The sequence below is a fragment of the Somniosus microcephalus genome, chromosome 12 (genome assembly GCF_052327205.1).
Source record: "Somniosus microcephalus isolate GS21.2 chromosome 12, FLI_Smic_1.0, whole genome shotgun sequence".
Lineage (NCBI taxonomy): Eukaryota > Metazoa > Chordata > Chondrichthyes > Squaliformes > Somniosidae > Somniosus > Somniosus microcephalus.
The window spans coordinates 95522921-95595009 of record NC_140998.1 but is presented as its reverse complement, the minus strand read 5'-3'; positions in this window follow the sequence as shown (position 1 = coordinate 95595009).

Genomic DNA, 72089 nt, shown 5'->3' with positions numbered 1-72089 from the left:
CCTGATAATCTACATCCCAGGGTACTTAAGGAAGTGGCCCTAGAAATAGTAGATGCATTGCTGGTCATCTTCCAGAACTCGATAGACTCTGGAACGGTACCCATGGATTGGCGGGTAGCTAATGTTACCCCACTATTCAAAAAAGGTGGTAGAGAAAAGACGGGGAATTATAGACCGGTAAGCTTGACATCGGTAGTGGGGAAAATGCTAGAGTCCATTATAAAAGATGTAATAGCAGAGCACTTGGAAAGCAGTGACTGGATCGGACAAAGTCAACATGGATTTACAAAAGGTAAATCATGCTTGACTAATCTACTGGAATTTTTTGAGGATGTAACTGGTAAAATAGATAAGGGAGAACCAGTGGATGTGGTGTATTTGGACTTTCAGAAGGCTTTTGATAAGGTCCCGCATAAGAGATTAGCGTGCAAAATTAAGGCACATGGGATTGGGGGCAAGGTATTGACTTGGATAGAGAACTGGTTGCCGGACAGAAAGCAAGAGTTGGAATAAACGGGTCGTTTTCTGAGTGGCAGGCAGTGACTAGCGGGGTACCACAAGGATCGGTCCTAGGACCCCAGCTGTTCACAATATATATTAATGATCTGGACGAGGGAATTGGATGTAATATCTCCAAATTTGCAGACGACACAAAGCTGGGGGGGAGGATATGCTGTGAGGAGGATGTCGTGAAACTTCAGCACGATTTGGACAGGTTGGGTGATTGGGCAGAAACATGGCAAATGCACTATAATGTGGATAAATGTGAGGTTATCCACTTTGGTGGCAAAAACAGGAAGGCAGATTATTATTTGAATGGTAATAGATTGGGAGAAGGGGAAGTGCAAAGAGACCTGGGTGTTCTTGTACACCAGTCGCTGAAGGTAAGCATGCAGGTGCAGCAGGCGGTTAAGAAGGCAAATGGTATGTTGGCCTTCGTAGCAAGAGGGTTCGAGTACAAGAACAAGGATGTCTTGCTACAGTTGTACAGGGCCTTGGTGAGACCACACCTTGAGTATTGTGTGCAGTTTTGGTCGCCTTACCTGAGGAAGGACTTTCTTGCCATGGAAGGAGTGCAGCGAAGATTCACCAGGCTGATACCTGGGATGGCAGGAATGACGTATGAGGAGAGATTGTGTCGATTGGGCTTATATTCACTGGAGTTTAGAAGATTGAGAGGGGATCTCATCGAAACCTATAAAACTCTGTCAGGCCTGGACAGACTAGATGCAGGAAGGATGTTTCTGATGGCCGGGGAGTCCAGAACCAGGGGTCATAGTCTAAGGATAAGGGGTAAGCCATTTAGGACTGGAATGAGGAGGAATTTCTTCACCCAGAGAGTGGTGAACCTGTGGAATTCTCTGCCACAGAGGGCGGTGGAGGCCAGTTCATTAAGTATATTCAAGAAAGAGTTGGATATATTTCTTAAGGCTAAAGGGATCAAGGGATATGGGGAGAAGGCAGGGACCGGGTACTGAATTTGGATGATCAGCCATGATCTCATTGAATGGTGGAGCAGGCTCGAAGGGCCGAATGGCCTACTCCTGCTTCTATCTTCTATGTATCTATGTATCTATGTACTCTATCCTAGATTGATGTTGACTAGCTACCACTTGGCATTCCTGGTTCAGCGCGTGAAGCGCTGTGATGAGTTTTTCCCCACCCATGGCCTTTTCCTCTATCTCTGCTGCCTGGGCAGTGATCTTGGCTGCCTGTGCTGCAACGACTCAGTCCAAAATCTGGAACTGTTTCTTGTAGCACATCAGCCACACTGCCTTCTCCACTGACTTCTTATGCTCTTTGCTCTCTGTCCAACTGATGGCTGCGTCCACCAGACGCCCATCCAGTAAGAGATCGGAAATCCACTTGTTAGTGAGATTTACCTTGCCAAAGACATAATCCGTTATCCTCTCATCCATACCATTTTGTCCATTCAAACTTGGATCTAGTACATTGCAATCCTGCTGCCAGAGTCCTGCCGCGGTCACCATTTTCTGTAAGGGGTTTTAGATCGCAGAGGTTTCTCTCTCTAGAGGACTCTCTCTCTTGCACAGTAAAACCGTGAGTGGTTCGACCCACTTGCCCCTTAGATTCTGTACTCTGGGATTTGGGGCAGGAACTACAATGTAGAGAAAACTCTTATAGACCAAGTTTGATGAAACGAAATGAAATTTTATTGCATAATGTAAAACAAATCAAATGCATGCAAATAAGAGGGTACATGGGAGGGAAAAACACAAACAAATCATAACGACACAATACTAACTAAGGCAAATATAGGCATATTATACTCTACAAAGATCATCATGAAATGGGGAAACACACGGAACATCGAGGGACAACAACTCATATTAATTATACCCAAAATGACCACCCCCTTAAATCTATCTAGATCCGATTATTAAGGGCCAGAAACATGCTCACCAATCCAACTAGGAAGTGTAAGGTTTTGAAACAGGTCTGTGTTTTGATCCCTTCAGGCGTCCTGTCTCCTCATGGTGGGCACTGCGGGCTGCGCCACACTGCTCTCTTCCTCGATGTGAAGTTCATGAGCAGGCCGGATCTCAGCGGGCCTGGACACCAGTGTGGAACACGACGATCTGTTTGACCATTTTCATATAGGTTTCTTAGGACTGCGGTCCTTGGTCTCGTCAAATGGCCCGGGGTAGGTCGATGATATCCCGATGTTTTACCCTGGGGCGTGACGCCGGCTCGAACTGTCTTCTTCCCCTTCTTCAAGCGATGATGCCACCGAATACGATGGTAGCACCACGATGGCTGATTTTTCTGCTACCCCCGGGTTCCCCAGATATACTTCTCATCAGAAGCCCTATCTCGCGCCAAATCAGGTTAGTCTTTTGTTTTAATTTTGGCGGGCTGGGAGCACAATGGGGTAGTTATTTTATTTTAAAATACTTTGGGATGGCCGGTAAAGGGCCATCTCTGTTCTGGAATGACCTTCATTGTTTTTAATGTCCTGGTGATGTCCTTAATGGGTCCTTAGAGTCATAGAGCCATAGAGTTATACAGCACAGAAAGAGGCCCTTCGGCCCATCGTGTCTGCGCCGACCATCAATCCCTGTCCAGTCTAATCCCATTTTCCAGCATTTGGTCCATAGCCTTGTATGCAATGGCATTTCAAGTGCTCATCCAAATGCTTCTTGAATGTTGTGAGGGTTCCTGCCTCTACCACCCTTTCAGGCAGTGAGTTCCAGATTCCAACCACCCTCTGGGTGAAAAAGTTCCTCCTCAAATCCCCTCCAAACCTCCTGCCCCTTACCTTGAATCTATGCCCCCTTGTTATTGACCCCCCTACTAAGGGGAAAAGTTCCACTTTATCTACCCTATCTATGCCCCTCATCATTTTGTACACCTCAATCAGGTCCCCCCTCAGCCTTCTTTGCTCCAAGGAAAACAACCCCAGCCTGTTTAGTCTTTCTTCATAGCTGAGGCGCTCCATCCCAGGTAACATCCTGGTGAATCTTCTCTGCACCCTCTCCAAAGCAATCACATCCTTCCTATAGTGAGGCGACCAGAACTGCACACAGTACTCCAGCTGTGGCCTCACCAGCGTTTTGTACAGCTCCATCATAACCTCCCTGCTCTTATATTCTATGCCTCGGCTAATGAAGGCAAGTATCCCATATGCCTTTTTAACCACCTTATCTACCTGTTCCGCTGCCTTCGGGGATCTATGTACATGTACACCAAGGTCCCTCTGACCCTCTGTACTTCCTAGGGTCCTACCACTCATTGTGTATTCCCTTGCCTTATTTGTCCATCCAAAATGCATCACCTCGCACTTTTCAGGGTTAAATTCCATTTGCCACTTTTCCGCCCATCTGACCAACCCGTTTATATCATCCTGTAGCCTGAGGCTTTCCTCCTCGCAATTTACCACCCCACCAATTTTCGTGTCATCTGCAAACTTACTGATCATACCTTTTACATTCTCATCCAAATCATTTATGTAGATCACAAACAGCAAGGGTCCCAGCACCGATCCCTGAGGTACCCCACTGGACACAGGCTTCCAGTCACAAAAGCAACCTTCGACCATCACCCTCTGCCTCCTGCCACTCAGCCAGTTTAGGATCCAACGCGCCAAGGCACCCTGGATCCCATGGGCTCTTACCTTCTTGACCAGTCTCCTATGCGGGACTTTGTCAAAAGCTTTACTGAAATCCATGTAAACCACATCCACAGCATTTCCCTCATCCACACACCTAGTCACCCCCTCGAAAAATTCAATCAGATTGGTCAGACATGATTTACCCTTGACAAAGCCATGCTGACTATCCCCGATTAATCCTTGCCTCTCCAAGTGGAAACTAATTTTGTCCCTCAGAATTTTTTCCAATAATTTCCCTACCACAGATGTTAGGCTCACTGGCCTGTAATTCCCTGCGACCCTTCTTGAATAATGGTACTACGTTAGTTGTTCTCCAGTCCTCTGGTACATCCCCTGTGGCCAGAGAGGTTCTGAAAATTTGTGTCAGAGCCCCTGCAATCTCCTCCTTTGCCTCACACAACAGCCTGGGATACATCTCGTCCGGGCCTGGGGATTTATCCACTTTTTGGCCTGCTAAAACCGCTAGTACCTCCTCCCTCTCGATGCTAATATGTTCAAGTATGTCACAGTCCCCTTGCCCGATTTCTATGTCTACATCGTCTTTCTCCATAGTGAACACAGATGCAAAAAATTCATTTAAAACCCCGCCTACATCATCTGGCTCTACACACAGATTGCCACTTTGGTCCCTAATGGGCCCTACCCTTTCCCTGGTTATCCTCTTGCCCTTAAAATACTTATAAAACATCTTAGGATTTTCCTTTATTTTGGGACACTTTAATGCTCTTCTCATGAATATGAAACTGTTCCCTTTTGTCTGGGTAAACATTAAGATGGCCTTTATCTACAGACCGATCTTGACTGGATCTGCATCCAATCTATATGTATTTGTGGGTGTCTGGTTTCGTTCGCTCAGAAACGGCTTCCAGAACCTACTGTGGGTTGAATCCACGAAGCTGTCTGAGGACTGCAGGAACCATTTTAAAGTGTCCCAATAAGTTGGTCACGGGGTCTGGTGGCCATTTTGTATGCCCCTTTTTCCTAGGCTTCTTTTAAAACAGTCTTTAAAATCATGGCCTCTTCTGCCATTCGACCCTTTATAATATAAAGCTCAATTTTGCGAATCCTACAAAATGTCATCCATGTCTGGAGAGGTCTGCAGCGATCCCGTGAACTACTCACTGGTCAAGCTGCTCCACACCCGGGACCAATGTTGGGGAGGGCTGGCTCCGCACACCTCCCACCAATTGGTTCATAGAAATTGCATTGGGGCCGTACAACGGGCATAGGGCCCTGATGTAAATAAGGCTCCCGCCTGCTTCAGGTGCGAACACTGGATGCCTATTTTGAGGCCCACCCATAGCTCGCTTTGGGCGGGCCTCTCTCGATATCTTGGCGGGATGCAAATTTCACCAATTTTCGTGCCGTTGCCACCCTGTTCTTCCCAGGAAATAGGGCAAATAGGAGGTGGGACTCGGTCCCATAATCTACTTAGTAAACGCTAATTGGGAAGCAGCACGCCTAAAAATTTATTGAACTTCTAAGTGTGATAAATAACTGGCAGGCTTAAACAGAAATTGGATTTGAAGTGTTGCCTCGTTTGATGGGTAAGAAAAGGCTGTCTAAAAATGGAAAAGCATTTGACAGAAAATTGTAGCAACCTGTGCAGAAAGAAAACTGATGCTTCATCTATATTTACAGCTTTATACTGGTGAGAAAGAAGCAGAGTACAATTGGCAGCATAAATAGTGTGTAAAGCAAAAACTGCAATGAAAGTGGTATCAAGATACATCCCTGAAGATCTGGCTTGAAAGTAATTTCCTATTGAATTCATACCAATATTGCAAAAATATTAACAGCAGCCACCTTTCAAAGCTGAGTAAAAATAGGTCAGACATAATGACGTTTTATGCATCATGACATGATTTCATCAAACATAATCCATGTTAAGTGAGTTTCCATTGTGAACTCTACTGTAAATGGGGCCAGCAGTGGACGTCTTTTGAAGCAAAGCAAATTCCTGAAGATTGTGCAGGACCAATAAATATGAATAGAACATTAGAGAAGCCTATTGATAGTGCAGAGATGGGGAAAAAAACAAATATATTGAAAAGGGACTTTAAAAGCTTGTGAAAAAATTGAAGGGAAATAAAACGATATCAAACGACAATAAAAATAGTATATACATTGCACCCAACAGCTTTTATATCAGGGAACTTTATGGCAAAATAATTGCTTGTGCATTGCATAAGCCATGACCCCAGGTGACTTCTGCACCGGGATTTATATTACTTAGCATACACAAGGAACGAAGGTTGAGATTGTAAGGATGGTTTCAGTGCAGCTGTCACAAAAATTGTAAGTTGTTTAGAATAAAATTGGAAGCGACAGAATGGAACCGCACAGTACTATATTATTAAATGTGAAAGATGTGCAACAATGTTTCATTACTATTGTGTTGCTGTTAAATAGTGTTACTGTAGCAGTCTATGGCACTGAAGTGATTTAAAGCACACCAACAGTGTGCTGTACATTGATTCCATTAGTAAAGGCACAGATTATAGTGCACTGCTACTACTACTAAATTCCTGTTCGTCAGCTCAGCAGCAACAATGGGGCTGCATAGATTGACTCCATTGTTGTTGGTTCTGAACTAGCCTGGCCGCTTCATTCAGCTGTGTTTCTTTCTGTGACAAGTCACTCTTGACATTGTCTATCCAGCGCTTCCTTGGTCTTCCTCAGCTTTTTGTTCCATGTACCTCTGTGGGCAGGGCCAGGAAAGGGCTAGTTCCATTCATGAAACGTGCCCAAACTATAGCAGTCGTCTTTCTTGGATCATCTGCACAAGCATTACTTGTGCAGATGATCTAAGAGAAGAGGGTTCATTTGCAGGGCTATGGGGAAGAGCAGGGGGTGGGGGGAGTGGGACTAATTGGAGAGCTCTTTCAAAAGAGCGGGCACAGGCACAATGGGCAGAATGGCCTCCTCCTATGCTGTAAACGCCTATGAACTTCTTGTCCAGGCCATGTTCTTATTATATCATTCTTGATTCTTCGTTTCCTGGATTCTCCCAGTATTCCTCTCAACCAACTCATCTCTGCATTTAGTATCTTTTGCTCGTCAACTTTTCTCATGTTCCAGCACTCAGATCAGTGTCATAATGTGGGGGGAAACTATCGCTTCACAAACTCTTACCTTTGTTTTTACTGCAATATCTTTAGCCTTCCATATCCTGCTTAATCTTCCAAAAGCAGCAGAAGCCAGTCCAGCCCTCCACTGCTACAGAGAGCCCAAATTAAGGAGATGCCAGATGAAACACCAACATTATTTGAAAGATTTTGTAGTAGTATACACCATGGGCTGGATTTTGTCAGTTGGGTGGGCTGGGGCGTGTCAGGTGGAAATTGTGTCAGGACCCTGACTCCTAAGTGAAGTGTTGAAAAAGTGCGATTTTCCCCTAATTGGCCAATTGATTTCCAGCGTGTGGGAACTACTGGCCCAATGAGTCTTTTCATACAGAAAGTTGCCTCCGATGACATCATCAATGCTGTTGGATTTAAGGCCTGCAAGCAGCCTTGATTCTTCTGGAGACTGCAAAGGCTCTGCAATTTATATGAAGGAGTTGCATTGTGGAATATGTCAATGATCAAGCAAAAGTGTGCTCCTCGATTTGATGAGCCCCCCCAACAAGCTCTGGTGTACGGAGCCAGCTGTAATAAGGAGGTGCTGTTCCCTTCCTCAGGGAGAAAAAAACCACCCTAGTTGTGTGGTTACAATTGGCCCAAGTTATCAACTCCATTTCAATGAGCCGCAGAACCTGGCTGCAATGCAGGAAGAGGTTTCATGACCTTCTCCGCACAGGAAAAGTGAGTATGACTTTCCCATCACCCTCAATCTGATCCCTATCACCTCTCCTCACCAGCACTCTGCTTTGCCAACCTCTTCCTTCACATCCCACTTGACACTTACATCCCTGCACCCTTACCCATTCTCTCTCTCTCTCTGGTCACATTCACTTAACTATTCGACCATGCAGCCCTCACACTTCCTATCACTGTGATGCCATGACAGCAACTACTTACAACACACAGGGAGGGTCCTTTGTATCCTTCTAAACATCTATGCTATGCATTCACTACACTCACTCCTTCCATGATCCATGGAGGAGCTTAGTTGCAAGGGTATTGAGAACATGGTCTTTGTTCAGAATAGAATGACATCTCTTGAGGAGCGATGGTCAGCTATTGGGCAAACAAAGCAGACTTCATGCAAGTCCTCGGGAGTAGGACTTCCAGTGCAGAAACGGGTCCTCATGGCCCCCCTGCAGTGCAGCAAGGTGTTGTCAAGCCACTTGCTACCTCTGAAGTGGGGCTGATCCATGAGAGGGATGTTGGTGGCAGACAACAAGGAAGTGGGGGCTCCTCTCCAAGCGCTCACACGACCATGCCGCAGCAAACCCCTCGGTCAGATCCCCACCAGAGTCCTCACCCAAATGAGATGGGCGTCTCAGCCCCTGCATAGCCGTAGGAGCAGCAGACTGTTGGCGAGCCCGCACAGGTTCGCCACTGCAGAGGATGCCCACCAAAGGCGTCGAGACAGGAGCAGCAAGAGAGCGAGCAAGGGGCCTCCACATCTGCTGAAGCCACAGGGAAGCACCATGTAGGAGCACACGTAAGAGGAAGATAAAGCAAAAGTAGTCACAAGGGTAGTCACTTGGGTGCTGTGTTGTTTTGTTTTTGGACCAGCCATCATTGTGATTGTATTATAAAGTGTTTTGATGGCAAACTGTTGAAGTTGTGGCCTGTGTCATTACGCAAATGGGACTTTCACATTGAGGGCTTAGGGCACCTTGCGATTATCACAATGGTGGTCAGAGTGATAGGATTCCGTAGGTTCTTCTCCATTGTCGTTGATCTGGTAAGAAGGAGCGAGACTAAAGTGTTTGATTGTGCAGGCTAAGCAAATCTGGCCAGGATGAGTGTGTCCCTTGCATCCCGGGCAGCAATATGGTGGCGCTCTGGTGCCTTCTGGCCAGTGCATCTTCAGCTGGGTGACTAGCAGCTTGGCGCTCCTGTTGATGTTCCTGCTGTTGGTGCTGCTGTTGCTCATGGTTCTGCTGCTGCCACGGCTGGTCTTCATCCGAATCTGATGTCCAGGAGGAAAGGAATAAAATGGCCACGCTTCTGGTATATGCCTCAGTTGAGGAAGCGCTTAGTCAAAGTGGGGAGAGGGGTTTCCAAGGAGGTCATACTGGAGATGGGTGTCAGGCTCCAAACTTCCACAACACTGAGTATGCCTGCTAAAAGCTCCCCCAGACCTGAAACAACAAAGTTCTGCCACCTGCAAATGATCATCGGTGAAAACTCCTTTGTAATGGTGGAGCTGCAGCTGTTCGTAAGCAATCCACTAGTGAGGCCGCCAGGATTTCCTGGCGTGTTCTAGAGTAGGCGTGTAGGATGGGGGAAATGTGTTAAAATCGGAAAGGCCTCTCAAAATGGGATTATAGAGGCAATTAAGTGGTTGTTAAGGGCCTTAAGTGTGGCGTGAGGTGGCAAGACCAAGGGCCCTCCCTGTGTGTTGTAAATTGTTTTCATAGCATCACAGTGATAGGGAGTGTGAGGGCTGCATAGTCGAATAGTTAGGTGAACGTGACCATAGAGAGAGAGGGAATGGGTAAGGGTGCATGGATGTCAGTGTCAAGTGGGATGTGGAGGAAGAGATTGCTAAAGCTGAGTGCTGGTGAGGAAAGGTAATGGGGATCAGATTGAGGGTGATGGGAAATTCATACTCATTTTTCCAGTGCGCAGAAGGTCATGAAACTCTTCTTGCATTGAATCCAGGTTCTGTGGGTTACTGATAATGAGTTGACCTCCTCTGCCACCTGGATCCACACAGCCTTGGTCTGCTGGGGAGGCTTCTTCCTCCCTGAAGAAGGGAAGAGCACCTCTTTATGAGCTCACGCTCCCTCAACTAAAACCTGCAAGGCAACGTCATCAAACCTGGGAGCAGACCTAGGTCTCTCGCTGGTCATTCTGCCTCCAGGTCCCTGTAGCATGAAAGGCCAAAAGGTTGGCAGTCTGCAGAAGAAGCAAGGTTTGTTGCAGACCTTAAATGCAGCAGCAATGATGACGTCATCGGAGGTGACTTTCAGACTGGAAAAACTCATTGGCGATGGGTTCCCACATGTTGGAACTCAATTGGCCAATTAAGTTAAAATCGCATCAATCTCCCACATCGATTTAGATTTGTGTGGATAACACAAAATGCAGATTACACGACCCCAGCCCGCCCCTGAGTTAAAATCCAGCCCATCTTATCTGGATGTAACGATGGGTGTTTAGCCCACATACATCTTGGTCCTTTTAAATTCAAGTTCAGTGAGAGCAAAAGATTTGCTGCAAAAATGTTCTTTGCCTGCACAGTCATGTCTGGTGTACCCCAGGGCTCCATATTTGATCCCATGCTTTTCATCATTTACAGCCCTTGACTATATCAACCAGAAGTAATGGGTTACCTTCCACATGTATTCTGATGACATCAAGCTTCATGTCTCCACCTCCTCCATTCATCCCCCAGTATTGCTGCTACCTATCTGATATTAAGGCTTAGATGAGGGGAAATTTCCTCCCACTTAATGTTATCAAAAATGAAGCCATCCTTTGCATCAAGCTTCCCAGCTCCCAAATGGGGCTAAGTCCAAGGGTATGGATGTTTGGCATATTTCTTGATCACAGCCTGAGTTTCTGCCCCTCACATCCATTTATTTATCAAGACTGCTTTCTTCCAGCTTCGCAACATCAGCTGCTTCTGCCTTTACTTTTCCACCCACCATCATTGAAAATGTAATCCACATCATGGCTCAGCTTCTGAATCATTCTCTTAGCTGGTCTCCATCCTCCACACATTGCAACTCACTCAGAATACCAAAACCTGTGTCCTCAACTGGACACTCCCATTACCCCCATTATGCTCGCCAAATTACATTGGATCCCCATGTCCCAGTGAATTGATCTTACGATCCTCATTCTCGCTTTCAAATTCCTCCATGGCCTCTTCCCCCCAACCCCTATTTCAGTGATTAGTGCCAGCTTTACATCCCTTTACCATCTCTTTACCATCTTCTATGTTTCTGATGTTGGTCCCCTCTTCACCCCTTCACCCTACCCCATAGCTCCACCCTGAATTCCTTTGCCCTTATGCCATTTTTTCCTCTTGCTCAACATCCACTTGTTCGTCCACTCTATAAAGCACATTGAGATGTGGAGTGTTTTAGAAATGTAAGTTGGTTGACACCTAGTGAGAGAACCTTATCAAGATTACAGGAATCAAATCATAAGATCTAATGGAGATAATTATAAGCTGAAAATGCAAGAGGGCGACTCATTGACATTTAAAAAGAAATTGGACTCTAAAGTAAGGGCTATGGACTATTAATGTGCAAATGCTTAACAGGGTCACCTGAAACTCTTCTCTCGGGTATTTATTATAAGAGGATTAAATCCTCCACCAAAATAGCAGAGAGGACTTCTAGACAAATGCATTCAACATCCATACAATAGTATGCCCTGGCATAAATTCAAAGCTAAAGAAGTTAACAGTAAATTAAGTGAGTAATTTTCTAGAAATAAATTAAAAGATAGAGAGAAGTAAGTCTCTATTGAGATAATGTAGAAACAGATAGAGGGAGTGAACTATGATTTTAAACTATACTGGCAATTCTTAGGGTGATATAATAGAAGAGAAAGATATTGAGATTAGGATGCTTAAGAGTGAGAAACTACCGAGAGCATTTAATAAAAGAGAGGGGTCTAGGGATTGAACAATCCAGTCATTAATTTTTCCTGACTTAATTTGCAGAACACATGTGGGGAGGTTAACTGTGAAGAAAATATTGACTTTCCTTAAGAAGCCAAATGGTCGAGAAAAATAATTTAAAGATGCCTGTCAGAACTATGCACATAAAAAGTAAGAAAGAAAAATTATTAAAATACTGAGACAATACCAATTGGATATAACAAGCAAAATAGAAAAAATGAATAAAAGAAAATCAGAGGTTAAAATGTCTAAAAGAGACAAAAGAAGTTGTCAAGGCTGTGGAACGAAGGCTATTTTATGTAACATGTATTCTCTGAAGTAAAGAAAATAGATACTCATTTATCGTCAGCATCTGACCGAGATTGTTTCTTTAACTGAAAACTGACTAATGGTAAGAGTACACTTGGGGAGCAGAAAGAAAATCTTTAGAAAAGGAAAAATAACTGTCAAAATTGTGGTAATAATGACAAGCTAGAAAACTGCAATATCAGAAAAAGTGAAAAATAAAAGTCAAACAGATTTGTCAGCCCAGAGACGCAATGACCCTGTGAGCAGAGCTGGATTTAGAATTCTTGGGGCCCCGCCGTACCCCCACAATGACAAGTGTCAGTGTTTCTATTGTAACCAATCTGCCAATTCTGCCTCACCGTCTTCTGACAGTATTTTAAATGTGAGAATATTTTGCACCAGCAATTCACAGAAATCACAGAAATCACAGAAACCCCACAGTGCAGATAGAGGCCATTTCGGCCCATCGAGCCTGCACCGACACATATCCCACCCGATCCCCGTAACCCCTACACCAACACATATCCCACCCTATCCCTGTAACCCCACGTATTTAATCCCCCTAACACTAAGGGTCAATTTATCATAGCCAATCAACCTAACCCGCACATCTTTGGACTGTGGGAGGAAACCGGAGCACCCGGAGGAAACCCACGCAAACACGGGGAGAATGTGCAAACTCCACACAGACAGTCGCCCGAGGCCGGATTCGAACCCGGGTCTCTGGTGCTGTGAGGCAACAGTGCTAACCACTATGCCACCGTGCTGTATGTCGTTTTTCTGTATTATGGTGAGCTTTACCAGGGACTCTATCTTTTACGTAGGGGGTCACTGGTGGAGACCCCATATTTGGATGGGGCTGCTAGGCACGGGCTCCATAGGCCTGTGCATTAATCCACCTCTGCTTGTGAGTGACACTTTCTCTGGATCAGTCTCTGGAAATAGAGTGCTTAGCAGACTGAGAAGCAGAAAGAGAAAGAAAGAGAGATCGATGTTGAGCAATGTGGTTGTTTGTAAATGCCCTCTGAAGTGGACGAAGAAGCCATTGAGTTGCATCAAACCGCTACAGACTGTAACGGTTCAAGGAGGTGGCCCACCATCACCTTGTCATGGCAACTAGGGATGGGTATTGAATGCCGGCCTCGTCACCAATGCCCACATGGCGAGAATGAATTACAGTGTAAAAAGATTGTCAGGAGAGAATGTTGCTCCAAAGGTACAGTAACAGATTACTTGCTCAACTTGTTCTATTTATGCAGTTTTATTCATTTCTCCCTTCTGTAGTCTTTCATTACTCTCACAAACTATGCATCCCAGAAAACTAGAGCCAGGATACGGCACTCAATGCGACACCATTGATAGCAAAGTATAACTAACAGTACAACCATTCTCTGAATAATGCATAGAAAAATCGATTAATTACCAGAAGACAGTTTCACAAATGAGATCTCTAAGAAACATCTCCAATTTTAATAAATGTGCCAATGTTTTACTACTAAACACATCTCATCCTGGTTCTGTTCGAGTGTCATATTGAATCCTTCCAGTGCTGGTTCAGGTCTTCTCATCTTTGCTAAATTTTATGATAATTGTCTTTGGGATACTGAAATGACTTTTTAAAAAGTATGATCTCTCTGAGACATCCTGAAGTGACTATTCTGACTATCTAGTTACTGTGTTGGGTGGAAGTGTAAACACCTACCTCCTGCTGGGTAAATTTGTTTTTCCTGTAGCCAGTAATATCAGCTGTACTGGGACAATTTTCAGTAAACCTCAGTAAAGTAACAGCAGATCCATCATTCCAAGTTGCCATCATCACATATATTGACCTAGATTTTCCTGTCAAAATAATGGTGAGGCTAATGGCATTCACCGTTATTTATGCACAAATGGCACAGCAACTTCAGGCGAGGGGCAGATGCGCGGTTAAACTCAAAAATCCAAAAGCTGCTGTCTGAGTTGCACCGCTCCACCATTAACTTTGCGAAAACTGCATCTCGCTGTCTGCCTTACCATAGCCGCCAATGGTGGAGTGATGAAAATCGGGGCTGTGCAAAAGGCCAGAATTGGAGGAGCGCAGAAATCTTGGAGGATTGTAGGGCTGAAGGGTCGAGGTATGGAAGGATTTAAAAACAAGGAAGAGAATTTTAAAATCGAGGCAAAATTGGGGGCAAGGTATTGACTTGGACATAGAACTGGTTGGCGGACAGAAAGCAGAGATTAGGAATTAACGGGTCTTTTTCCGAGTGGCAGGCAGTGACTAGTGGGGTACCGCAGGGATCGGTCCTTGGACCCCAGCTATTCACAATATATATTAATGATCTAGATAAGGGAACTAGATGTAATATCTCCAAGTTTGCAGCCGACACAAAGCTGGGTGGGCGTGTGTGCTGCAAGGAGGATACCGAGAAACTCCAGGATGATTTGGACAGGTTGGGTGATTGGGCAGAAGCGTGGCAGATGCAATATAATGTGGATAAGTGCGAGGTTATCCACTTTGGTGTCAAAAACAGAAAGGCAGACTATTATCTGAATGGCAATAGATTGGGAGAAGGGGAAGTGCAACGAGACCTGGATGTCCTTGTGCACCAGTCGCTGAAGGTAAGCATGCAGCTGCAGCAGGCGGTGAAGAAGGCAAATGGTATGTTGGCCTTCATAGCGAAAGGGTTTGAGTACAGGAGCAAGGATGTCCTGCTGCAGTTGTATAGGTCCTTGGTGAGACCACACCTTGAGTACTGTGTGCAGTTTTGGTCGCCTTATCTGAGGAAGGATGTTCTTGCTATGGAAGGAGTTCAGTGAAGATTCACAAGGCTGATCCCTGGGATGGCAGGAATGACGTATGAGGAGAGATTGGGTCGATTGGGCTTATACTCGCTGGAGTTTAGAAGAATGAAAGGGGATCTCATCGAAACTTATAAAATTCTGACAGGCCTGGACAAACTAGATGCAGGTATAATGTTCCCGATGGCCGGAGAGTCCAGAACCAGGGGTCATAGTCTAAGGATAAGGGGTAAGCCATTTAGGACAGAGATGAGGAAGAATTTCTTCACCCAGAGAGTGGTGAACCTGTGGAATTCTCTACCACAGAAGGCGGTGGAGGCCAAGTCTTTAAATATATTCAAGAAGGAGTTAGATATATTTCTTCGAGCTAAAGGTATCAAGGGATATGGGGAGAAGGCAGGTACGGGGTACTGAGTTTGGATGATCAGCCATGATCTCATCGAATGGCAGAGCAGGCTCGAGGGGCCGAATGGCCTACTCCTGCTCCTATCTTCTATGTTTCTATGTTTCTATGGACCGGCAGCCAATGTAGGTCAGTGAGCACAGGGGTGATGGGTGAACGGGTGACCACCGCCCCCCAACTCTTACACTCTATCTTGATAATTAAGAGCTCGAAAATTTTATATCATCCTGTTACCCCTTCTGCATCTTCCTCAAAGCCTCAATATCCTTCATCAAGTGCAGGGTCCAAACTGGTCGCAATACTCCAAGTCCAGATGTACCAAAGCCAAGTATAGCATTCTTCATTTGCTCATCTGTGGTCCTACCAACACAGCTTAAAACATAGTTTCCTTCCCCGATAGCAACCTCACACTGCTTATTCACCTTTAACATTGATCAACTACGGCCCCCAGGCCTCTTTCCTAATCTGTTTCATTTCTTCAATTAAATATTGGGAAGACCAAAGCCATTGTTTTCGATCCCTGCCACAAACTCCGTTCCCCAGCCATTGACTCCATCCCTCTCCCTAACATCTGTCTGAGGCTGACCCACATGGTTTGCAACCTTGGCATCATATTTAACCCTGAAATGAGCTTCCGATCACATAGCCACAGCATAACTAAGACCGCCTATTTCAACCTCCATAACATCGCCTGTCTCCACACTTGCCTCAGCTCATCCACTGCTGAAACCCTCATCCATGCCTTTGTTACCTCTGGACTTGACTATTCCAATGCACTCCTGGCTGGCCTCTCACGTACTACCCTACGTAAACTTGAGATTATCCAAAACTTGGCTGCCCATGTCCTAACTCGCACCAAGACCTGTGCACCCATCACCCCTGTGTTCGCTGACTTACATTGGCTCCCAGTTAAGCAACACCTCGATTTCAAAATTCTCATCCTTGTTTTCAAATCCCTCCATGGCCTCGCCCTTCACTATCTCTGTAATCTCCTTCAGCCCCACAACCCCCCTAGATATCTGCGCTCCTCTAATTCTGCCCTCTTGAGCATCCCTGATTATAATCGCTCAACCACTGGTGCCCCGTGCCTTCTGTTGGCTAGGCCCTAAGCTCTGGAATTCCCTGCCTAAACCACACTGCCTCCCTACCTCTCTTTCCTCCTTAAAACCTACATCTTTGACCAAGCTTTAGGTCACCTGCCCTCATTTCTCCTTACGTGGCTTGGTGTCAAATTTTTTGTCTTATAATACTCCTGTGAAGCGCCTTGGGACATTTCACTATGCTAAAGGTGCTATATAAATACAAGTTGTTGTTGTTGTTGTAGCTGACACCTTTGCACAATATCGGCATTCCTGGAATTTCCTAGCGCCATGTACATGACACTGCACATGTAATTTAAAATTATGAAAGGGTTTGATACGATAGACAAGGAGAAGATATTGGCCTAGAAATTTGGTATAGCTGCGTTTGGGGCGCTAGTCCTGGCGATGCGCAAAGTTTAGCGCCAGGCGCAATTTAGCATATTGGGTTGTAGCGCCCCTAAAGGTGATTGCGGCGCTAAATCAGGCACTGCACGCTACTCTTAAGGCGCTAACCCAGCGGCGCAACCCAATTTCACGGCAGCGGGGCGCAGCGAGGGTGCTGTCAATAAACACTTTCCCTGAGACACACTGGCGCCGGCCAGCTCTTAAAGGGGCAGGTCAATTGGCATCACCAGACACACTCACTGGCTTGTAGGCCTTCAAAGCGGTGGGAGCCTACCTGTGGCGCACCAGCCTAGCAAGACATGGAAAGGGTGAGGCGGAGAGCGGAACGTCTCACTGATGGGGCATTGGATGCTTTGGTTGGCGCACTGGAATCAAGGCCAAGGAAGATGGTTGGAATGTTTTGGAAAGTCTCCCGGGTGTGAGAGTCGGTTATGTGTCAGTGTATTAGTTTTGCTTTCTGTTCCCATAGCTTTCTCATGTGTGAAGGAATCACATTTTGTGTAATGAAACACTTTCTTCATTAATTAAGAAAGGGAAAATAGAATATGAGAGTAAGCTAGTAGGGAACATAAAAACTGACTGTAAAAGCTTTTATAGATATGTGAAGAGAAAAAGATTGGTGAAGTCAAGCGTAGGTCCCTTACAGTCAGAATCAGGGGAATTTATAATGGGAAACAAGGAAATGGCAGTCCAACTAAATACATACTTTGGTCTGTCTTCACAAAGGAGGACACAAATAACCTCCCAGAGATGCCGGGGAACATAGGGTCTGATGAAAGAGAGGAACTGAAAGAAATCAGTATTTGTACGAAAATGGTGTTAGGAAAATTGATGGGACTGAAGGCCAATAAATCCCCAGGGCCTGATGGTCTACATCCCAGGGTACTTAAGGAAGTGGCCCTGGAGATAGTAGATGCATTACTGGTCATCTTCCAGAACTCGATAGACTCTGGAACAGCACCCATGGATTGGAGGGCAGCTAATGTTACCCCACTATTCAAAAAAGGTGGTAGAGAAAAGGCGGGGAATTATAGGCCAGTAAGCCTGACATCGGTAGTGGGGAAAATGCTAGAGTCTATTATAAAAGATGTAATAGCAGAGCACTTGGAAAGCAGTGACAGGATCGGACAAAGTCAACATGGATTTACAAAAGATAAATCATGCTTGACTAATCTACTGGAATTTTTTGAGGATGTAACTGGTAAAATAGATAAGGGAGAACCAGTGGATGTGGTGTACTTGGACTTTCAGAAGGCTTTCGGTAAGGTCCCACATAAGAGATTAGCGTGCAAAATTAAGGCACATGGGATTGGGGGCAAGGTATTGACTTGGATAGAGAACTGGTTGGCGGACAGAAAGCAAAGAGTTGGAATAAACGGGTCGTTTTCCGAGTGGCAGGCAGTGACTAGTGGGGTACTGCAAGGATCGGTCCTAGGACCCAAGCTGTTCACAATATATATTAATGATCTGGACGAGGGAATTGGATGTAATATCTCCAAATTTGCAGACGACACAAAGCTGGGTGGGACGGTAAGCTGCGAGGAGGATGTCGGGAAATTCCAGTACGATTTGGACAGGTTGGGTAATTGGGCAGTAACATGGCAAATGCACTATAATGTGGATAAATGTGAGGTTATCCACTTTGGTGGCAAAAACAGGAAGGCAGATTATTATTTGAATGGTAATAGATTGGGAGAAGGGGAAGTGCAAAGAGACCTGGGTGTCCTTGTGCACCAGTCGCTGAAGGTAAGCATGCAGGTGCAGCAGGTGGTTAAGAAGGCAAATGGTATGTTGGCCTTCGTAGCAAGAGGGTTCGAGTACAGGAACAAGGATGTCTTGCTACAGTTGTACAGGGCCTTGGTGAGACCGCACCTTGAGTATTGTGTGCAGTTTTGGTCACCTTACCTGAGGAAGGACGTTCTTGCCATGGAGGGAGTGCAGCGAAGATTCACCAGGCTGATACCTGGGATGGCAGGAATGACGTATGAGGAGAGATTGTGTCGATTGGACTTATACTCACTGGAGTTTAGAAAATTGAGAGGGGATCTCATCGAAACCTATAAAATTCTGTCAGGTCTGGACAGACTAGATGCAGGAAGGATGTTTCTGATGGCCGGGGAGTCCAGAACCAGGGGTCATAGTCTAAGGATAAGGGGTAAGCCATTTAGGACTGAAATGAGGAGGAATTTCTTCACCCAGAGAGTGGTGAACCTGTGGAATTCTCTGCCACAGAGGGCGGTGGAGGCCAGTTCATTAAATATATTCAAGAAAGAGTTGGATATATTTCTTGAGGCTAAAGGGATCAAGGGATATGGGGAAAAGGCAGGGACAGGGTACTGAATTTGGATGATCAGCCATGATCACATTGAATGGCGGAGCAGGCTCGAAGGGCCGAATGGCCTACTCCTGCTCCTATCTTCTATGTTTCTATGTTTCTATGTTAACAATGGCCATGCCTGCTATTTACATGCATCTTGCCCTTCACAGGCTTGGGGGTATCAGACCGGTTCCATTCCTGTTCTTGGAATGGCAGCAAGCATTCCGTGAGAGGGGCCCAGAAGCTACTTCTGGTCAGCCTCTGATGTGCAGCCTGAGAAGAGCCGCTCGCGTAGAAGTTCAGGCCAGCAGCCATAATCTCAGCCGCCGACAGGGATGTCCTGCACCTTATCTGAGGCTGCAGATCTGGCTGAAGCAGCTGGCACAGCTCAGTCACCACCTCCTTTCTAAATCGCAGCCTTCTGACACACTGCTCCTCCGGCATGTTCATGTAGGAAAACTGCTGTTGGAAAACCCTGCCAGCGTAAGGTCTGCTGTGGCGACGTCTGTTGGCCGTCCTCCGTCTGACCATGCCCGCCCCCCTCTCCCAGCGTCTCAGTGCCCTTTCCAGATGATTCAGCAGCAGGACGTTCCCCTCCAATGCAGCCCCCATAATAAGTGCCCACAGGAAGGTTCCCCGTTGTCAAGGCTCACCAACAGCAAAGTGATGGTCAGAAGGCTGAAGATCGTCTGCCTGTGCTGGCTCAGTGGTCAAATGGCTCTCAGTGTGCAGCTCAGCAACTCTTTGTAGCTCTCGAGGAAGTTGTGCTCCAAAAATGGCTGCCGCTTTTAAACCACACCAGTCCCCTTTAAATAACGCTCCTCCAGCCCGAGAGCGACTTGGTAAGGCCCAGGTAAGCTGTCACTATTAGCGCCAGGCGCTATGGAGGGGGGCGCCACTGAATTTCCGGTCCGGGGCGCCCAAAAGGCGTTGCACACTCAAATGACATCATAATCAGCCTGCGCCCATGAGCGGGCGCTAAGATTTATCGCCGGCGCTAAATGCATGCTCAATACGGGGCGGCCTTGCGCCCGCCCGGAAATTGGCTAACGCCCCACTTCTCGGCCTCTTTAGGCGTTAATCGGTGGCGCTAACAACCAAATTTCTCCCCCATTGTCTCTTGTGGGGGGAGTCCAAAACTAGAGGCCATTATTATAAGACTAATAAATCCAATAAAGAATTCAGGAGAAACTTCTTTACTCAGAGAGTGGTGAGAATGTGAAACTTGCTACCACATGGAAACATTGAGGCAAATAGCATAGATGCATTTAAGGGGAAGCTCGATATGTACATGAGGGAGAAAGGAATAGAAGATTATGCTGATAGGGTTAGATGAAGTAGGTGGTTGGAGGCTTGTGTGGAGCATAAACACTGGTATAGACCTATTGGGTGAAATGGCCTGTTTCTGCGCAGTAAATTCTTTGTAAAGTAACACGGGTCCATTCACCAACTAATCTAAATCTGCCTGCAACCAATCAACTCATCAACTGTGAATGTTAGAATATTGGCCCTGAAATTGCGGTCGGCAGCGTAGCTACAGAGTACGCAGCCAACCTCCGAACAAAATCCACACTTACCTGTTGTGCGGCCCCAAACCAAAAGTTGCTGTCAGACGCTGTGGAGTTGAGTGCAGTATAGTAGGCCATGGATCCCGGGGCTCATCGTGTGCGTAAGTGTACCTGGGATCACGTGTGGCGGTACTCCAATCAGGAAACAGAAGGTCTGTCATTCTCCCCCACTAGATACTGTGGTATTTTCTAGGGAGAATATAGCAGCTAATGTTGATTAAAAAAATGATGCATTTTGTACCATGAAAGGTCACCTGAAGATACAGTGAGGGGAGGAAGGGGGAGGAAGGAAAGTGTATTTTTGAATTTTTTTTTAAGTTGCAAAACTGTCAATTCCCCGAACAGTTTCTCACTCTGCATAATTTGGATTTACATTCCTTTTCATATATATTTAAACAAAAAAGCATCTAATCATTTTAATATTTATACACCTTAAACTTAAACCTAAACTTATGTACAGCGCCGCCCGTCCCCGGGCGGCTTGCCTAATCCCTGATTGGACTGCAGCTCGCCGCTCCCTGTGGCGGGGCTGCAGTGACCTGTGGCTTGGGGGACTGTGTTTTTTCATGGATTTCTGAAGTCGGCGTCTACTGGGAGCGGGGGAATCGGGCCAAGGTTTTACAGGCTGAGGCGTTCGAGTCGACCTGCGAAAAGGTACTTTGGGCGTGGCTCCCTTAGCGAGTGGACCTTCGGGTGGGACCTTAGCTCTCACAGCCCATGGCTCTTCCACGACTGTAGGCTTCGGCTCCTTTCCCTCAGGCTCCGCCCCTTTGGGATTTGGGCAGGCTCCCTTGGCGAGTGGACTGTCGGGTGGGACTTCAGCTCTCACAGCCCGTGGCTCTTCCACGACTGTGGGCTTCGGCTCCCTCCCCTCAGGCTCCGCCCTTCGGGAATTGGGCCTGTGGCAGACGGCTCCTCCTCACCTGTCCCTACAGGTGGAGAATCTCTGCCCCCAATTTCTACCTCCCCCACGCTCGAGTCGAGGGCGGGATCTCCGTCCTCCGACTCCACCTCCTCCAGAATCATGTCGAGGGCGGGACCTTGTTGTTCGGCCCCTCCTTGTCCGAGTCCCAGGCCATCGGAGAAAGCTCCCCCCAGGTGGGCGGGACTGCTTCTCCTTCCAAGCAGGCTACAATGCCAGCTTGTGTGGTCTGTGACTTATCGCGCGCCTCAGGCTGAGGATATTTATCCTCAGACCTGGCTTCAGTTGTTGATGTTCTCGCACCCGGTTTAAACAGTTTGCACCGCTTCATGCGAAACCACTTGTTGCGTATGAAAAGTTTGTCTCAACATGGTTATCTTCCATCATAATTTGTTAAAGTCATAATGAGCAATATAAACAGATTACAAACCCAGTACAGGAAACTCTCATTTAAACGGCACCTAAATATCCGGAATTCTCTATTAACCGGCAAAATTCATACTCCGAAAACAACACCTCAATAACCAGAAATGTTGCCGAGTCCGAGTCTCCCGTGGTGGCCGAGTTAGCCAGTAGGGGTTGTTCTCCAAACTGCCACTACTCGGCTTCTTGGCACTGTCGGAAGTCCGAACACCTCAGTAACAGGAGTCTGACTCTTTGTTTGTTAAAAATAGCTTCGGTAGATAACCCTCTCCAGCATCCGGAATTTTTAATCAACTGGCACCATCCCAGTCCCATCGGTGCCGGGTACCAAAGGGTTTCCTGTTATATTGATGCACAATTGGGTGGAATAGTTCAATTTAATGGCATTGATAGAATTTACATGGCTTCACTGGCACCAACCCAACATCAGTCAGTCCTGATCAATGATATCTTGCATCACTGATGACCTGGAGCACCCAGCTCTACAGCTCCAAACCCAAGAAACACAAGTGCTGTTTCAGAAACATTGGAATCATTAACAACCAAGAGAATGGGCACAGAGAAGATAAACCATCACATCACTGCCCACTGCCCACGCACCCTGTTCTCTGGGTCAAAACCACATGAAATCTGTTATTGTATTCTAGCACATCAAGTCATTGTAACCTAAATGAAGCCCAAGTGTGCTTGCCAAAAATGTTCATCAAGGTAAAGCCCCTTTAACTAGACGGGTTAAACCGTGAAATCACAGGGCAAGACTCATCCTCACACTGCACATCAATGTGAGATCAGACATCACAATAGATTTGTAAACTGGGTAAATTTGAGCCAGGAGGCTGCACAACCAGTTTAAGTGAAGGAAATGGGGGCGCACTGACTGTGACGAACTGGCTGATCTATCTAAGAGTGAATGTGGTCGGGTAGAAGATATGAACAATGGAAATACCACTAGCCAGCTGACAGTCAAAAGGTTGTTGCTGTAGAAGCTGTTCTGATCAGCTTGTCCTGGACCTGGGATAGTCTATGGGTCAGCTCAGCTTGAAAGGACAATTTAAACAGTCAAAGGAGTCAGCTCGAACCAACAATTTAAACAGTCAAGGGAGTCAGCTCGAAGCAACAATTTAAACAGTCGCGAGCTTCCCTACTTAAACCGCTGATTGGTGTTGAGCAGTGTCACACTCAGCGTGTAGTTTTGGGATGGAATGAATCAGACTAAATAAGGGGAGAGGCTGAAAGGGAGAGAGAGAACAACTGAATAATCAGATTTTAAAAATCTGGAGCTTGTGTTTAGCTTCAGACAATGATACTGAAGGAGTTGGGGAGAAACACTTGACGTAGGTGTCACTGGTGTCGTCTGGCCTTGCCAATCACGGAGTCCTTGCCAAGGATCTCCCAGGTCAGCTGGCTCACGTACTGCCATCTAAAGCACTCGATAGTGTCAGGCAGGTCCTCCTGTGCCAGTGATCCTAGTTCATCTGATTGCCACCATTCTGGACCTTCTCCCTGATTCTGAAGAAGGTATCAATTGTCCAACTCCAGAACCAGTGGAATCTCTGCCTTTAATACTCAGGTGAATCTGTGGCCAGTAACATTATAAGAAAAGAACCAAGTCGATGCGTTTTGCTCCCAGAATCTGCATTAAGTATTTACAGGTTAAATGGTTTACGAGATAAGGGGAGCTATAAAATGCCTGTAGTTGTCCTTGTTGCAATCCAGTATTTTGTTGTGTAATTTCTTCTTCTTCTGCCACAGGTACATGTTTGGTATCAGGATGAGTGAGAGGAAATGGGGTGTTTTAATCACACTACCCACAGACTAAAGTTGTGAGACTCAAAACCACAAAGATAAGTGGATCTAATACGAGAGAGAGCACATCCCCAACAAATTCGAATCAATGGCAGTACAGATACCGCAAAGGTGTCACCAGTGCAACTGAAATTCTCCTCACGTCATCCCTCTGTGTCCCATCCATTTCTGAGTGCCAATGCTACATCTTGTAATTTGTTTTTTAATTGAGGGCCAACAACCAGCCCCCCACAGACCCATCTAAACGTGCAGCCAATGGCTGGAGATTGTGTTAAACCCACTCTCTCCCTTCGGTCGCATTTTTTTCCTAACCTAGAAACCAGTTTTAGCAAAGTTTAAGGGTCAACCTACCAGGTCTACTTTTTGCACCTTCCAGGATAAAGTGATTAAAATCGTATCAAAAAATTAGCAGAATCACATAGGACAAGAATTAGCAATACAACTAGATGTTGGAGAAAGGAACTAAAATTAAATGTTACGGGTTGGTTCATAGATTCTGATGATTGAAGCAAAGAAAGTACCCAGAGAGAACCTTAGCCTTTCCCTGGAATTGTTGTGCCTCATCTACAGGTCCATCTGTAAGCATCTACGCAGGCCCCAAGGATTTTTTTGTATCGGACATTTTGAATGACTGTTACTGCTGATTTGACCAACTGCCTGTTTGGTGAAGATAGGAGTGGCCCAGGTGCTTGTGGACAGGAGATTCCAGCCAGGCCTACAAACTAATTATGGGAGAATGTTTGGGCAGACAGAAATCTCTGGGAAACAATGGGCCCGGGTAGGTGACTCATACGCACGAGCACCTAGATGAGATAGCCCCGTAAGGCGGGAACCGGACAAAAGAGGGCCATTGTAAATTAATGGGAAGCCACTTAACCCAGGATCAGGTGAGAAGTGCGGCCCATCATCTGCCATTAACACCAGCACCTAGATGGGATAGCACCGAAAGGCGGGAAAGCAGACAAAGAAGACAAAGAAGGGTGATTAAAATGACATCACTGCAATTACACAGATGAGAATGAACTTTTAGGTTATAGAGAAGGCAGCTTTGGCTATTTCTCTCTCTCTCTCACTTGCTCTAAACCACCACGAGTGACAAGAGCCTTGCCTTGCTCTTTGACTGTAGGAATAAACCTCGAAACTGGGACTTGGATGCTGCATCCGTGATATGGAACCAGGAGACACGTTCTGCACAGGGGAGCAGCAAGCAAGAAAATGGACAATCAGGGTGAGCATTGTCCAAGCCCATGCATACTTAAGACCACCAGTACTCTGTGAGGGGGTGTTGCATGTCCCAACCAATCCAGAGGGGTTTAGTGGGGAGGTTCTGTGTGGATTATATAGTGTATGTTCTGGGGTTTGTGGGACAAGTCCATGTTATACCCTGTATTGCAACACAGTGTGATTTTAGACATCCTAACATGAGACAGGGGCCTGTTCGACGGGCCAAGTTGTATTGTTGTACTGTGTGTTTTATACCACTAGGCATTTTACGTACTGGAGGTGGGTGTGTGTATTAACCTTATTAAACACCATATGGTTGAGTCTGAAAAGCTTGTCTGTGTCCCAATCCTGTTCACTGTAATTCCTGTTGTATAGAACTAAGTAGGAGTGGTGATTCGATCCACCAAAGCAAACCACCTACACAGCCCCCAATCTCATCCAACAATCAGTGCTAGGACTATTTCAACTGGAGCAGAGGAGCCAAGAGGAGATTTAATTGAGGTTTTTAAAATTCTGAAGGGTTTTGATAAAGTGAGATTTCCTCTGGTTCAGGAGTCATTGAATGAGGGCCAACAATTTAAAATGATCACTAAGAGTGAAAAGAAAGGTTAGCAGAAAATATTTTAGAGTTGTTTGGAGCATGGAATGCTTTGCCACATGGAATGGTTGAGGTAAAGAGCGTTGCATCTTTTAAGAGAAAGTTGGATAAATATTTTGAAGCAGGGGATCACAGAGGCTGCTATAGCCTGTGGGCTGTAGTTTGGACACTTCGGGGGCGATTTTCTGACGTCCGAGGAGGCGGGTTTGGAGGCGGGAAAGGCGGGAAAATCGGAAACAATGAGGGTGTGTTCGGAACCCGCCTCCGATCTGCCTCCACGGGATTTTGCCGGTTTTGCAGGGCGGGAAACGGTCACACCTCCAGCTGGCCAGAGCGCTTGTTAAGATCATTAAATGCTTGTTAAGGGCCTCTCTATGCCTATTTTGAAAGGCCCTCGTGATTTTACGACCATTTCGGCATGTTCCACAACCCTCCTAAACCATGCCGGCTAAACCTGATGGGTTGACAAGTGGGTGGTCTCCTCACAGCTGCAGGTCCAACATTAAATTGTTTATTTCATCAGGGATTAGTTGCAGGTAGCAGGTCTTTGCTTTAAAAGGTCTTTGAGCACTTTTATAAGGCCTTCCAAAGTTGGAGGTGCTGCAGCTTGAATCTATCAACTGTGGGACCTCCTTGGAAGACCCTCTCCCAGCTTGCAATGAGCACTTCCCCAACGGAGGCATCTGCAAGCAGCATGGGAACCATTTGTTTTCTTTCACCATGGACCTCAGATTCAGATGAGGAGCAGGCTGAGGAGGGGGAGGCTGAGGAGGAGCAGGATCTGGAGGAGGAGGAGGAGGAGGAGGAGAAGGAGCAGGAGGAGGAGGAGCAGGAGGAGGTCAGAGCGCCGGTGTATCGACCAGCAGCAGCAGCAGCAAGCGAGCACATTGCTGCCTGGGATGCAAGGGATGAACTTATCCTGGCCAGATTTGCATAGTTTGCCCAAGTTGGCACATGTCCTTGGCTCCATCCTAAGACATCATTGACAATGGACGTGACTCTCTGGCCTCTTTTCACTCAGGCCACCAACCTGACAATGCAAATGTGGCAGAGCCCGCAATGTGGAGCTGCCTAAGGCGAAAGAACAGATGCCATAACGCCAACATTTTGGCATCAAATAATTTTAATGCTTTCTAACAGGGATGGCATTTCATCAATACACAGAAACATTCACCCAATCTCCACACAGATCTGGAGGTTATATCTCTTGCCAACTGTACCCACACAGCCTTGGTTTCTTTGGGAGGCCCCTTCCCCCCGATGAGTGGAAGAGCACCTCCCTGCTAGCTCTCACCCCCTCAAACAACATTTGCAGCGCTTCATCCGAGAACCTCGGGGAGGCCCTTGCCTTGGAATTGGACATAGTGGTTTCTCAGAATATGTTGCAGGTGGTACAGCATTGGCAGAAATCCTGTGGAATGAGCCAAGGGAGCAAGAAGCCATGAAATCAGACTGGAAAAGTGATGTCAGCAGAGACAGATTTCAATCCCAAAACACTATAGTTGACCAAGGACATCCCACACCTCTGAAATCAAGTGGCCAATCAGGGGAAAAATCGCAATTTTTTGAAAACTATCAGTGGAGGCGGGTTTCAAATCCACCCAAACCGAAACCCGCCTCCATCTCGCCTCCAGTGGGAAAATCGCCCCCTAAGGTCACTGGGTCTGCCACCCATACCAGTTCCATTTTGACTTATTCTGACATCTATCTGTATTGTTAATTTTAAAATTTAGCCCCCTGGGTCAAACCATGTCCTTGCATCGGCATCAAGCACCAACCCTACTCCAACTCCAGGCTCAGTTTGGAATTGCTAGGGGTTAACTGCACTGGCACTGGTTAAGGCCCAGTCAATACGATCATCTCCGACTGATGTCGGCTGGGGGTCCACCTTGGCAATGAACAGGAAAGTCTCAAGAGGGGACGCACTGGTTGTTGCCTCGATGGTGTAGAGTGGGACGGGCTGGTTAAGGTCACTTGTCAACAAGACCCTGCCATCCCAGTCCACACCACTGGGTAAAGCTCTGCCACCAACTTGTACTGAAGCCTCCCAAGATAAAGAGGAAGTGTCCTCCTCTGGTACCAGCTGGCTCTGACGAGTCCATGCCTAATGGTGCCAGAATGAGGCTGGTTTCCCCAAGCACCACCAGCTACAATTGGTGAGTTCTTTACCAGAGGCATCCATCTGACACCAACCCAGCCCCGGGACATTTGTTTCCTGTTAGCTCCAGCTTATTTGGGGGCACCACCCTCAGAGGACACAACCCCGTTCAGGGTCACCTATGCTACAGGTGTGTTCAACTTTGGTAAGGGCATTCACAGGTCTCTGTTTGCTTTTTATAGATCGGTGTCTACCCCCCCCACCCCACCACTGTGGAGCCAGCTTCAGCCATTCCCTCCAACTCCTGAAGGGGATCCAGGTTCCAAGGACTCCTACTCCCAGGGAGGGTATGTTTGCCTCAGTGGCAATTCCCCAAGCAGCAGGGGCTCAGGTCACGAGGGTTTAACTTGATTGCCACTTGTAGTCATGAGCATGTAGCTGATATAGCTGCCCTCATCCCTGTTCCCAGGGCTCCCTATCAACCTTCCAAGTCGGTTCAGCTCGGGCATGAGTCCTGGAGGCCTCCCACCATTGGAAGCCAAGTTGGGAGCCTGAGTAGGACCACAACCACCAGTCGCTGAGGCTTTGGGGTCTTGCAAAGGTCTCATGCATTGACCTTTGCTGAATTCATCCTACCAATCTCTAGGGCAGTTTGGGCGGACTTAATAACCACCCTCCGGTTATGGCCAAGGTAGGCAGCGTCAATCGTGCCTCTGCCACACTGCTTCACACCTTTTAATTTGCTGATCAAGCTGGCAAACTTCAGTTGTGAAAGCATCAGAAGGAAGGGTACCACCTAGGAAACTAGCCCTGTTCCACCCACTCGATTCCAAATGGTGGGACATGTGGGATCTGGTAGAATTTCCTGCAGGGTTGGGCACATATCCGTATTTCCTGCCACCAAATCCACTGGGCCGGCATTTCTTATCAGCAGGCTTACACCTCACAGTTAAGTTGAAGGAGCAAGCCCTACCACAGAGTGAGGACCACCTTCAGAGAGAAACACTGCTGCAGCAGGCTGTGTGGGTGCCCTCAATGTGTAGGATGAGGTTGAGTGTAGCTTGGCAGTAACATTTCAGGATCTACTGAGATCATTGAAAGGTTTGCGCCACTGTAGCCTGGTCCTCCTGACGACATTCCTGCTTATGTCCTCCTGTGCAATGTGCAACCAGGCTGCATTGGTCCCCTGGGGAGGTCTCTTCCGCCTAGTGGAAGGGAAGAGACCTCCCTGTGTGCTGTGGGGAGAGCCTGGGTGCATCCCTGCACCTTCGTGCAGTGCTTGTCAGTGTTTGCAGCAGCTCAATGCTGTAGAACACTGACAGCACAAATGTCAATATAAATTTGCGCATGGTCCCTTTAAGGAAACCGGCTGATGACACATCATCAAATGACATCATCAGACCCGTTTCCTTCAATTGGCCGAGAAACTCCAGTATGATTTGGACAGGTTGGGCGATTGGGCAGATGCATGGCAAATGCATGGCAGATGCAGTATAATGTAGATAAATCCGAGGTTATCCACTTTGGTGGCAACAACAGGAAGACAGGTTATTATCTGAACGGCAATAGATTGGGAAAAGGTGAAGTGCAACGAGACCTGGATGTCCTTGTGCACCAGTCGCTGAAGGTAAGCATGCAGGTGCAGCAGGCGGATAAGAAGGCGAATGGTATGCTGGCCTTCATAGCGAGAGGGTTTGAGTACAGGAACAAGGATGTCTTGCTGCAGTTGTACAGGGCCTTGCTGAGACCACACCTTGAGTATTGTGTGCAGTTTTGGTCGCTTTATCTGAGGAAGGATGTTCTTGCCATGGAGAGAGTGCAGCGAAGATTGACCAGACTGATACCTGGGATGGCAGGAATGACATATGAAAAGAGATTAGGTCGATTCGGCTTATATTCGCTAGAGTTTAGAAGAATGAGAGGGGATCTCATTGAAACATAAAATTCTAACAGGACCAGACAAACTAGATGCAGGAAAGCTGTTCCCGATGGCTGGGGAGTCCAGAACCAGGGGTCACAGTCTAAGGATAAGGGGTAAGCTATTTAGGACTGAGATGAGGAGGAATTTCTTCACCCAGAGAGTGAAGAACTGAATTTGGATGATCAGTCATGATCGCATTGAATGGCGGAGCAGGCTTGAGGGGCCGAATGGCCTACTCCTGCTCCTATCTTCTATGTTTCTATGTTTCTAAACACGCTGGACAGGCTTAACAAGCCCAATCAGGGAAAAATCATTCTACACAGCGGGCTGCAGCCGGTAGTCTGCCGGGACCCACCACTACGTCACCCGCCACAGACACACTGAGGTTGGGGAAATCGCAGCCAAAGTCTCAGGTGGGGTGGGGAGTTTATATACTGTTATGCACAAGGCATCGCAGTTATGTCAGACAGGCTAGATCGACCAGACGATCCTTTCCTGTCCATTTTTCTAATTTTTGCATGTTTTAAGTGTCATATTATTCCACTAACTTAAATGTGAGAAGATTAACATCTGGAACATCAATGGAAAATTATCTAACTATATATTTGCTGATTTTTGTACAGATCATAGCAAAGAACAGAAAGCAGAAGAGATGAGTTCTCCAATGGGGGATTGCAGAATGGGGATTGTCCTTGGGCTCAGCTACTAACTTGGTGAATTCTCTGAGCCACACACCAGGGAGGACCCAGAGACAATCCCCAGTCTGCACATACAAACATACAAAAAAAGGATCAAGTAAAGACTATCAGGCCCCTCAGTCTCTCCCCATCCAGTAGACAGTATAACCTTGCACGCTGCCGTCCCACCTCCTAGTAATGCTGTCTCCTGGAACACTAAGGGAATCAAGGGATATGGGGATAGTGTGGGAAGGTGGAGTTGAGGTTGAAGATCAGCCATGATCTTATTGAATGGCGGAGCAGGCTCGAGGGGCATATGTCCTACTCCTGCTCCTATTTCTTAAGTTCTTAGGATCTTAACAGATAAAGAAATATGGCTAATTCAGGAAAAACTCTGGGCAATTCCTCTCTGACACCCTGAGGCTCCAGGATAGACACATCGCAATCTAAACTAACCACTAACTAACTTCCTGTAACTGGCAATGTTCTCTCAGGAACTTGTCAAGTTCCCTTTTAAAGGACTGTAGTGATCCCACGTGCACCACATGTTGCGTATGTTTGTTCCAGAGGGTGATGATTCTGTGACAAGTCGCACCATCTGATATCTCGGCACGGCCCTCCAGTCCTACCATCCCTTCAATTTCAAACAACCACATTGAATGCAATCCTATCATCATTTTAATAACATCAATCATATAGCCTCTCAGTCTGCGCTTCATCAATGTAAATAACCCCAAACCTCACAGCCTATCCTCATAACTAAGCACTTGAAGATTTGGGATCATCCTGTTACCTTTTCTGCATCCACTCCAATGCCTCAATATCCTTCATCAAGTACGGGCTCCAAAACTGGCCACAATACTCCAAGTGCGGATGTACCAAAGCCCTATGCAGCCTGAGTATTGTGTTTGTCATTTGCTCTCAGTGTGCCTACCAATACAACAACAATTTGCATTTATATAGCACTTTTATCATAATAAAACGTCCCAAGGCACTTCACAGGAGCATTCCCAAACAAAATTTGAGCTATTATTCCTTTTCCCATATAATTACAGATTTCCAAATATTTCAAGAATTTTGTAAGTGATAGTGAGATATTTACCCATGGGGCCTTATGCTAAATAGCAAAAAGAAAATCACAGCTATTTAGAACATTACACATATTATAAAATCAAAATAGAAAATTCTGGCAATTCAGTCAGCAGCTGAAAAGGAAGGTAGGTTAATACTCCTGTTGTTACTCCCTAACAGAATTTAAACATTAACCTATTTTTAGCTGCTTGTTTAGATGGGATCTCAGGAGACAGGCATCCATGAGCCAGTTCCTGTGTTTACACTATTAAATTCAGTTCCCTTATCCCAGCTGCAGTTCCAGTTTTTTTTGTGGGTTTATGACTTTGCTTCCAGGTTAATAGAGCTAGACTTAGTAGTGTAAACCAGTGTAAGATTGGTTCAGTTAGCCGCACCCCTGCTTCTGAGTCAGAAGGTTGTAGATTTGAATACACAATCCAGGCTGATATTTACATGTAATATTGAGGGAGGGCTCTATTATCAGAGGTGCTGTCCTCTGGATGTGATGTTAAATCTGATTCAGGTAAATATAAAAGATCCCCTGGCACTTTGTGAACATCTGTGCCTTGGCCAATGTTCCTCCCTCAAATACCACCGCCAAATAAATTAACTGGTCATACATCTAATTTCCTGTTTGCTGCTTGAAAATTAATTGCCACAGTTCAGAAGTCCAGAGCTGACTGACCTATTGTTCATGTTCAGATTCTCTGCATCATGTAGTGCCTCAGAAAGATCCATAAATGATCTTCCTGGGTTAGCAGAACACATGGACAAGTTATTTGCAAAGATAAAATTATCAGGGACAAACTAATAGTCGGAATACTAGATGGAGCCTTGAAACTGCCTCTAAATGAACTGTGGGGGCAATTTTTCAGGGGCTCCGCAGGTGCATTTTTGACAGCGGGTACGGAACCCACTGTTACCCCGCTGCCACACTAGTTTCCCAGATGTCGGGTCTGTCAGCACTGAACAGACACAACACCAAGCGGCGGGGAGGCAATTTAGGTGATTAAGAACTTGGTAACAGCCTGTTAAAGAGAATTTTGAGCTCACTTTAACATTTTACGAGGTTGTCCACGGGTTCCACGCTGCTCGGGATCACATCAGGTAAGGAGGTCGGGAGTTGTGTCACCATGAAATGATCTCTTTACTTGACAGCTGCAAATGTGCTATAAAAGCTCCCATCTCACAGCTGTTTATGTTCCAAGCTCAGAAGCTGTTGCTTACTGCATCTGTAGGACAGATTGAGATTTATGCAGGTTGCAAGTGTTTGGAGTAAACTCTGTATCCTGTGTTACCTCATTGGAACAACCACACTCACCATTGACGGATCATTTCTGTCATCTCAACTTCAATTGCCATCTACTCCATCAGCATCGGTGCCCTTGAAACTATCTCACCTTAGCCCTCAGAATCCCACCACGATCAGCCCCAACACCAGCAGCACCAGGCACACCAGCAGCACTGTAAGGGGTTTTAGATCGCAGAGGTTTCTCTCTCTAGAGGCCTCTCTCTCTTGCACAGTAAAACCATGAGTGGTTCGACCCACTCGCCCATTAGATTCTGTACTCTGGGCTTTGGGGCAGGAACTACAATGTAGAGAAAACTCTTATAGACCAAGTTTGATGAAACGAAATGGAATTTTATTGCATAATGTAAAACAAATCAAAATGCAAGCAAATAAGAGGGTACATGGGAGGGAAAAACACAAACAAATCATAACGACACAATACTAACTAAGGCAAATACAGGCATATTATACTCTACAAAGATCATCATGAAATGGGGAAAACACGGAACATCGAGGGCAACAACTCATGTTAATTATACCCTTAAATGTCCACCCCCTTAAACCTATCTAGATCTGATTATTAAGGGCCAGAAACATGCTCACCAATCCAACTAGGAAGTGTAAGGTTTTGAAACAGGTCTGCGTTTGATCCTTTCAGGCGTCCCGTCTGCACGTGGTTGGTGGAGCCCCAGCGAACTGCGCCACACCTCTCTCCTGAGGTGGGGGTCGGGGGCGGCTGGACACCGGCTGGTCTGGATGTCGGCGGGGTCGGGGATCGTTTGCTCGACCCCGGTCAGAGGAGCCTCGGGCTGGCCCCCATCATTTCTTCTGTCGGTTTTAATTGTCTCTCTTCCGAGCCGTAGTGGGTCGATGGCCTCCCATTTCGTCAACGGCCCGGGGTTGGTCGATGATCTCCCGATGTTTTACCCCGGGGCGGGATGCCGGCTCGAACCGTCTTCTTCTCCTTCTTCTAGCAATGATGACACTGATACGATGGTAGCACCACGAGGACCGCTTTCCACGATGGCCATCGTTTCTTTTTACCCCTGGGTTCCCAGATATACTTCTCATCAGAAGCCCCTATCTCACGCCAAATCAGGCTATTCTTTTGTTTTAATTTTGGCGGGCTGGGAGCACAACGGGGTAGTTATTATATTTTAAACTGTTCTTGGATGGCCGGTAACGGGCCATCTCTGGTCTGGAATGAATTTCATTGTTTTTAATGTCCTGGTGATGTCCTTAACGGGTCCTTGATGCTCCTCTCATGAATATGAAACTGTTCCCTTTTGTCTGGTTAAACATTTAGATGGCCTTTATCTACAGGCCGATCTTGACTGGATCTGCATCCAATCTATATGTATATGTGGGTGTCTGGTTTCGTTCTCTCAGAAACGGCTACCAGTACTTACTGTGGGCTGAATCCACAAAGCTGTCTGAGGACTGCAGGAACCATTTTAAAATGTCCCAATAAGATGGTCACGGGGTCTGGTGGCCATTTTGAATGCCCCTTTTTCCTAGGCTTCTTTTAAAACAGTCTTTAAAATCATGTCCTCTTCTGCCATTCGACCCTTTATAATATAAAGTCCAATTTTGCGAATCCTACACTCACCCCTGATGATACTGTAACTTGCTTGAAGTATCATAATTCTGGGTGAGCAAAATTTTCTGACTTTCCATAATCAAACCATCCCCAGTATTTACCTATCTATGACCCCACGACACATGCATTTCCCATTTCAGAAAAACCTAGTGTACATTAAGCATCTACAGATGGTAATACTTCAGATGTGAAATTTTACATACTCACTTCCAGGCGTGGAGGGGGGGCCTAATACCCCTACATCACCTGGTGCATACACACTATCTTTTAATAATAACAACACATCTAATAAACTTCAGGAATAAAAATAAAGTACACACACAAAAAAATCAAATGCACATGAATACATATCAAAATAATACAGAGGAGGGAGGGAAATCTTTAACTTTATACAGAGCAGCAAAAATCTAAACAGGTGTCTCTTCTTCTACCCGAACATAATGCTCCCTCCTTTCCCCTCTGTTCTCATACTTTTGCGAATGTTTGACCTTTTTACAGTGTACAAACAGTAAATAAACTACAATGATAACCTGGCACACTACAAGAATGTGGGAGGCTATCCTAATCCAAGAAGGGACTTCTATACTAGTGAACAGGGCCCACCACGGTGGGGTCACTATATCCAATATGTCTGCCTCTATCTCTAAAGTCTTCTGCTCCAGTGTATAGAAATATTTCTGTGAAACAGCAACGGCTTTTAATATCTTGGTGAGGTGTTCAGGGAGAGGGAGAATGATATATCCAAAATGTGCAACGAATCGCTTCAGATCGGTGAAATTCTCTTTAACAGTGATGTGAACAGTGGAAGGTCCAGGAATGGGGATGATTCGCTCTTGGGCCACTTGAACTTCTGCCCTGGGCTTGAAACATAAGCTGCTATCACTAACCAGACACCAACCGTGCTGTCCATGTTGGTAGTGGGGCGCTGCAGTGGTGACACAGTATGTCCCACCTCCTATATATGCCACCTGCGGGGGCACATGGCCTTGTGCCATTGCCTCCATGGTGCAATTTATAAGCTCTGCGCCAGCAGTTCTGAACCCGCACTGTGGTTTTGAATGGGCATTCAAGTGCTGGGGACACAGGATGATGTGTGCTCCCCGGCTCCAGCACCCCGAGAGGTCGGTACCCGTCATTGCATGCTCCCATCGAATGACATAAGGTGGGACTCCGTGCAGCGAATGTGCGCACCCCTCTGAATGACTCCAATGTTCTCCACCTTGTATACCAGGGCGGGTTTAGCTGTCTTTCCCATCACCGGCATTCTTACCACTATACCCATAATGGTGTGATTAGACCGTCCACAGTCCAGTGGGTCTGGGTAGGCTTCTGAAGCTAGTCTGAGCTGGCACAGACTCAATGCATTCGCAAAAGGGTGGACGCATTCTGATCCTCCCTGATGAGAGCATTTACCGTTCTGGCGTGTTTCTCCAGCTCAGCTATTATCTCTTTTAAGTGTAGTGTCATGGCCTGGTCCTCATGTAACTCAGAACCCACTACCATGTTCTTGTCAGTCAGTATCTTTCTTAACTGTGTTTTCAAACCATTGATTTGGGTTTGCAGCTCCACGTCATCCAGTGTGTTGATGACGGAAGTTCCTGTATTAAAAGCTGTCAAAATATCATTTACTGCACCCCTTCTTTGCCTCCCTATCCTGTCCAAGACCTCATGTGGTGTGGTGTACAATTCGGCTCTGTCGACATCGGCAAAGTCGAATTCGTAAAACTGTTTAAACATGTTTGTTAACAAGACCTGATACAATTGTTCCGTTTCCTTGGGGCACCACTCAGGCAAGCGCATCTCGGTGAGTTTTAAAATCACCGAAGCCACCGCGTAGTGTACCCCTTGGTACAGCACCTGACCTGTTGGCACTAATACCAATCCGTTCCCGGGTCCCTTGGTAGTGGTGGGGCACCCTTCCTTGCAGGCTTTGGCTACCGGAATCGTGGGCAGGGGCTTGCGGGGGCGGGTGATGAGCTCAGTGGCGATTACTGGGATCTGAGAGTATGGGACTCGTCACGCCCGTGTGCTGACGTCCCACCTCACTCCTCTCCCAGCATCTTGCCACTGCCTTTGGAAAAAGATGGAGACGCCTGTGGGGCAAGCGCGTTCTGAACCCTACATACAGATGTAGATCCCCTCATCTGGTTCCCACCATTTGTCCCAACAGACACTCAACCCCCCATGAGTCCCCGTAATAGTCCGATGGTTGTTGTTACCCAATCTCTCCCATTCGACTGTGGAGTTCTTCATGGTGCTGCTCAACTTGCGCAGCCACCACCAGCGATTCAAAAGTACATGTCCCTTGCAGACCAGGCAAATCTTCTTCCCGACGGTAACGCTGACTCTGGGTGCTATGATCCGCACCCTGGGGCACATCAGAGATGTCTCTCTGTATGCAAACCCCGTCTGGCTGGAGTATTTAGCAGGGTTCGACCCCAGCCAGCCTGGCCATCTTCCTTCATGGAAGTAGGTGGCAGTCTCTTCAGCGGCCCGCGGGCCGGTTCCGTCAATCGCGATGGGGCCTCTGTTGCCAGAGCACCCATACACCGTGGAGTCCTTAGTGCGGCCCCGATAGGCCACACTGTACCCGATTATCATGGCCATGACAAGGATCCTGCTCATCTTTCTCCTGGTTCCTGCAACAAATTAAACAATGCCGCCAGGCTCCCGAGAGATTCTGGCTTAGGTGAAGGCATGATCGGGTCTTCCGACCTCGATCCAAACAAACACACGTACTGGGCAGATTCAAAACTACTTATAACTCTAATTACTTTAATATTTACACAACTCAAACTTAAAACTTAAACTTATGTACAGCGCCGCCCGTCCACGGGCGGCTTGCCTAATCCCTAATTGGACTGCAGCTTGCCGCTCCCTGTGGCGGGGCTGCAGTGACCTGTGGCTTGGGTTCCTCGCAGCCTTTTGCTGTCAACTGAGGACCGCGTTCTGCCAGGGGTTTCCCAAGTCTGCGTTTACTGAAGGTGGGGGAATCGGGCCAGGGCTTCCTTGGCTGGGGCGCTCGAGGCGACCTGCGAGGGTGTGCCTTTGGTGAGGCTCCCGTAGTGAGTGGACCTTTGGGTGGGACCTTGGCTCTCACAGCCCATGGCTCCTCCACGACTGCCGGCTTCGGCTCCCTTCCCTCAGGCTCCACCCCTTTGGGATTTGGGTCTGTGGCAGACAACTCCTACTCACCTGTCCCTACAGGTGGAGGATCTCCACCCACAATTTCTACCTCCCCCAAACTTGAGTCGAGGGCGGGATCTCCGTCCTCCGACTCCACCTCCTCCAGAATCGTATCAAGGGCGTGGCCCAGCTGTTCGGGCTGCTCAGCTCCGATAGTGTTCGGATCAGGGGGAGGGCCTTGATCTTCGGGCTCCTCCTCGTCCGAGTCCCAGGCCATTGGGGAAACCTCCCCCCAGGTGGGCGGGACAGCTTCTCCTTCCAAGCAGACTACAACGCCAGCCTGTGGGGTCTGTGACTTTTTGCACGCCTCAGGCTGAAAATTTTCACCCTCAGACCCGGCTTCGGTTGCTGGTACTCTTGCACCTGGCTTAAACAGTTTGCACTGATTGATGTGAAACCATTTAGTGCGCCGCGGTAACTTCACTGCATATACCATGGGGCTGGCCTTGTCTACAATGCTGTAGGGCCCCATGTACAGTGGTTCTAAACTCCCTACTCGGGCATAGTTTCTCACCATGACCTGATCTCCAACTTCCCACTCATGTGCTTTTTGGGGTTCAAGCAGCAATCGGTTGCCCTGATGCTGCCTTCCCATGTTCCCAGTCGCTTGCCCATAAATCTGTTTCAGGCGTTCAAAAAGGGTTCGGGCAAACTTGTCCCGATTTACCTCTTGGAGCTGACCCTCAGTGAGCACCGGGGCGAGTACATGGGTGGGGGTTCGCATGACTCTCCTAGTCATTAATTCGTGTGGGGAGTACCCCGTACTTTTAGACTGGCTAGCCCGGATCCCCATGAGGACTAGGGGCAAGGCCTCCGCCCATTTCTGGGGCAAGTCCCTCATCTCCTTCCTCAGCTTTTCTTTTAGTGTGCGGTTCATGTGTTCCACAATCCCAGATGACTGCAGATTGTGGGCTACGTGCCACTTCCCTTCAATGCCTAACAGCATGAGGGTGTCCTGCATCACTTGGCCGGTGAAATGAGCCCCTCGGTCAGACTCCACAAATCGTGGTAGTCCCCACCGCGAGAACACCTCCAGGACCAAGATCCTGGCAGTACTAAGTGCCGTGGCTGTTCGGCATGGGAAGGCTTCTACCCACTTGATGAACACATCCACCAGGATGACGCAGTACTTAAAACCTCCCCGGGTGGTGGGCAGTGGCCCGATGTAATCGATCTGTATCGACTGCCATGGTCCCTCTACTCTCCTGATGTGTCCCAAAGGCACCTTCCTTTTCTGGGGGTCTGGGTTGTTCGCAGCGCACACTAGGCAATTGGCGCAGAACTCGCGGACATCGTCCCGAAGTCCCGGCCACCACCCCGCCTGTTCCACCCATTGCCAGGTGACCTCAGGCCCGGGGTGTCCTGCTCCTGGACCCTCATGGGCCAGTTGAAGGAATTCCCTCTGGTGCTGCTGCGGCACAACCCACTGTTCCTCTCGGAACAGCATGCCTTCCTTGATGGAGAGGGCTACTGTACCGTATGGACCCTCTACTTCCTTGCCCTCAGTGATGGCATTGAGGACTGTTTTTAGGGCAGGATCAAGGGTTTGGACAGTCTTGAGGTCTGGGGGCAGTGTTACCCCTGTGGATCCCTGAGTCCCATCCCTGCCTCGGATTACTGCCACGGGTTTGGACCCATAGGGATCCCAGAAAGTGCCGGTGCGGGCACCCTCCCTGGCTAGCGTATTTGCTTGCTGATTACCCTCGCCGCGGGGCTCCGTGGAGGAATGGGCCTTTACCTTGTGGATAAAGACTTCCCCTTTCTCTCCCACAGCAGCTAAGATCTTTTCTAATAGGGGCTTTACGGTTAAGGGTCGCCCGTCCACAGAGGTATATCCGCGGCGGGACCAGATGGCTAGGTACTCCGTACACGAGTTGCATGTGAACATGCTGTCCGAGCAAATCATGTATGGGGTGGGGAAGATCTCGGGGTGTGTAACGACGTACACTACCGCAGACAGTTCAGCCTGCTGGGCGCTCATAGTGCTGGGGAGCTTAATCGCCAGGGCAATGTTTGCCGTGGGGTCATAAACTCCACACTCTGTGAGTCGTTCGCCAGCGGATACCGTGCTGGCACCGTCTACGTAGATCTCGCGGCCCGTGGGATGTATCCTGGCCCGTAAACCTACGTCCACCTCCCATACCCCTTCTACGGAACACCGATGGGCTGTTCCGGGATATACCATGTTGGCCGCGAGCTTGGGCTCGCAGAGACCCTTTACCTTCAGCTCCATCTGTGAAAGGAGGAGGGTCCAGAGTGCAATGCGCGCACTGCTTACTGTCCCATCCTTAATCCTTCCATCTAGGAGCATTCGGGTGGGTGTGTGATCGGTGAGGAGAGTGATGGGAGAGGTGCCTGTGAAGATCAGAGACCTTTTCACAGCCCAATGCGTGGCCAGGAGATGCCGCTCGCAATTGGAAAAACTCCTTTCCACATCAGTGAGCACCCTGGAGGAATAGACCACTGGCCTCAGCTTGCTGTGTCGCTCTTGAAGCAGTACAGCGCTCAAGCTATCCCCGCTAGCCGCTACCTCCAGGAAAATCTCCTCTCCCCCATCTATGGCCCCCAGGGCTGAGGTGGTCTGCAAGTCTCTCTTGAGTTTCTCAAATGCTGCCTGGCAACACTCATCCCAGGACCACTCTACTCCCTTGTGTAGGAGTCGGAGCAGCGGGGCGGCTGTGGCTGCATAGTCCTCAATGAAATCTCTGCAATACCCGGTCAGTCCCAGAAAGGACCTCACACCTGTTACGGTGGTGGGGATCGGTAGTTCTTGCACCAATTCCCGTCTGTCTTTATCTATGGCTCTTTCGCCGGCACGGATGGTCAGACCCAAGAATTTTACTTCCTGCTGGCCGATCCGTGCCTTCTTCGGGTTCACCTTAAAACCCTTTCTGCCTAACAGCTCCAACAACTCGGCCAATAGTGGGCCATGCTCCTCTCTGGAATCCGTGAACAGGAGCAGGTCGTCCACATATTGCACTAGTTGGTTGGGCTGGCTGAACTCCTTTAAACTCCCTGCCATGCATTGATGAAAAATACTGGGGCTGTTGTGGAAACCCTGTGGCAAGCAGTTCCAGGTGTACTGTAGCCCTTTAAAGGTAAAGGCAAACTTGTACTGATCCTCCCTCCTTAAAGGGATGGACCAAAACCCATTGGAAATATCCAGCACCGTGAAAGTGGTCGCGGATGCTGGAATACTCCCTCTCAGGTCGGCAACTGCTGCTACCGTCGGCACGCAGGCTGGGATATTGCTATTGAGGACTCTGTAGTCCATCGTGGCTCTCCAGGAATTGTCCAGCTTCCTCACCGGCCACAACGGAGAGTTTACATGGGTGACGATCGGTCTCAACACGCCCTGCTGCACCAGTGAAGACATTGCTGTCTCCGAGTCGGGCTCCGCTTCCCGGGGGAAGTTGTACTGTTTTTGGGGTCGGGCCATGGGGTCTCCGTCTACTCTGATCTCAAACCCGGTGACCCTCCCACAATCGTGCTTGTGCGTGGCAAACGTAGTCAGATTGTCTGACACGAATGCCTGCAGATCTTGTGGGACACCTGTGATCATGAGCTCGAGGTCATAGCCCTCTTTTGGCTTCACGGTACACAGGGTCCCTCTTTCTCCTTTCCCTGGGATGACGACTACCTTGCCCGGCATACCCGTACCCACTCCCCAAAGACCATGATTTCTTAGATCTACAAGGATCCCGTGTTCTACCAAGAAATCGGACCCGAGGATCTCCTTTCCACCCTCCACCTCCCATTTCATCAGTATACACTTCCACTTGGTGCGGAGTGGTCCTAAATGAACGGAGAGGGGAATGGAAAATGCGCCAGCCTGTTCCTTGCCTGTGAAGCCCGACAGAATATATGGAACCCCGGTGGACAGAGGTGAGATGGCAGGGTCATCTGCGTGGATCACGGTGCACGATGCCCCCGTATCCAGCAAATAGGTCACTTTCACCTCCTCCACTTCCATCTCCACGAGGGGTCGCCTCCATACATCATATCGCAGCACACACAAGTAAACGGGCTGCACCGGCTCTAGTCATTTGGGCACAGCGGTCGGGGTTTCGGGAACGACAAGACCGGTGGTGATGGTTATCTTCCCCTGCGCGATCATCAGAGACCGCATTGTCTCTATGATTGATTCTATCGCAGCGGGATCCATAGCTGCACCAACTCCTTGTGCTGGGGCAGGAGCTACGGCTTAGGTTTGGGCTGGTGCTGGGGCGGCGGTCTGGGCTTGGGCTTGGGCTGCGGGAAATTTTCCCTTATTATCCTTCCACGGATTTCTACAATCCTTGCGCCAATGTCCATCCTTCCCACACCCGTAGCAATTGAGCTTGGCTTGGGCAGGGCGATTCCCCTCCTGACGCCACTCCTTCTTGCTTGGGGCTGCTGGTTTTGCCTCATGCACCTTCCCCTTCTGGGGAGGTGTTTCCTGACTTCTACAATTCTTATACGCAACGTTGAGCTGGCGGAGCACCGCCTCCTCCGTGACGCCGGGACCTTGGGGACCAAACCAAGATCTGGCTAGGGCCCATATCTGCGGCAAGCTGTTGGTAACCAAGCAACGGAGCCAATGAACCCGCTGTTCGTCGTTCAATGCAGCCCAGTCAGGTTGCCCGGACAGCTGCGCCGATACACTGGCCACAGCCTTTCTGCGAAAACCTGTGGGGGTTCTCCAGATGGCTGCACAGTCCCTTCCACAAGGTCGAACGGACTACCGTCGTCCACTCCCATTACTTCTAAAACTTCCTCCCTGAGATCCACATACCCTTTCCATCCCCTCTTACTCTCATCTGAGAGGCACTGAAGGATTGTGCAATCCAGGGAGAAAAGCAACATTTTTGCCTGTTCCTGATCATCACAGTCATTAATGGCTGCTGTCTCCTCTATCTCCCTGAAATGAATCGAGGGATCTCCCTTTACTGTGAGTCTTGCGAGGTGGCTCACCATGGACCTTAATTGCTGGGCAGCGTATGGCACCACGAGCTGGTTCTGGTGGTTTCCGGCATCGCAATTTGCGGCGTTGGGACCGAACCTCTGGTGCCGAGCAGGACACATCGGTGCAGGTCCTGGCTTTGCTACCAGTGGCTGTTCTTCCTCACACTCCACCTCAGCTACCTCCTCCTTTACCACCCTCTGTTTTTCCGACCAAGCCTCACAATAGCTCGGCGGTGCTGAGGGCTTGGTGGCTGGTACCACAACTACCTCGGCTGGAATCGGCTGTTTCGATTCCTTTAAAAAGTCCATGTGACTGGCTTTCGGGCTGACGAGACACACCATGCCTTTTGCCTTAACCAGGGCCGTTCTCAGGTCCTCTATGGTCTTTTGGCAGGGGCCATGGTCTGTGCGCTCAAACCCGTGCTTGAGGGCTAGCTTGTAAGCTGCCTTAACCTCCACTACTCTCTACTCCTGCGCTCTTAGCTGTTGTGCGAGGCGGGTGTTTTTCTCCCCTATGCTCGTTTCATTGATCTTTGCCTCAGTAACCTGGCACTCCAGGTACTCTATTCTAGCCTGATGTTGGCTAGCTACAACTTGGCGTTCCTGATTCAGCGCGTGAAGCGCTGTGGCGGGTTTTTCCCCACCCATGGCCTTTTCCTCTATCTCTGCTGCCTGTGCAGTGATCCTGGCTGCCTGTGCTGCACCCCCTTAAACCTATCTAGATCTGATTATGAAGGGCCAGAAACATGCTCACCAATCCAACTAGGAAGTGTAAGGTTTTGAAACAGGTCTGCGTTTGATCCTTTCAGGCGTCCCGTCTCCATGTGGTTGGTGGAACCCCAGCGAACTGCGCCACACCTCTCTCCTGAGGTGGGGGTCGGGGACGGCTGGACACCGGCTGGTCTGGATGTTGGCGGGGTCGGGGATCGTTTGCTCGACCCCGGTCAGAGGAGCCTCGGGCTGGCCCCCATCATTTCTTCTGTCGGTTTTAATTGTCTCTTCTCCCGAGCCGGAGTGGGTCGATGGCCTCCCGTTTCGTCAACGGCCCGGGGTTGGTCGATGATCTCCCGATGTTTTACCCCGGGGCGGGACGCTGGCTCGAACCGTCTTCTTCTCCTTCTTCTAGCGATGATGCCACTGATACGATGGTGGCACCACGAGGACCGCTTTCCACGATAGCCGTCTTTTCTTTTTACCCCTGGGTTGCCAGATATACTTCTCATCATAAGCCCTTATCTCGCGCCAAATCAGGTTAGTCTTTTGTTTTAATTTTGGCGGGCTGGGAGCACAACGGGGTAGTTATTATATTTTAAACTGTTCTTGGATGGCCGGTAACGGGCCATCTCTGGTCTGGAATGACCTTCATTGTTTTTAATGTCCTGGTGATGTCCTTAACGGGTCCTTGATGCTCTTCTCATGAATATGAAACTGTTCCCTTTTGTCTGGGTCAACATTTAGATGGCCTTTATCTACAGGCCGCTCTTGACTGGATCTGCATCCAATCTATATGTATAATGTGGGTGTCTGGTTTCGTTCTCTCAGAAACGGCTTCCAGAACTTACTGTGGGCTGAATCCACAAAGCTGTCTGAGGACTACAGGAACCATTTTAAAGTGTCCCAATAAGTTGGTCACGGGGTCTGGTGGCCATTTTGAATGCCCCTTTTTCCTAGGCTTCTTTTAAAACAGTCTTTAAAATCATGGCCTCTTCTGCCATTCGACCCTTTATAATGTAAAGTTCAATTTTGCGAATCCTACAGCACCAACAACAACACCAACCTTCTCCGCAATCAACTGATGCTGCACAGAACACAGGGCATCAGCACTCGACCACATTACTGCCCGGGACGCCAGGGATGGCCTCACCATGGCCAGATTTGCTTCACTTGATGCTGTACACCCTGGCTGCCACATGATGCATCAGGTTGGCACCACCCCATACCAACACCATAAAACATCCCTACAATGCACAAGCCATTCCTTTCACATTCATCAGCATTGCGTGGGAGTGGGGGGGTGGGGAGGGGTACCATTATGTCTCACCATTCTCTGCAACTCACTAAGCCACTCCAAAGATGCGTCCAAGAATGCAAAGTGTTGAAAATAAAGTATTTGACAGCACATTAACAGAGACTTCACATGAACATTGGCTAAAACACACAAGTGCCTACCTTTGTGTGTTGTTAGTTGGTATGACTGCACTAGAATGAGGGTGAGTGTGAGGGGTGGCTAGTGAGATGGGGAACTGATAATGTAGATAGAGAGGGATGGGTGGAGCTGCAAGGTTTGTTGGTGTGAGTAAGGATGTGTAGGAGTAGGGTAGGGAAAGCAGAGTGATGGGGATGTGATGCGAGGCACAGCAGGATGAGGTTGAGTGTGGCTTTGCAGTAACATTTCCTGATCTACTGAGATCATTGAAAGATTTGTGGTACTGCAGCCTGGTACTCCTGATGACATCCCTGCTTGTGCCCTCCTGTGCAATGTGCAACCAGGCTGCGTTAGTGTCCCGGGGAGGTCTCTTCCACCCATTGGAAGGGAAGAGAACCTCCCTGTGTGCTGTGATTCCCTCCATAAGCATATGGAGGAAGTCATGGGAGAGCCTGGGTGCAGCCATGCACCTCTGTGCAGTGATTGTCAGTGTTTGCAGCACCTCAATGCAGTAGAACACTGACAGCACAACTGTCAAGATCAATTTGGACATGGCCCCTTTAAGGAAACTGGCTGATGACACATCATCAAATGATGCCATCAGACCCGTTTCCTATTAATTGGCTGGGAACCTCGCAGGGCTGGCTTAACAAGCCCAATCAACGAAAAATCACTTTGGATAGCAGGCTGGAGACAGCAGCACTGGACCCACTGAGGCAGGGGAAATCGCGGCCTGTATATCAGGTCTTTGTAACACCAAACCTTGGAAATGAGACACCAGCAACTGTGATATCGAGAACCGAACTAACCAAGGTGTCAAACCCAAAAGATATAGCCAGACACTTGAATAATTACATTAAAAAGTGATTTTATAGGTTATAACTAAAGCTAATACTAGCACACTTTGATATGGTAGCCTAATAGTCATGGTCCTGGACTAGCAACCCAGAAGATTGTGAGCTTAAATCCCATCATGACAAGTTGTGCCACTAAACTCAATGGGGATGAAATAGGGTATTGCCTGTTGGGTGCTAACTTTTGAGAATTTGAAAATTTAGCGCCAGGCGTTAAGGATTCTGAACTTCTACTAAATTGGGTGTTAGCACCCCAGGAAGGAAGTGGGCCATTAAATCAATCACTAATGATCTCAGTGGGGCGCTACCGGGGTGCTCCCAGAGGAGCGTTCATGAATTTCAGGTGCAATGCGTTCAGCAATGATCCTTCACACTGGTTCCTTCCAGCTCTTAAAGAAAAGGTTGCATCATTGTGCAGATGTTCATTTTCATCATTGCTGGCTTTGAGGTGACCTGCGAGCAAGTGAATCCCCTGATGGCTATGGCTGTTCCCACTCCCAGGGAGAGAGCTCGTCAGTTAACAGACATGGCATTGGAGGACATTGGTGGCTGGAGTGGAGCGAAGGAGGGCAGTGCTGTTTCCGGCCACTGGAAGGAAGTTATTGCCTCAGGTGTTCAGGGCAATGTGGAGGAAAGTAGCCCAGGAGGTCTCGGCCAGTAGTGTGGTGGAACGCAGTCTGACACAGTGCCGCAAGAAATTCAACAACCTCAGTCAGGTGGTCAAGGTGAGTACATGCTTCAACAGCTCCTACATACCAGCATCTGAACCTCAGTCTGTGCAAACCACCACAACCCAACCACTCACCCACCAAACATCTTCACCTACTCAAACTCACATTCACATCTCACACCTTGTCTACAATCACAGCTATTCAACGACAGCAGGCATATCTCCCAAACACATAGCTGGACTCTGACTCAAACACAATTGTTTCTCTTGCAGGTCAAGGTGACCCACAATAGGAAGGAGCAGCAGAGAACAGGCGGGGGTGGCACGCAGCTCCAGCAGCTCCCAGGCCTTGAGGAGCAAGCACTGTGACTCATTGGGCAGCAGATGGTGGATGCTGTAGACGTCAGAAACGTCGACCACATTGGGGGCAAAAACGGTATCTTCAGCCCCTCTTCTTCTCTCATCCCACTTCCCCCTCACGCCACAAGCCTTTCTCACTTTCCACCTCCTGAGAATGTCTGAATTCCTTGCTCCATTCTGTAAGGGGTTTTAGATCACAGAGGTTTCTCTCTCTAGAGGTCTCTCTCTCTTGTACAGTAAAACCTTGAGTGGTTCGACCCACTCGCCCCTTAGATTCTACACTCTGGACTTTGGGGCGGGAACTACAATGTCGAGAAAACTCTTGTAAACCAAGTTTGATGAAACAAAATGAAATTTTATTGCAAATGGAAAAATAAATCAAATGCAAGCAGATAAGAGAGTACATGGGAGGGAAAAGCACAAACAAATCATAATGACACAATACTAACTAAGGCAAATTCAGGCATCTTATACTCTACAAAGATCATCATGAAATAAGGAAACACACGGAACATCGAGGGACAACAACTCATGTTAATTGTACCCTTAAATCCACCCCCTTAAAGCTATCCAGATCTGATTGTGAAGGGCCAGAAACATGCTCACCAATCCAACTAGGAAGTACCAGGTTTTGAAAGCAAGTCTGTGTTTTGATCCCTTCAGGCACCCCGTCTCCTCGTGGATCGTGGAACCCCTGTGAGCTGCGCCACACTTCTCTCCTGAGGTGGGGGTTGGGGCGGCTGGACACCGGCGGGCCTGGATGTCGGCGGGGTCGAGGATCATCGGCTCGATGCTGGTCAGAGGAGCCTTGGGCTGGTCTTCATATAGGTTCCTTCAGTTTAATTTTCATTTCTTCCCGAGCCGGAGTGGCTGGAAGGATTCTTCTCTTGGGGTTTTATTTTTTTTGTCTCTTCTCCCAAGTTGGCTCGATGGCCTCTCGTTTCGGCAACGGCCCGGGGATGGTCGATGATCTCCCGATGTTTTTCCCCGGGGCGGGACGCCGGCTTCGAATGACCTTCTTGATGTTGGCTTAATTCTTCTTCCTCCTCCGATGGTGGAGAGGAGTTCGTTGATCTTCTCCCAAACCAACTCCTTTTGTTCCACTGCCACTCGGTCGTGTGTCTGAGTGTATTTTTCGTACAACTCCAACTCCTCCAATTATACCTTTCCTTCAGGAGCCTCCACTTCCCGCCCAAAATCAAGTTAGTCTTTGTTTAACTTTTTGGCGGGCTTGGAGCACAGCAGGGTAGTTATTATATTTTAAAATGTTTTAGATGGCCGGTAAAGGCCCATCTCTTGTCTGGAATGACCTTCATTGTTTTTAATGTCCTGCTGAACTCGTTATCTAGTCCTTGGTGCTGTTCTCATGAATATGAAATTGTCCCCTTTTGTCTGGGTCAACATTTAGATGGCCTCTGTCTCCAGGCTGATCTTGACTGGATCTGCATCTAATCCATATGTATATGCGTGGGTCTGGTTTTGTTCTCTCAGAAACGGCTTCCAGAACTTACTGTGTGTTGAATCCACAAAGCTGTCTGACGTTTCGCAGGAACCATTTTAAAATGTCTCAATAAGCCGGTAACGTGGTATGGCGGCCATTTTGTATGCCCCTTTTTCTGGGCTTCTTTTAAAACAGTCTTTAAAAATCATGGCCTCTTCTGCCATTTGACCCTTTATAATACAAAGTCCAATTTTGCGAATCCTACAATTCCTGCCGTCCTGCCCTCACCTTAATGCGAGTATGGAGTAAAAGGTAAAGTAATAAAAAGGGCAAAAGCAGGAACTAAGTGTCACAAAACATATTTGAAAGTTCTCTATCTGAATGCACGTAGCATTCGTAACAAAATAGACGAGTTAATGGCACAAATAACTACATATGGGTATGATCTTGTGCCCATTACAGAAACATGGCTGCAGGGTGACAATGCCTGGGAATTAAACATACCAGGTTATTTAACGATCAGGAAGGACAGGCAGGAAGGAAGGGGAGGTGGGGTGGCTATGTTCATAAAGGAAGGAATCACTGTAATACAGAGAAATGATATTGGGTCAAAAGATCAGGATAATGAAACAGTTTGGGTGGAGGTAAGGAATAATAAGGGGAAAAAAACACTAGTGGGCGTAGTCTATAGGCCTCCGAACAGCGGCAACTCTGTTGGACGGAGTATCAATCAGGAAATAGTTGAGGCTTGTAATAAGGGAACATCTATAATTATGGGGGATTTTAACTATCATATTAATTGGACAAATCAAATTGGGCAGGGCTGCCTTGAGGATGAGTTCATTGAGTGTATTAGGGATGGGTTTCTTGAGCAGTATGTAACTGAACCGACCAGGGGGCAAGCAACCTTAGATCTGGTCCTGTGTAACGAGATGGGATTAATTAAAAATGTCCTAGTAAAGGATCCCCTTGGAATGAGTGACCATAACATGGCTGAATTCCATATTCAATTAGAGGGTGAGAAGGTTGGATCTCAAACAAGCGTGCAAAGCTTGAATAAAGGAGACTATGAAGGTATGAGAGCGGAATTGAGTAGATTGGATTGGGAAAATAGGTTAAAGGGTAAGATGATACATGATCAGTGGTGTACATTTAAGGAGTTATTTTACAACTTCCAAAAAAAATATATTCCACTGAGAAGAAAAGGGTGTAAAAGAAAAGACAGCCATCCGTGGCTAAGTAAAGAAATTAAGGATAGTATTCGACTAAAAACAAGGGCATATAAGGTAGCCAAATCTAGTGGGAGGATAGAGGATTGGGAAAACTTTAAAAGACAGCAAAAAATAACAAAAAGATTGATTAAGAAAGGGAAGATAGATTATGAAAGTAAATTAGCAAAAAATATAAAAACAGATAGTAAGAGTTTATATAGTTATACAAAAAGAAAAAGGGTGGCTAAAGTAAATGTTGGTCCCTTAGAGGATGAGACCGGGAAATTAATGGTGGGAAATATGGAGATGGCAAAAACACTGAATGAATATTTTACATCAGTCTTTACAGTAGAAGACACGAAGAATATCCCAACACTGGACAAACAGGGGGCTATAGGGGGGGAGGAGCTAAACACGATCAAAATCACTAAGGAAGTGGTACTCGGTAAAATAATGGGACTCAAGGCGAATAAATCACCTGGACCTGATGGCTTACATCCTAGGGTCTTGAGGGAAGTGGCGGTAGGGATTGTGGATGCATTGGTAATAATTTTCCAAAACTCCCTGGACTCAGCAAAGGTCCCGGCAGACTGGAAAACTGCTAATGTAACACCCTTATTAAAAAAGGGCAGTAGACAGAAGGCTGGAAACTATAGACCGGTTAGCCTAACATCTGTGGGACTCTACTCATTGGAGTTCAGAAGAATGAGAGGCGATCTTATTGAAACATATAAGATTGTGAAGGGGTTGGATCGGGTGGATGCGGGGAGGATGTTCCCGATGATGGGTGAAACTAGAACTAGGGGGCATAGTCTTAGAATAAGGGGCTGCTCTTTCAAAGCTGAGATGAGGAGGAACTACTTCACTCAGAGGGTGGTAGGTCCATGGAATATGCTGCCCCAAAAAGCTGTAGAAGCTACATCATTACATAAATTTAAAACAGAAATAGACAGTTTCCTAGAAGTAAAGGGAATTAAGGGTTAAGGGGAGCGGGCAGGAATTTGGACATGAGTCTAGGTTCGGATCGGTCATGGCCCTGTGGGTAGCGGAGCGGGCCCAGGGGCCGTGTAGCCTGATCCTGCTCCTATTTCATGTGTCTAATTCTGTTAGATTCAGGAGATGGTTCTGTGATAGTGGATTGGCGGTTAGGATCAGATCAGCCATGATCTTATTGAATGGCGGAGCAGGCTCGAGGGGCCGATTGGCCTACTCCTGCTCCTATTTCTTATGTTCTTATGTTCTTATGCTTTCAGAGAATCAGCAACCAGATGAGCAGCCTGTCCCTGAGCCTCCCACTGAGAGTGAGGAAGGAGAAGAGGTGGAGGAGCAAAGCACCTCATCACTGCATCTCTCACCCGCAGGCGCCACCTCAGATACTGGCATTACGGAATCTTTAGAGGCAACTTTAGTAGAGGGGTCTGCACTGAATAATGCACTGGGGATGAGTGGGCTGCTGCAAGGCCAGGGGGAAAGGGTCGCTCGGGAGTCAGCTCCCCAGAAGGCGAGTTCATGCATATCTTCTGCTGCATAAGACTCAGATGAGGACCTTGATTTGGAGACATTCACAAGAAGAGTGATGGCCATGCACACCGGGATGATAGGTGCAATGGCAAGGGTACCCGAGAGCCTTTCGGCAATGGTAAGGAGAGTGGAGGAGTCTGCCTCCAACATTGCACAGAGCTCTGCGCACACCATGGAGCCCATCATTTCTACTGTGCAGAGGATAGTGGACTCTCTGAGAGACAGTGGGGACCCAGACCTCATGACGCGTGTCATGAGCGATGTGGCAGCATCCATTGCAGCACAGGCAGAAGCGATGCAACATCTTAGTTTTGTAATGCAGTCAGTGGTTGCTGCCATCGAGTCTCAGACTGCTCTCATGCAGTCTCAGCTTGATGCCATGCAAGCTCTGACTGTTGCCATCATCGCTGGATCCACCACAGTCCATCAGGGATCTCACGGTTTCGCAGCAGGCCATCAATCTGTGCTCCAGCAGATTGGTCGGGATGCTGAGGTGCTGCTCCGGGGGAGTTGGTCAGTGGAGCAGGAACGTGCTGTCCTCTCTCAAGGTGGCAGCATTCCTGATCCCACCACTGCCTCTCCGCCATTGCACTTGTCGCTACCTGTCATCCAGCCAGCCCAGACTGCTGCCGCCCAGCCTGAGGTGGTGCAGTTTACAGCCGAGCCTTCAGGCCCAGAGCAAGTCGAGGACATCCTGCAAGGCCATCTGTAGTCTCTGGCACCGACACTCAGCAGCCTTCCACCAGCCCTGCTGCAGGCACTACATGGGAGCACTAGATTAGGAAAGTGGACTGTAAAGAGTGGACGCAAGGGTTTGCACAAAGGTGATTATGTGAAGGAATAAACTATATAACCTTTTAAAAAAAATACACTATCTTATGAACAAATTGTGGCCTTGTTGAGATATGACAGTTGTTGACTCTGAATAAATAACCTTATTAAAACAGAAGAATGGATGACTCCGAATGGATGGCCTTGTTGAAACAGAATAATGGTCAACCCTGGATAAATGATCTTGAATACACCTCTTAAAGATGACATGAGATAAGGGATATCTCCCTTCACACCTTCTATATGGTGAACCCAGAACACCTGGAGATGTGGCAGATTCTGGAATATTACAAGCTGATGAGGCAGTAAGAATTGCAGAAGTCAACAGAAAGATGAATAGTGATAATTAACTTGGATCAGCAGAAATCTTATGGGATACATCTGAAAAAGGGTATAAATGTTGAAGTCTCAAATGGGATATCAAGGTTGCTTTAATCGGGCAAAGTGATTCTGGACTACAGAGGTGGCTCTGTAGTCTTTCACTCTTTGTACCTCGGGGATCAAAGGTAATTTGATATTGATGAATATCCTGTATAGAAAATTTTAAGAACTGTAATACTGTAGCGAAGTTAAGATTTAAAAGCAAATTCTATTAAAAATAAGAGTATTTTTTCTCTTTATAGAACTGCTAACATTGTGATTGACTGATTCACCAACTGTAAATTGCATGTCGGTTCTTTTAATAAATCTCTATATATTTTTAGAATTGTCTCACATAAGTCTTCTGTATCAATAACTCACGAACCCAATCTCTGTACACTCTTTAGTGAAGAGGTACATTTCTGAAGGGAGATCCCCGGACCCTCATACTATCCGGGACGTTACAGTCTGGCTAAACTTATTAAAAGTGCTATCTGGAGGACGTTAACATTCTCGGGTTGTTCCTTTCCTTTAGGGAGTGATAGCCCAGACCTTTAGACCCAGTTGAGCGTCTTTAGGATTCGGCTACCTCAGACTTTAGTTGAAAGTGAACATCTGAGAAAGACGTCTGATCCGGGATAGCCCCAAAGGGGCTAGGACTAGTAAAAATCATTTCAATTAGTCAATATTATTGTATATATATGGTTAATGGTTTTTGATAAAAATTATTACTGGAATGTTGTAGATTTGGTGCTGTGTCTCATTTCAGTTTTGGGGTTTGGTATGGAATCACAAAGTGATGTAATGATGGCGACGTGCTCAGCAACTGGAAAGAGGTCTGGAAGTCACTGGAAATAAAGACTGATGAGACGGTCATGGACCGACCTTGCAGAATGCCGATTGAGTGGCTGCCTCCTCCGTCGCTGCTGTTCATCCTCCTGCTCCTCTTCTTCCTCCTCCTCCTCCTCCTCATCCTCATCCTCATCCTCCTCCTCCTCCTGAGGTGATGCAGCTATACCTGGTGGCAATAGCTGCGACCTCATAATGGCCAAGTTGTGCAGCATGCAGCAGACGACGACGACAAAAAGTGACACCCACTCAGCCGAGTAGTGGAGGGCTCTTCCCGGGCGGTCAAGGCAGTGGAACCCCGATGGTCTGCTCGATGATGTTCCTGGTGGCAGCATGGCTCTCATTATATGAGTGCTGGGCACGAGTGTTGGGGTTGTGGAGTCATGAGCCAGGCGGAGAGCGGATAGTCCTTGTCTCCCAGCAGCCAGCCGCGAGCTTGACGTGGTGGCTGGAATAGTTCTGGCACACGGGTCTGGCACAGGATGAAGGCATCGTGGCTGCTGCCAGGATAGCGGGCATTGACGGTCAGGATTCGCCGTGTGTGGTCGCACAACAACTGCACATTAAATGAGTGGAAACCTTTGCGGTTACAGAATACCTCAGGATTGTTATGAGGTGCCCGCAAAGCGATGTGGATGCAGTCAATGGCACTGCTTCTCTCTGGTCATGGGGAATGAAATGTAGTCCCTTCTCCTTCTGTACAGAGCATCTGTGACCTGGCGGATGGAGCAATGGACGGCAAACTGGGAGATGTTGGAGATTTTGCCTGTCGCACACTGGAATGATCTGCTGGTGTAGAAATTGAGGGTGACGGTAACCTTGACTGCCTCTGAGAGAGCCGTGGTGGTCCTGATTTCACATTTGAGGTCTGGCTGCAGGAGGTGGCAGAGCTCTGTGACCACATCCTTGCTGAAGCAAAGCCTTATCACACACTGGTCCTCAGTGAAATTCATGTAGGAGAACTGCTGCCTGAATACCCTGGGTGGGTAAGGCCTCCTGTTGAGAGCCCTGTTGGCCCTCCTACCTCTGACCACATTTTGCACTATTTCTTTGTGCCTCAGTTGCCTCCAACAGTGACGCTGGAAGGCGAGGTCCAGTGCCAGTACAGCCCCCATGAAAGGATACAAATATTGCACTTTCAAATCTGCCATCAATGAAACTCAATAATCCTTATGTGCCAGAACACTCGTCAAAACGCTCAAATCGGTCAAAAGGCCTCTTTGTCTATGTGAAATTAACAACGCAGCATTGCTGGCCAACAAAAACTACACCGGAAGTGGACGCCTTTAAATAGCGTGCCTCCAGGGGACATCAACTGAAAGCCGCCTCCTCTACCTGTCATTGTTAACAGCAGGTGCACAAGCCGGGGGCGAGAGGGAATTTTTCATCCGGAGCGCTGCGCACGTCAATGATGTCACAATCTCCGGGCGCAGGAGATCGGGGCGCAATGTCTTGCTGCCACCGCAAAACTCCCGCCGAATTTAGCAGGAGGCGTTGATATCGCCGCGCCCGGTCACAAACCCATTTGCACCCTGTTAGCGCTCCCCAGGGGCACTAATGGGAGGCACAAAGGAGCCCAATTTCTAGCCCAATCAATCTTAATTGTGGGCTGTTACCAGATAAAATAACGGTTAAAGCTGCTGGAGTGTCATAAAAACCCAACTGATTCACTAATGTTTGTCAGGGAAGGGGGCCTACCACCCCTATTCCTGACTCCACTTCCACTTTATGGGGTTGACTCTTAATACCCTCAAGGTGAATATGGATGGAGAATACATTCTGCCTTGACAGCATTGCCCATATCCCAAGAGCAGATATTTTTAAAAACTTACATATTTTGATATGATGTGGACAGTATGTTTACAAAACCATAATGTGTTTGATATGCTTACAATACTTTCGTACAGTATACTCATTTCACATGGAACACTAAGAGTGTTATATCAGAATACTTGAAAGAAATAGAGACATTGAGCAGTTGTGTTTAGATGATATCAGTATATTCAAACTTCAGTAAAGGAGGGAGATGAAATGGATCTTTCTGTATGAACCAGCAATCTCTGCAATCCATTAACTTTACCTCTGATCTATTATTTTTCCTTGGGGCTTTCACTTGATATCTGCTGTTTGAAACCTGTGTATCTGTGAATCCCTAAACTTAAGTCATGTAAAATTCTCAAAATTAACAGATCCCACAAAATGAAAGAAAACCCTATTAAAATTGACTTTGGACCCTTGCTAAAAACTTCAGGAGGATAAAAGGCATGTTGGGCCTAACAGGGAGGTTCAAGATTAAAAACAGACTTGGCATTTAAAAAAAAAACATGTTTGGGCTTTCAATGGAAGAAAAAGGCTGCAACAAAGAAATGGGATCAACCTCTGTAATAGACAGTTTGAGTATTGGAGTTAATCAGTTAATCAAACTGTTTGAGGGAACTGTAAAAGTCACTCAGCCCCTATCAGACAGTTTACATTATAACAATAGACCGACAGAAGAGCAGTCTCCACCCAAATTCCAGGACCCATCCAAAAACATGCATAAAACAAATCGCTTCGCCAACCTACAAAGAATCTCAGACCCCACAGGAAACTGAAACACTGAGGGCGTTTCACTACAATTAAATAAGAGCTCAACAGCTCAGGAAACCATCCCGAAACCACTTCTCACATTCTTAAACAACTTCAGCAGCTCAGGGGGCCATCCTGAAACCGCTTAAACAAATTACACAACTCAATGTTAAATCGAGCCTGCCAAATGAACCGAGACTGATTTGGTATGCAGGTTAGCAGGCCTCGATTAGTATAATTGGAGGCCTGTTCAAGAAGTGAAAAACAGTTCCAAGTACAAGTTGAAGAAAGGAGTTCAAGAAGAGCGATCATCGAGTAACATCAAGATCAAGGAGCAAGCATCTCGAAGCAGTTCTCTCTCTCTCTCTCTCGAAGAAGAAGTAACACACCATCGGACACCTCGCGGCACCAAGGGCCCCACGAAACAACCAATCGAATATTACCCTCAGCCAACTGGGTAATATTGGGCCACCGCGACCAACGGAAAACCAACTCGGAAGAAACCGAAGGTCCGCAAGTTTTTTTCCACTCTACAAACTATTCTGACTTACCCCTGGGTAAGATTTTATTCAAAAAGACTCTAAGCCCTATTTCTAACTAAAGAAAATTGGGTACTCACCTGATAGATCCAATACGCATCCTACCGCATCTGCGGACTCGTGAAGACTGACCAGATACGCAGGTGAAGCCCTCTACCACGTCCGGGGCACAGCAGGCCCCAACCGACACATCTAGCGAACCCCGAAATCGCGAACCAGCTCAACTGTCAAGGAGTCATTTGGTGAGCATTATCCCTGGTCCTTTAGAGCTTAACTTAGCTAGGAAGGTGGGATTGGGAGGGGTGAGATATTTGTCTATTGTAATTTTCCCTCGTGTATGTCGAAGTGATTCCCCATTTTATTAGAGTGTTATTATTGTGTTGTATTATCTTTCTCATATAAAATTCAAAGTTCTTGCACCAAAACCAGTTGTTTGCTGCACTTTTATCACAACCCCCAAATAAGTCCAAGGTCTAGAACCAAGGGAGTGGGAGCGATTCGAGCCGCTCATAAGTCAGAGGTGAAGCTGACCCCACACACCACCCGCTACAGTCAGGAATTCAGTGCTCTGCCATTGTAGCAAACTGAATTCCTTAAACAGAGTAACAACTTTGTTTCTCCTTGAGGAATTCATCAGGATAAACATATCTTTGTGTAATGTGACTCGAGTGAATTGAAGTAATTGTATTGCATTCAGTTTTGATGCATTCTGCAGCCATTTCCTTTAAGAAGTATTGTTTACTTGTTGATGCCATATACTCTGATCCACTTAAAGAGTTCCAGGTAGTACCTAATATTTTACATAATTTATTATCTTCATAAAATGAAGGAAAATGGAAACCTGCTATATTTCCAACCCCCGCACCAACTCCCCCCCCGCCCCGCCCACTTTGTTTAAATTGGTTGTCCTTCCTGTCTCCACTTATCTGCAGTACTCTTCCTGTTACTGGCCACCTCCCACAGCCCTCCCAAATGTATTTCCCAACTCCCACCACAGCAGCAGGGTGAGAACATTCTGTTACCTGTACTGCAATATGGGCTCAGTGATATGTTTGTGGACATGGGAGAAGCAGCGCACATGTTGAAACTCTGCTGGGATCATTTGGGCGCTGCAGACCGCAGAAGAAGCAAGCTCAGTAAAAGCAAATATTGACATGGAAATAAATGTGTCTCAATACTCGGCGATGGAGCGTGTAAATGTTTTCTGGCTCGATTGTAAGGTCAAATCACAATTGCAAAAAATAAGAGAATGCAAGTAATTGGGAAACAAAATGTATGAAAAATGTTAACAGAGTGCAATCAAGCCCATAACGCAATGGAAGTAATTTTATACCAGAAATTACATCTTGTCTGTGAAAATAACTATGTTGAATGAACCAATTTACATGTTATGGATAGCACATGGTGCACTCTCCAACTCTTTGTACTACACTAATCTTTTCCATAAGAGAAATAATATGGATTGTGGATATTATAATTACATTATCAGGCTTACCGTGCAGCAATTGAGGACGGGGATGTCGCTGTTCAATTGCAGTTAGCACAAGTATGTTTGGCACCCAGTGAGGCATTTATCAAACAGTGGGAGTAATATTGTGAAGGAGGAGGGGCAAAAGCTTCTGATTCAAAATGAAAAAATATTACTGTTGAGTTCCCCTTTACATCAGAACGTGTGGGTGAGAACAAAGTTATACTTCCATTTTTTTGAAATTAACCTAATATTTAAATTTAGTGCGTAGACTTTTGTTGTTGTTTCTATAAGTAGCTTTTTTATTTGTACTCGATATTGATAACATTATGGGATGGAACAAATTGAATCACAACTTCCTTTCGAAGTTGCCTGGTTCAGCAGCTGCGTCAGATTTTCTCTATATTAATTGGCAAAGATTGTATGACCAGTAATGAATAGTTTGAACCCTGTGAAGAGAAGTACTGATTGCTACATTGCATGGGATTTAGCTATGAAGTAAATGAAGAAGATGTTTGCAATATAAGTAGTAGTTTGGATACTGCTGTGTAGTTTTCTTTAATGATAGCTTCAGTACACTTACTTCTGTTTTGAAAAAGCTGATTTTATTTGAATACCTTGGGTGATCTTGTGCCCATATAGTTATCCAGTAACATCCATAAATATTTGCTCTCTAATGGCCCTAAAAATACTAAAGTCAGCGCTCTGGTATAAAGATTCGCATGTAACCATAATTACAGAATTTGGATCTACCAGGCTTTCAAATTTTAAGAATCGATATTTGTTGCTCTTAATGAGGTTCTGAGTTCTGAGTCTATTGATTTCATTCAGTGCATCACAACAAATTACCAAACTGTGTTTCACAAGCTAAATCATATTCCTTACTCACCTAAAACCAAATACATCAGTTGGCTGTAAAGCGAAATAAAAATTAAAGGCAATGTGTTGTTTGTGTTGCAAACCTGTACATCAGCTCTCGTTCCCCTTACAGAAACAAGATTCCATCCAGAAAATACCTACACAATTCCCTTGTAAATCTTTAACGTAAACAGATGTAGTAATTATGTGATGCCAGGCAGAAGACAAAAGTACCCAGATCTCACACACTGCTATACTTCGTGGATACAGGACACCCTAAGGAAAAGCTGAATTTGCTGAGAATATAGGCCTAGAAATTCACTTTGAGCCCGCCAGCTGGCGTGCGCCCAAAAGTTAGCGCTGAGCGCAGAGCCAGTTGCGCGCATCAGATATTCAGTTTTTGCGCCCCAAGTCGGAACCGGGCGCAATTCCAGGGTGCGCCCGCCCCCGCTTGGGGCGCTGAAACTGAATTTCAGCGCTCTAGGCGCCGCTGTGCCACCCGCTGCGGAGCGGCAGGCTGCGGTACTGCAGGCCTCCTCCTTCTCTTAAGGGGGAGGTGCCTGCAACGGGGAGATCGCCGCTGGATAGTGCCGGCAAATGAGCCCGGCACCACGGAGAAGTGCCGGGTTCGCGGAAAGCAGCCGGCAATGCCGCCGGGGGGTGTGGTGGAGGAGGCCGGGGAAGGAGGTGCGGGCAGGCGGCCGCCGAAAAAGCGGCCGGCCGCACCTCCACCTTAAAGCGACCCACTAAGGCTACAGTACGGCCCCGTTTTCTGATCGTTGTTTGCGGCCGCTGCGGAAGAGGCGGCCGCAACTAAATATGGGGGTCGGGCCGGTATCGGGGCGGAACCGGGGCACTGCACACACCGATGATGTCATCGGTGCCGGCGCAGCACTAACGGCTACCGCCGCCATTACCACTGCGCTGAATATCAGTGCAAACTCCTCTATTGGCGCAGAAGCCCTCTTTGGGCGGTAACTGGCCGCAAAGCTGGCAGCGCCTTACTGAATTTCTAGGCCATAGTGTTTTGATATTCCCATGATAACACATGAAGACTGAAGGTGCAGCTACTGCTGCCTCTGACAGAACATGATAGCTGAAGAAAGAGGCCCCAAGGATCACATACAAGTTAGGTAATTCTGCAGTCAACGCAGATGTATATACATTTACATAAGGTGCCTGGATCGCCAGCAAATATACTAATCAGCCTCTAAGTATTGAAATCAGTGAGCTAGCCTTTCCAAACCTCGCCAGGGGTCAGGGGCCCACAGAATGAACCAAAGAGGAAATCTGGGCAATAGTCCTTCAGCTTCCTTGTCAGCATTTTCTGCTACTCTGAATGTGGAGCCATTTTCTTTGGGGCCCCAATGGTTTTGCTTCGCTACAGTGAAGCATCCCACATTCAAACATCTGCAGATGCACCTGCGGGAATTACCTGTGAAGATTTCTTATTTGTTGTACTTGTCAGCTGTGGCTCAGTTGGTAGCACTCTCTAGGTGGGAGGGGCTAAGAGTGAGCCAGGTGTTACTGGTTGCCTGATTGCAGCTGGGTGTTGGAGGGAGTTTTGTAAAAAGTTAGTGGTGGGTTTTGGGGTTTTGTTTTCAGGTTTTAGGGCCTTTTTGGACCACAAAAACAGCCAGATGGCTGCTGAGGGGTCCGGAGAGCCGGGCCCCTCAGAGGACAGTGTTCCCGAGAGGAATTTAATTAGGGAAGAAACTGTGGTGGGAAAGGAAAAAAGAAGGCCCAAAGATTTGGGCTGGGACCCCAGGAGGTTTGGTAAAGAAAACACGGTGGTGGTGCAGTGTGAGGAATAGAAGGTTCGAGCCTGGGATATAATCCAGGCGGTTCATGAGGACTGTGGCGAGGGAAGCTGCTTTGCCTGCCGACCAAAGCCGAATGTGGGATTTGAGGTGACGGTCAGTGGCCGTGAGGAGGTGGAAAAACTGCTACTCAGTCTGAAAGTTGGTGAGAAATTCTTGGAGGTGACTCTGCTATATTCAGAGGAGGTGGTGGTTTCATTTTTGAACTTGCCAGTGTACATTGAGGACGAAGTGCTGAGCAAAAATTAGGAGTCGTGGGACATTAAAATCTGTTCTGAAATAAAGAGGAGGTACTATCCGGGAACATGGGTAGCAGATGGAACCCGGTATGTAAAGGTGTGGTTCCCAGAGGGGGTGAGGTCTTTGCCATACAGTATGAAGTTCGAGACACTGGAAGGAGTGCAGTACTTTTGTGTGCTGCACGATAACCAAGTAAAGGCGTGCTATTATTGTCTGGGACCTGACCATCTCGTAAGAAACTGTCCAGATTTGTATTGGTACAATTGCGGTGAGTCGGGACATATCGCTTGGAGCTGCAAGGCGGAGAGCTGTGGGGTGTGTCACAAAGGCCCCACCCACTGTGAGTGTGTGGCAGAAAGGAGCGATATGAGTGATGAGGAGATGGGAGAAGGAGAAGGAGATGAGAGTGGAATGGCCGGAGGAGCGGTGCAGTCGGAGGACACAGCTGGTAAAATGAAGGAGAAAGGAGCACAGGAAGAGGCAGAGGATGGCGGAGTGGAGGACGGGATGGAGATGGCGGAAAACACGCCGAGTGCTGTGGAAGGGATTAAAGATAGCAGCAGGCAGCGAGGGTCGAGTGCAGACTCGAGCCTTAGTGCGGTTCGGCTCCCCCTGGGGAGTCTGCTGGCTGCGGGGGGAGAAGAGGCGGGAGCGGGGTGTGTGGTGGATGTGGGTGCTCCGGGGAGAGGCGGGGAGTCGGATATCTTGGTGAGCGGGAGGGGGCAGGATGGGGAGAGGGAGCAAGAGGCAGGAGCCTTAAAGGGACAGCAGGATGGGATCGGTGAGATAGAGACGTCAGAAGGAAACAATTTAGGTGCGCCATTGTCCCATGGAGAGAGTGAACAGGGTGCAAGTGTCAGAGGTGGAGATGTGGTCGAAGGGAGCGGCACAGTGGGAGAAACTGCGATAGCAGGAAGACTCTCTATGTGAGATGAAATATCTGACGGGGAGCAGGATTATTTATCGGACGGGGAGCAGGCACAGGGGGTTGCAGAAGAGCTTGAGTGTGAGGAATTAGAGGGGGACAGAGACATGGAAGTCAGGGGTGGGGTGGTATCATGTGGAAAGGGAAAGGTTAGTGAGGAGCAGAAGGAGGGAGGAAGGGCAGCTCCTAGGGGGCCCAAACTTAATGCAAGGAAGAGGCTGAAACAGCAGGGAAAGTTTAAACAGGAGGGGAAAAAGAGTCAGAGGCTGCAGGAAAGAGCAACAGCTGCCCGAGAAGTTGGGAAGGAGCATTTGAGGAGGGAATCACAGAATCACAGAAACCCCACAGTGCAGATAGAGGCCATTTCGGCCCATCGAGCCTGCACCAACACATATCCCACCCGATCCCCATAACCCCTACACCAACACATATCCCACCCTATCCCCGTAACCCCACATATGTAATCCCCCTAACACTAAGGGTCAATTTATCATAGCCAATCAACCTAACCCGCACATCTTTGGACTGTGGGAGGAAACTGGAGCACCCGGAGAAAACCCACGCAAACACGGGGAGAATATGCAAACTCCACACAGACAGTCACCCGAGGCTGGATTCGAACCCGGGTCCCTGGCGCTGTGAGGCAACAGTGCTAACCACTATGCCACCGTGCTGCCCGCAGGGAAGGGCCAGAGATTAAATGATGGGGAGATTATCATGCATACTTCCCTTCTATGGAGCCATGATTACTTTGGTCTTGATTAATGTGAATGGACTGAGGGGTGAGAAGAAATTGCAACAGTTGCTGCAGGGATTTAAAGGTACGGACTTGTTGTGTCTGCAAAAAACCTTTTGGGATGAGGATATCCCAGAAAGAGTTCAGAAGGCTTGATAGGGAGAGGTGTTTGCAAGTTGTGCAAACAATAACCGTAGAGGGGTGGCTGTTTTGGTGAGTCCGTCGATAAAAGAGAACATTGCCTCGATGGACAAGGACGCTGAAGGGAGATTTTTACGGCTAAGGCTAAATATGGAGGGATTTAATTGCGATCTCTTTAATATCTAAGCTCCGAACGACCATTGCAAGCGTCGTGAGTTTTTTCGGGGGTTATTCACTGAAGCGGCAGAGGTGGAAAATCCTTGTATAGTGGGGGATTTTAATGTATCTTTATCTCGGATGGACATTTCAGCCCAGATGATCTTTAAGGATGATAACTCCAGAGGGATGATTGTAAAAATGATGGCAAATTTAAATTTGAGAGACTTATGGAGGGACCGGAACCCCATAAAAAGGGAGTTCTCCAGATCAGATTGGGTGGGTGATGTTTTAAAACAGAGCCGAATGATTTTGTGTTAATGCGGGAAGGGTTAAGTTCTGAGGTGATGGAGATTTATTATAAAAATGTATTTTTTAGTGATCACTCGGCTTTGATTCTTAGAATTAGGAACAAGAGACTTAAGATCGGTTCAGTGGTGTGGATCTTAAACAATCAATACCTGAAAGAAATTGCTTATAAAGAAGGGATTATAAATATAATAAAGGATGCTCAGAAGGAACCTTTGTTCTTGAAAGAAAGAAGAGTTTGGTGGGATAATTTCAAATATGAGGTAAAAGTTTTTTCGGTACGTTATGGGAAAAAGAGGGCGGCAGCTAGCCAGCGATGAGAAGAGATTATAAATAAAAGGTTTACGGATGTCTGTAAAGCAGTTGACGGAGGTGATAAGGGAGCTGAGACTAAGTTCCAGGTGCTAAAGGAAGAGTGGGAATTATTGCAAGCTGAAAAATGCAAGGGGGCCATTCTCTGTGCAAAGGCTAGAGATGCATTGGAGGGCGAAAGATGCAGTAGATATTTTCTAGAGCAGGAGAAGCTGTGACAGAGATTATCGTTAATTGAAGAGTTGACGGTTGGGGAGAAGATCATTCATGAAAGTGGGGAGATTTTAGAGACAGCTAGCAGCTTTTAACAAGAGTTATATACAAAAGAAGACATTTCCAATTTGGCGATGGAGAAGGTTACTGCTTTTATTGAAGAGGGTTTAAAGGAGGATGAGAGAAGCATTTGTGACAAAGAAGTAGGATTAGCGGAAATAAACGTAGCAATAAGTGGAATGAAGGGGGGCAAAAGCCCAGGGTCCGATGGACTAAGTGCAGAATTTTATAAAGAATTTTGCGAGATTTTAATTCCATGGCTCTTAGAAGTTTTTAAGGAAATTAAAATTGAGGGAAGCCTGGCCCATGCAGCTATGAGGAGAGGGATCATAAGCTTATATAAAAATAAAGGGGATAGATGGGATCTGAAGAATTAGAGGCCCATCACATTATTAAATGTGGATTATAAGGTCTTGGCGAGGGTTATGGCAAATCGTTTGAAGGAGGTGTTACCGCAGATATTTTGGCCTTCTCAGTCCTATGGAGTCATAGGCCGGGACATCGCAGACTCTGTGGTCTCAATCCGAGATGCGATAGAGCTCATGGAAGAGAGTGGGAGGGAGGCTTATGTATTAAAGACAGCTCAAGAGAAAGCCTTTGATAGGGTCTCTCATGAGTTTTTATTGAAGGTTTTGGAAGCATTTGGTTTGAAGGAAAATTTCATTCAGTGGATAAGGATTTTTTTATTGAAACATATTTAGCTGTGTTAAATGTAATGGTTTTTTATCCAAGTATTTTCCGATACAGAGATCAGTGAGACAGGGTTGTCCCCTGTTGAGTCTGTGTTTTCCCAATTGTAGTTATGCTGAATAACTGGACACAGACAACAGAATACTTAAACAGGTCTTTAGTAGTTGAGGGTCAGGGCTGAACTGAAATACAAACTGCTCCACAGTGTTTATATACCGGTGTGGTCACCACCGGTACTACAATATACAGGAGCCATCAGAAAGTAGTTCATCACCTTAAGGTAGTCTCTTAAGGTGGTACAGGTTACATACACTACAATTCCTCCCCTTTTAGCTTAACAGTGTACACCCCAATTTAAACATAACATGGATAACATATATACAACTTTCATACAACACTGTTCAAAGATTCAGTCTCTGAGGAGGCCTCCTGATCCGGGCCGGATAACACCTTTCAGGGGTCTCTGGTTCTCGTTGCTGAGGTGACTCACCCATTTGATCTCTTATGGATTGAACATCATCATGTACGTTGGAGTCTGAGGTAGATGCTACAGGCTCAATAACTTCTTCAACTGGTGTCTCTGCCGTAGACATGGGGTCGACCCTTGTTCTCGATTCCACAAGTTGGTCAGCATGACGTCGTATTACGTTCTCACCAACGTCTACAGTGTACATCAAGGGTCCCTGTCGGGCACGAATTGTTCCGGATTGCCATTTATCATTCCTATAGTCCCTGGCCAACACTGGTTGTCCTATTTCGAAACTCCGAGTAGCCTTGTTGTTTACGTGCTGGAATTGTTTGTTTTCGCACATTGGGTTTTAACAAATCCAACCGGGAATGCAACCTCCTGTTAAAGAACATTATGGCAGGGCTTTGATTTGTCACTGCATGCGTGGCGTTTCGATATGCCATCAGGAAATTGTCCACCTTGTGTTGTAGTGGAATATGGTCTTCGCTCATGGCCTTTATCGCCTTTTTGAACATTTGTACAAATCTCTCGGCCAACCCATTGGTAGCCGGATGATATGGGGCAGATGTATAGTGTTTCACCCCATTCTTCTTCATGAATTTCTGGAATTCTTCTGACACGAACTGTGGTCCGTTGTCTGAACATATTTGTTCCGGCAACCCATTCCTTGCAAATATGGTTCTTAGGACTGTGATCGTCTTTTCAGAGGTAGTGGTCGACATCTTAATCACTTCTGGCCATTTAGAATGTGCGTCTACCGCTATCAAAAACATGGAATCCATGAATGGACCTGCAAAGTCGATATGCACACATTGCCATGGGGTTGAAGGCCATTCCCACGGATGCAGCGGTGCAATTGGAGGTGCATTTTGAACTTTTTGGCACCCTGAGCAGCTTTTAGTCAGATCCTCTGTTTGTTTGTCGATACCTGGTCACCACACATAAGCCCTAGCAAGGCCTTTCATCTTGACTCCCCCCAGATGACCTTCATGCAGTTCCTTCAGAACTCTCTCCCTTAATTTAGGAGGAATAATCACTCTTGTTCCATACATCAATGTTCCTTGACAGACGGACAGCTGCTCTCGTCTGGCTGAGAATGCAGGTAACAATGGTTCGCCATGTGTTGGCCATCCCTTCACTCTCAAATCGTAGACCCGAGACAGTGTCGGGTCATTTCTGGTCTCTCTCTCAATACTCGCATTGGTAACTGGTAAGCATTCGATGATGGTCGAGTGAAATATCTTGACAGGGTCAACTGCCGGTGCCTCTTCCGCCGTAGGTAGTGGCAGGCGCGACAGCCCATCAGCATTACCATGTTGCTTTGTACCTTTGAATTCAATCTCATATTGATGTGCCCCTAGGAAAAGGGACCATCTCTGAAGCCTCTGCGCCGTCATAACTGGAACACCCTTCTTAGGGTTAAAAATGGAAACCAACAGCTGGTGATCTGTCAGCAGCGTAAACCTTTGGCCTTGCAGGTAATGGTTAAATTTCTTAACTCCTCACACGAGGCTGAGAGCCTCCCTATCTATCTGAGCATAGTTGCGCTCAGCGGAGGTCAATGATCTGGATGCGAACGCGACTGGCCTTTCCAAGCCATTTGGCAACTTATGTGAGAGCACTGCCCCGATACCATATGGAGAAGCATCACAAGCTAAACGAATAGGCAGCGTTGGGTTAAAGTGAGCCAACACTTCCTTAGAGGTGATCAGTGCCTTGCTTTTTTGAAAAGCCCGCTTACAGTCCTCGCTCCACTTCCATGGTACTCCCATTTGCAAAAGAGTGTTCAGCGGGTGTAACACCGTGGATAAATTGGGAAGAAACTTGTGGTAATAGTTAACCAGCCCAAGGAACGACCTCAACTGGGATACATTTTCCGGAGTGGGAGCTTTCACAACAGCTTCGATCTTGTCAGGTGACTTATGAAGCCCCTCCTGGTCAATGACGTGACCGCAGTACGAGATTCGCTTCTGAAAGAACTCACATTTCTGGCGATTAACTCTGAGCCCATATTCTTTCAATCTGGTGAGCACCTGCTCCAAATTCGCGAGGTGTTCCTTATCATCATCTCCTGTAATCAGAATATCGTCCAGGTAGCATTGTGTGCCTGGAATTCCCTGACTTTCTTTACCATTGTAGACCACCTTTACCTTTATCTTTCCGATGGGGTATACTCTTTGCCCCATGTATGTTTTCAATACAATCTCCGTATCCCTCAGGGGAATGCGTGAGAATAACCTTTTGTAATCTTGCTTATTCATGACCGTCAATGCCGATCCAGTGTCCAATTCCATCTTCACTTGGACTCCTGCTATCCGAAGCATGACCCAGGTAGTTTGGTGGTCTGCTGTGTTACCCACATTATGTATTTTTAGACAACCCAGTTCCCTACTGCTGGAGTCTGAATCCGTCTTCTGTTCATCCGAACTGTTCTCTGTCACCTTGTGTACTTTTTTTGTACTTCTCCAGCGGCGACTTTTTGTTGCTGGTCTTCTTTCCTGACCGGCATACTTTCGCTATGTGACCAAGTCTGCCACATTTCCTGCATTCTTTATCTTTGAACCAGCACTGGTTCTGATCATGCGTTGTCCTTCTGCAACGATAGCACTTTACTGCACCCAATGCCATTTCATTGGTGCTGAATTCCGATGGCCTTTGCTGCATTTCCGCAGTGCCTCGTGCTGCTGCCTCGTGCGATGCTGCAATGCTGAAAGCTTTGTCCAGCGTAAGATCCTTTTCCTCTAGCAGTCGCTTCTGGGTTCCTTCCTTTAGTAGCCCACACATGAACTTATCTCTCAGAGCGTCTGCTAGTCCTGTACCGAACTGACAGTACTTTGATAACTTGCGCAGTTCGATTAAGAATTCAGCGTTGCTTTCCTCTTTAAGCTGAATTCTTTTGTAAAATTTAAATCGTTCCGCTATCAGCAGCGGCGTGGGGTTTAAATGCTCTTGCAGGATAGTAACAATCTCCGCGAAACTCTTTCCTACCGGTTTATCTGGTGTTACAAGCTGCCTTAATAACCCGTACGTCTTTGCACCCATCGAGTTTAATATGGTTAGTGCTTTCTTATCCGCCGGTACCTCATTCGCTGTACAGTAAACTTCAACGCGTTCCACATAAGTGGCCCAATCTTCTACATCGCTATCAAAAGCAGTGATGTTACCCGTTTTTGGCATCTTGTTGAGTTTCCTTTATTTTATTTATTTTCCAAAATGGCGGCTTCCCGCGCTTGGCGGCTTTTCCCGCGCTTGTCTTCTTCCCCCGCCGACTAAAATGGCGATTACCGCGCTGTTGCCGTTCTCGCCTCCCAGCGGTGCTTTATTTCCCCCGACGCTGCTGCTTTTGTTCCCCGCCGCTCCCGCGGTCCTCGTGGACATTAACGCTGTTCTGGCTGCTGCGCGTCTCTGCCCCGATTGCAGTCCGGCCCCTTACACCGGCTGCGGTCATGTTCTCCGCCCTTTTCTTCGGTTTCCCTCCCCTTCTCCCACTGACAACTCGGCCGACTTTCTCTCCGTGTCGCTAGATCGGGCTTACCCGCCGCTGTCGTAGAAGGGATGATCACTGCCTGTTGCTAATGGTGGACTTCGTGGCCAGCAAATCCAAACCGGGTTCTCGATGCCTCCCGTGCGATGCAGTGCTCAGCAGGATGATGAGGGCGGATGCCCCTTTTCGACGCCCGTTCTGAGGACGAAGCTTCCTTGGATGCAAAACTGCCGCTAGGTACGATCAGACTCGTCGCCACTGTTGAGTCTGTGTTTTCCCAATTGTAGTTATGCTGAATAACTGGACACAGACAACAGAATACTTAAACAGGTCTTTAGTAGTTGAGGGTCAGGGCTGAACTGAAATACAAACTGCTCCACAGTGTTTATATACCGGTGTGGTCACCACCGGTACTACAATATACAGGAGCCATCAGAAAGTAGTTCATCACCTTAAGGTAGTCTCTTAAGGTGGTACAGGTTACATACACTACATCCCCTGTCCCCATTGTTGTCCACATTGGTAGCAGAACCATTAGGTTACATGATGCGAAAGAAACAAAGTGTAGTTGGGATTGTGGTCCCCAGTTCTGGGCTGGTGTCGGTGATACACCAATATGCAGATGACACAACCTTAACATTGAGAAATGGGGAGTCAGTGAGGAAAACTATGGGTGTAGTGGAGGAATATTGTAGAGCTTCAGGAGCCAGAGTGAATTATAGTAAGTCCCAATGCCTGGTTGCAGGGAAGGGTTAGGGGGGAATGGTTGGGGGAATGTCCCTTTAAGGTGGTGGAGGTTTTGGAAGTTCTGGGGGTGCATATGGGGTACAAGAAAGACAGGGATGAAGTGGATCGATTAAATTGGGAACCAAAGGTTATGAAAATTAAAAAGATTTTGGGAAGATGGGAAAGAAGGTAGTTGAAAGTGCAAGGAAGAGCGACAGTGGTGTCTGCCCTCCTGCTATCTAAGCTATGGTACTTATTGACGATGGAGGATATTCCTGAGTGGGCGGAAAAGTCCATCTGAGAGGCTTGTGTGAGGTTTTTATGGGAAGGGAAACCAGCCTTCGTGGCTTACAATACCATCATTGGATGGAGAAATCAGGGAAGACTCAATTTCCCAGATATTGATTTGAAGAAAAAATCCTTTAGAGTCAAATGGGTGAAGAGATTTCTTCACAAGTCAAATACAAGTTTTTGGAAGAGTTGTTTTGAGCATTTGTTTAAATGAAGTGGGATAGGAGGGCAGGGGATATTGTATATGGAATACAATAATATGTTTTTGAAATCGATTAAACTTCTCCCTCGGTTTTATAAGGGGGTTGTAGAGACTTGGGCCCAATTTTTAAAAAGTGTGCTGTTTATGCCCAAGGGGGCAGAGGAATTTTTAGAACAGCCCTTATTTTTGAACAGGTGGGTCAACATCGAAGGAGAGGTTTTATTTAATCAAGCTTTTATAAAAGCTGGGATTATATCTGTGAAAGATGTATTATACGAGGTGATTCCAGGTTGGTTGCCGGAAGCGATAGTGAGGGACATGGTGTGGGAGGAGGATCAGGAGGTAGAGGAAAAAACAATAGGAATTATGTATGAGAAGATTGTGAGGGCAATGCCACAGGATTGGATGGAAGAAATAAATGCGCAAATCTCCAAAGGAAGTAAAATGCGTCCTGCTTTTTCAAGCTTTGTACTGGAGAAAGGGGGAGAGTTGGTCCAATTTGACAACTGTAATACTCGACATTGCTATGAGGTATTTAGAGAATGGAGATTCAAGACACCTGCTGGTCAGGAGTTTTGGCAGTGTATATACCCACAGCTGGACTGCAACAGAATTTGGAAGGGAGTGTGGGCGAATTTTAAATGTCCTGAGTGGATTGAACTGGATTTCAAATTGGCTCATAACCGGATTTTTACCATGACGGTCTTGTGCAAGATTGGGCGAGTGGAGGCGGCAACTTGCCCAGTGTGTGGGACAAGAGATGAGACTCTGTCCCATTTACTGCTGTTATGTCCGCAGTTAAATGACTTTAAGTACTATGTTCGACAGTTGTGTGAAGTTTTTTTGCTGGGTGGGGACTGAAGAGTGAGAATGGGAATCCCGTGGGACTCAATTTTGAGATGGGGATTGCAGGAGAGTCTGACCGAGTCTAGCGGAGCGGTAATTAATTTAATGTTCAGTTTGGCTAGATTCGTGATTGTGCAAAGAAGGAATGCACTGCTTTTTAAGGGGAGGAGAATCAATCTAAAAGAGTACTTTAAATATAAGCTAAAAGATCATTATAATGCTCTGTGGATATTTTATTCAGAAAGGAATTTATGGATAGTATTTTACAACCAATTTTTAAAGTACAATCGATTAATATATGTTACAGGAGACAAAGTAAACTTCAGGTTTTGATGTTAAAATGTGGTGGTGGAATGGCTGTGCAGAGCAGCGGAATTGATTTGTATCATACAATGAAATGATTAAGATGTTGTAACTGTTCTTAATGTTCAATAAAGTATATTTATTTTTAAAAAGCTGGTAGCACACTCGGCTCTGAGTCAGAAGGTTGTGGGTTCAAATCCCACTCCAGAGACTTGAGCACAATAAAGCTAGGTTGACACTCCAGGGCAGTGCTGAGGGAATGCTGCACTGTTGGTGGTGCCGTCTTTCAGATGAGACATTAAACCAAGGCCCTGTCTGCTCTCTGAGGTGGACGTAAAAGATACCATGGCACTATTTTGAAGAAGAGCAGGGGAGTTCTCCCCGGTGTCCTGGCCAATATTTATCTCTCAACCAACATAACAAAAACAGATTATCTGGTCAGTATCACATTGCTGTTTGTGGGAGCTTGCTGTGTGCAAATTGGCTGCCACCTTTCCTACATTACAACAGTGACTCTACTTCATTGGCTGTAAAGCGCTTTGAGATGTCCAGTGGTCGTGAAAGACACTATATAAATGCAAGTCTATTTCTTTCGTTTTTGATTTCTTGGTGCACTTCCAAATCAATTTAAAATGGCCAATGCCGCAAAATTATGTCAAAAAGCTAACTGAAATCTTGTAATTGATTTAAAGTATACTTTTGTATCAGTGATGGAATTACACAGGCACGGAATGACCGCTAGTGTGCAGATGATGATACTAATATTTCAGTAATGCAGTGCAGCTCCTGTTACCTGACAGTGATGGAAGTAACTAGGACTGACCCCAACAATTGCTCGGGTCTCAGTGAATGCTGAGTGTCAGCTAACGCTGGCTCTCAGACTCATCTCAAGTCTCTGGCCGACTGCACTCAATCTGCCACCACACCTGTCACCAGGCTACTGCTTGTCAATTACGCTACATTGCCCCGACGAACCCCCACTTCAGGTACTAGGTGCAATACTTCCGGATCAGTCACGCTCGTGTGGTCTGCACTTGGAACAGATGCCAGTATGTAAAAAGATTTAGGATACAAATTTCCCTGAGTTTATCTTGAGGCTGTGAGATAGATTTTCTGTGAGAGGCGACATGTCTGCAGCATGTGAATTGAGACTGAAGGAAGAAGTTAGCTTGGCAGACTAAGCTCTGTTCAATCAAAACACTCACTAAAAATCTGCTGTTGCATCTGATGGAGAAACCTTTTCTGGTTCTGAGAATAAGGTCAATAGCCTAATTTTCAATAGTCTGAAAGTCCTGATTGAGAGGGGATTCTTCTAAAATATGATGTGCAATCAGTGCTGATACAGCCACTATTGCCAGAAATGTCATTGATTGCATCAAGTCTGTGAGGAATATGTATGAGCAGAGGCAGTTAAAATGAAAATTGAGGTGTGAAAATGAAAATTGAGGTCTAAAAAGACAATTAGAATGGTCTAGTGAGGACACTTAAAAAGAACTCCTCTCCAAAGCTTATTAATCATAGATCTCCACAGATACTAATCATCCAGCGGCCACTCATCACATAGAACTCTTTTATGAAGGCTACACCCTGGATCACTGGTCTGTTACCTATCACTTTCCGTGACTTATAGTACAAATGTTGCTGAGTTAACAATGGAGGATTTGAAACTTGTTCTCATGAAGTAGCACTGGTTCTACCATTTTGGGTGTGTAACCCTTCATCAGAACTGAACACTAAAAGATAAGCACCAATAAGGCTGGAAAGACAGAGTGAAAAAGGGAGGGGAGGGAGGGAATCAATGATATGCCAATCATAAAGTGGGGGTCAAGTGGGTTGAGTGAGCAAATTGCTTAATAGAAAATGCTACCAAAGAGATGGCGAGAAATAAAAAGGACAAAAGAATTTACAAATAGTTAGGAGTACAAAAAACCAAGGCAGAAGCCAAACAACCAAAAAAATAAGGAAGTTGGGAAAAGTGGAGAGCGGGAGAAAATCAAT